The 72,089-nt window shown below is 48.9% G+C and overlaps 1 long non-coding RNA gene across 2 annotated transcripts; it reads right to left on the bottom strand.

The window, feature by feature from the left end:
* Positions 1-34,463: 34,463 nt before the first annotated feature.
* On the bottom strand, positions 34,464-42,979 carry LOC309654015. Of its 2 annotated transcripts, XR_014259722.1 has the most exons (3): positions 42,945-42,979; positions 37,776-38,164; positions 34,464-36,253 (listed from the first exon to the last, which is right to left on the bottom strand). It is a non-coding gene; the product is annotated as an uncharacterized lncRNA (long non-coding RNA). The 2 variants fall into 2 exon arrangements; XR_014259723.1 differs by lacking the exon at positions 42,945-42,979 and having other exon boundaries at positions 37,776-38,179.
* Between the last annotated feature and the right edge of the window lie 29,110 nt (positions 42,980-72,089).

The following is a 72,089-nucleotide window of genomic DNA, read 5'->3' as shown; positions in this document are numbered from 1 at the left end:
CCTGTTGCCTGGGAAGATGAAATCGGTTTGATTCTGAAAACCTGTGGCCTGGGAATATGACTGAGGTTTGATGGTGGTACCCTATGGCCTGGCAACATGACTGAAGTTTGATTCTGGATCCCTGTGTTCTGGGAACATGACTGAGGCGTGATTCTGGAAAAATGTGTCCTGGGAACATGACATCTATTTAGATTGTGGAATACTGTGCCCCGGGAACGTGACTGAGCCTTGGTTCTGGAACCCTGTGGACTGGGAACATGACTGAGGTTCTATTCTGGAACCCTGTAGCCTGGGAACATAACTGAGGATTGATTCTGGAACCCTGTGGCCTGGGAACATGACATCGGTGGATTCTGGAACCCTGAGGCCTGGGAACATGACATCTGTTTAGATTGTGGAATACTGTGCCCCGGGAACCTGACTGAGCCTCGGTTCTGGAACCCTGTGGACTGGGAACATGACTGAGGTTCTATTCTGGAACCCTGTAGCAGGGGAACATAACTGAGGATTGATTCTGGAATCTTGTGGCCTGGGAAAATGACAATGGTGGATTCCGGAACCCTGTGGCCTGGGAACATGAGAGCGGTTTGATTCTGGAACCCTGTGGCCTGGGAACATGCCTGAGGTTTGATGGTGGAAATCTGTGGCCTGGTAACATGACTGAGGTTTGATTCTGGAACCCTGTGCCTTGGGAACATGACTGAGGTTTGTTTCTGGAAACCTGTTCCCTGGGAACATGACTCAGGTTTGATTCTGGAACCATGTGTCCTGGGAATATGACTGAGGTTTGATTCTGGAAGCCTTTGGCCTGGGAAAATGACTGAGGTTTCATTGTGGAAACATGTGGCTTGGGATCATGACTGAGGTTTGATGGTGGAACACTATGGCCTGGCAAAATGACTGAGGCTTGATTCTGGAACCCTGTGGCCTGGCAACTTGACTGAGGTGTGATGGCAGAAACCTGTGGCCTGGCAACATGACTGAGTTTGATTGTGGAAGACTGTGGCTAGGGAACATGATATCGGGTTGATTCTGGAAACCTGTGTCCTGGGAACAAGACTGAGGTTTGATTCTGGAACCCTGTGCCTTGGGAACATGACTGAGGTTTGTTTCTGGAAACCTGTTCCCTGGGAACATGACTGAGGTTTGATTCTGGACACCTGTGTCCTGGGAACATGACTGAGGTTTGATTGCTGAATCCTGTGGCCTGCGAACATGACTCAGGTTTGATTCTGGAACCATGTGTCCTGGGAATATGACTGAGGTTTGATTCTGGAAGCCTTTGGCCTGGGAAAATGACTGAGGTTTCATTGTGGAAACATGTGGCTTGGGATGATGACTGAGGTTTGATGGTGGAACACTATGGCCTGGCAAAATGACTGAGGCTTGATTCTGGAACCCTGTGGCCTGGCAACTTGACTGAGGTGTGATGGCAGAAACCTGTGGCCTGGCAACATGACTGAGTTTGATTGTGGCACCCTGTGCACGGGGAACATGACTGAGGCCTGATACTGGAACCCCGTGGCGTGGGAACTTGACATTGGTTTGATTCTGGAGCCCTGTTTACTGGGAACATGACTGAGGTTTGATGGTTGACACCTGTGGCCTGGCAACATGATTGAGGTTTGATAGTGGAACCCTCAGGCTTGGGAACATGAGTGAGGCTTGATGGTGGAACCCTGTGGCCTGGCAACATGAGTGAGGCTTGATGGTGGAACCCTGTGGCTTGGCAAGATGACTTAGGTTTGATTGTGGAACAGTGTTTCCTGGGAACATGACTGAGGCTTGATGGTGGAACCGTGGCCTAGCAACAGGACAGAGGTTTGATTGTGGAACCCTCTGGCCTGGGAATATGACTGAGGTTTAATTGTGGAACCCTGTGGCCTGGGAACATGACTGGGAGTTTATTTCTGAAACCTGTGTCCAGGGAACAAGACTGAGGTTTTATTCTGGAACCATGTGGCCTGGGAATATGACTGAGGTTTGATTCTGGAAACCATTGGCCTGGGAAGATGACTGATGTTAGAGTGTGGAATCCTGTGGCCTGGAAACATGACATCGGTGGATTCTGGAACCCTGTGGCCTGGGAACATGCCTGAGGTTTGATGGTGGAAACCTGTGGCCTGGCAACAGGACTGAGGTTTGATTCTGGAAGACTGTGGCTAGGCAACATGATATCGGGTTGATTCTGGCAACCTGTGTCCTGGGAACAAGACTGAGGTTTGATTCTGGAACCCTGTGCCTTGGGAACATGACTGAGGTTTGTTTCTGGAAGCCTGTTCCCTGGGAACATGACTGAGGCTTGATGGTGGAACCGTGGTCTGGCAACAGAACTGAGGTTTGATTGTGGAACCCTCTGGCCTGGGAATATGACTGAGGTTTAATTGAGGAACCCTGTGGCCTGGGAACATGACTGGGATTTTATTTCTGAAACCTGTGTCCACGGAACATGACTGAGGTTTTATTCTGGAACCCTGTGTCCTGGGAAGACAACTGAGGTTTGATTCTGGAACCATGTGGCCTGGCAATATGACTGAGGTTTGATTCTGGAAACCATTGGACTGGGAAGATGACTGATGTTAGAGTGTGGAATCCTGTGGCCTGGGAACATGACATCGGTTTGGATTCCGGTACCCTTTTGCCTGGGAACATGAAATCGGTTTGATTCTGGAAACCTGTGGCCTGGGAATATGACTGAGGTTTGATGGTGGTACCCTATGGCCTGGCAACATGACTGAAGTTTGATTCTGGATCCCTGTGTCCTGGGAACATGACTGAGGCGTGATTCTGGAAAACTGTGGCCTGGGAACATGACATCTATTTAGATTGTGGAATACTGTGCCCCGGGAACCTGACTGAGCCTTGGTTCTGGAACCCTGTGGACTGGGAACATGACTGAGGTTTTATTCTGGAACCCTGTAGCCTGGGAACATAACTGAGGATTGATTCTGGAACCCTGTGGCCTGGGAACATGACATCGGTGGATTCTGGAACCCTGAGGCCTGGGAACAAGACATCTGTTTAGATTGTGGAATACTGTGCCCCGGGAACCTGACTGAGCCTCGGTTCTGGAACCCTGTGGACTGGGAACATGACTGAGGTTTTATTCTGGAACCCTGTAGCCTGGGAACATAAATGAGGATTGATTCTGGAATCTTGTGGCCTGGGAAAATGACAACGGTGGATTCTGGAACCCTGTGGCCTGGGAACATGAGAACGGTTTGATTCTGGAACCCTGTGGCCTGGGAACATGCCTGAGGTTTGATGGTGGAAACCTGTGGCCTGCCAACATGACTGAGGTTTGATTCTGGAAGACTGTGGCTAGGGAACATGATATCGGGTTGATTCTGGAAACCTGTGTCCTGGGAACAAGACTGAGGTTTGATTCTGGAACCCTGTGCCTTGGGAACATGACTGAGGGTTGTTTCTGGAAACCTGTTCCCTGGGAACATGACTGAGATTTGATTCTGGACACCTGTGTCCTGGGAACATGACTGAGGTTTGATTGCTGAAACCTGTGGCCTGCGAACATGACTCAGGTTTGATTCTGGAACCATGTGTCCTGGGAATATGACTGAGGTTTGATTCTGGAAGCCTTTGGCCTGGGAAAGTGACTGAGGTTTCATTGTGGAAACATGTGGCTTGGGATCATGACTGAGGTTTGATGGTGGAACACTATGGCCTGGCAAAATGACTGAGGCTTGATTCTGGAACCCTGTGGCCTGGCAACTTGACTGAGGTGTGATGGCAGAAACCTGTGGACTGGCAACATGACTGAGTTTGATTGTGGCACCCTGTGCACGGGGAACATGACTGAGGCCTGATACTGGTACCCCGTGGCGTGGGAACTTGACATTGGTTTGATTCTGGAGCCCTGATTACTGGGAACATGACTGAGGTTTGATGGTTGACACCTGTGGCCTGGCAACATGATTGAGGTTTGATAGTGGAACCCTCAGGTTTGGGAACATGAGTGAGGCTTGATGGTGGAACCCTGGGGCCTGGCAACATGAGTGAGGCTTGATGGTGGAACCCTGTGGCTTGGCAAGATGACTTAGGTTTGATTGTGGAACAGTCTTTCCTGGGAACATGACTGAGGCTTGATGGTGGAACCGTGGCCTAGCAACAGGACAGAGGTTTGATTGTGGAACACTCTGGCCTGGGAATATGACTGAGGTTTAATTGTGGAACCCTGTGGCCTGGGAACATGACTGGGAGTTTATTTCTGAAACCTGTGTCCAGGGAAGAAGACTGAGGTATTATTCTGGAACCATGTGGCCTGGGAATATGACTGAGGTTTGATTCTGGAAACCATTGGCCTGGGAAGATGACTGATGTTAGAGTGTGGAATCCTGTGGCCTGGGAACATGACATCGGTGGATTCTGGAACCCTGTGGCCTGGGAACATGCCTGAGGTTTGATGGTGGAAACCTGTGGCCTGGCAAAAGGACTGAGGTTTGATTCTGGAAGACTGTGGCTAGGGAACATGATATCGGGTTGATTCTGGAAACCTGTGCCTTGGGAACATGACTGAGGTTTGTTTCTGGAAGCCTGTTCCCTGGGAACATGACTGAGGCTTGATGGTGGAACCGTGGTCTGGCAACAGAACTGAGGTTTGATTGTGGAACCCTCTGGCCTGGGAATATGACTGAGGTTTAATTGTGGAACCCTGTGGCCTGGGAACATGACTGGGATTTTATTTCTGAAACCTGTGTCCAGGGAACATGACTGAGGTTTTCTTCTGGAACCCTGTGTCCTGGGAACACAACTGAGGTTTGATTCTGGAACCATGTGGCCTGGGAATATGACTGAGGTTTGATTCTGGAAACCATTGGCCTGGGAAGATGACTGATGTTAGAGTGTGGAATCCTGTGGCCTGGGAACATGACATCGGTTTGGATTCTGGTACCCTGTTGCCTGGGAACATGAAATCGGTTTGATTCTGGAAACCTGTGGCCTGGGAATATGACTGAGGTTTGATGGTGGTACCCTATGGCCTGGCAACATGACTGAAGTTTGATTCTGGATCCCTGTGGCCTGGGAACGTGACTGAGGCGTTATTCTGGAAAACTGTGGCCTGGGAACATGACATCTATTTAGATTGTGGAATACTGTGCCCCGGGAACCTGACTGAGCCTTGGTTCTGGAACCCTGTGGACTGGGAACATGACTGAGGTTTTATTCTGGAACCCTGTAGCCTGGGAACATAACTGAGGATTGATTCTGGAACCCTGTGGCCTGGGAACATAACATCGGTGGATTCTGGAACCCTGAGGCCTGGGAACATGACGTCTGTTTAGATTGTGGAATACTGTGCCCCGGGAACCTGACTGAGCCTCGGTTCTGGAACCCTGTGGACTGGGAACATGACTGAGGTTTTATTCTGGAACCCTGTAGCCTGGGAACATAACTGAGGATTGATTCTGGAATCTTGTGGCCTGGGAAAATGACAACTGTGGCTTCTGGAACCCTGTGGCGTGGGAACATGAGAACGGTTTGATTCTGGAACCCTGTGGCCTGGGAACATGCCTGAGGTTTGATGGTGGAAACCTGTGGCCTGCCAACATGACTGAGGTTTGATTCTGGAAGACTGTGGCTAGGGAACATGATATCGGGTTGATTCTGGAAACCTGTGTCCTGGGAACAAGACTGAGGTTTGATTCTGGAACCCTGTGCCTTGGGAACATGACTGAGGTTTGTTTCTGGAAACCTGTTCCCTGGGAACATGACTGAGGTTTGATTCTGGACACCTGTGTCCTGGGAACATGACTGAGGTTTGATTGCTGAATCCTGTGGCCTGCGAACATGACTCAGGTTTGATTCTGGAACCATGTGTCCTGGGAATATGACTGAGGTTTGATTCTGGAAGCCTTTGGCCTGGGAAAGTGACTGAGGTTTCATTGTGGAAACATGTGGCTTGGGATCATGACTGAGGTTTGATGGTGGAACACTATGGCCTGGCAAAATGACTGAGGCTTGATTCTGGAACCCTGTGGCCTGGCAACTTGACTGAGGTGTGATGGCAGAAACCTGTGGCCTGGCAACATGACTGAGTTTGATTGTGGCACCCTGTGCACGGGGAACATGACTGAGGCCTGATACTGGAACCCCGTGGCGTGGGAACTTGACATTGGTTTGATTCTGGAGCCCTGTTTACTGGGAACATGACTGAGGTTTGATGGTTGACACCTGTGGCCTGGCAACATGATTGAGGTTTGATAGTGGAACCCTCAGGCTTGGGAACATGAGTGAGGCTTGATGGTGGAACCCTGTGGCCTGGCAACATGAGTGAGGCTTGATGGTGGAACCCTGTGGCTTGGCAAGATGACTTAGGTTTGATTGTGGAACAGTCTTTCCTGGGAACATGACTGAGGCTTGATGGTGGAACCGTGGCCTAGCAACAGGACAGAGGTTTGATTGTGGAACCCTCTGGCCTGGGAATATGACTGAGGTTTAATTGTGGAACCCTGTGGCCTGGGAACATGACTGGGAGTTTATTTCTGAAACCTGTGTCCAGGGAACAAGACTGAGGTTTTATTCTGGAACCATGTGGCCTGGGAATATGACTGAGGTTTGTTTCTGGAAACCATTGGCCTGGGAAGATGACTGATGTTAGAGTGTGGAATCCTGTGGCCTGGAAACATGACATCGGTGGATTCTGGAACCCTGTGGCCTGGGAACATGCCTGAGGTTTGATGTTGGAAACCTGTGGCCTGGCAACAGGACTGAGGTTTGATTCTGGAAGACTGTGGCTAGGGAACATGATATCGGGTTGATTCTGGAAACCTGTGCCTTGGGAACATGACTGAGGTTTGTTTCTGGAAGCCTGTTCCCTGGGAACATGACTGAGGCTTGATGGTGGAACCGTGGTCTGGCAACAGAACTGAGGTTTGATTGTGGAACCCTCTGGCCTGGGAATATGACTGAGGTTTAATTGTGGAACCCTGTGGCCTGGGAACATGACTGGGATTTTATTTCTGAAACCTGTGTCCACGGAACATGACTGAGGTTTTCTTCTGGAACCCTGTGTCCTGGGAACACAACTGAGGTTTGATTCTGGAACCATGTGGCCTGGGAATATGACTGAGGTTTGATTCTGGAAACCATTGGCCTGGGAAGATGACTGATGTTAGAGTGTGGAATCCTGTGGCCTGGGAACATGACATCGGTTTGGATTCCGGTACCCTGTTGCCTGGGAACATGAAATCGGTTTGATTCTGGAAACCTGTGGCCTGGGAATATGACTGAGGTTTGATGGTGGTACCCTATGGCCTGGCAACATGACTGAAGTTTGATTCTGGATCCCTGTGGCCTGGGAACGTGACTGAGGCGTTATTCTGGAAAACTGTGGCCTGGGAACATGACATCTATTTAGATTGTGGAATACTGTGCCCCGGGAACCTGACTGAGCCTTGGTTCTGGAACCCTGTGGACTGGGAACATGACTGAGGTTTTATTCTGGAACCCTGTAGCCTGGGAACATAACTGAGGATTGATTCTGGAACCCTGTGGCCTGGGAACATGACATCGGTGGATTCTGGAACCCTGAGGCCTGGGAACATGACGTCTGTTTAGATTGTGGAATACTGTGCCCCGGGAACCTGACTGAGCCTCGGTTCTGGAACCCTGTGGACTGGGAACATGACTGAGGTTTTATTCTGGAACCCTGTAGCCTGGGAACATAACTGAGGATTGATTCTGGAATCTTTTGGCCTGGGAAAATGACAACTGTGGCTTCTGGAACCCTGTGGCGTGGGAACATGAGAACGGTTTGATTCTGGAACCCTGTGGCCTGGGAACATGCCTGAGGTTTGATGGTGGAAACCTGTGGCCTGCCAACATGACTGAGGTTTGATTCTGGAAGACTGTGGCTAGGGAACATGATATCGGGTTGATTCTGGAAACCTGTGTCCTGGGAACAAGACTGAGGTTTGATTCTGGAACCCTGTGCCTTGGGAACATGACTGAGGTTTGTTTCTGGAAACCTGTTCCCTGGGAACATGACTGAGGTTTGATTCTGGACACCTGTGTCCTGGTAACATGACTGAGGTTTGATTGCTGAATCCTGTGGCCTGCGAACATGACTCAGGTTTGATTCTGGAACCATGTGTCCTGGGAATATGACTGAGGTTTGATTCTGGAAGCCTTTGGCCTGGGAAAATGACTGAGGTTTCATTGTGGAAACATGTGGCTTGGGATGATGACTGAGGTTTGATGGTGGAACACTATGGCCTGGCAAAATGACTGAGGCTTGATTCTGGAACCCTGTGGCCTGGCAACTTGACTGAGGTGTGATGGCAGAAACCTGTGGCCTGGCAACATGACTGAGTTTGATTGTGGCACCCTGTGCACGGGGAACATGAGTGAGGCCTGATACTGGAACCCCGTGGCGTGGGAACTTGACATTGGTTTGATTCTGGAGCCCTGTTTACTGGGAACATGACTGAGGTTTGATGGTTGACACCTGTGGCCTGGCAACATGATTGAGGTTTGATAGTGGAAGCCTCAGGCTTGGGAACATGAGTGAGGCTTGATGGTGGAACCCTGTGGCCTGGCAACATGAGTGAGGCTTGATGGTGGAACCCTGTGGCTTGGCAAGATGACTTAGGTTTGATTGTGGAACAGTCTTTCCTGGGAACATGACTGAGGCTTGATGGTGGAACCGTGGCCTAGCAACAGGACAGAGGTTTGATTGTGGAAACCTCTGGCCTGGGAATATGACTGAGGTTTAATTGTGGAACCCTGTGGCCTGGGAACATGACTGGGAGTTTATTTCTGAAACATGTGTCCAGGGAACAAGACTGAGGTTTTATTCTGGAACCATGTGGCCTGGGAATATGACTGAGGTTTGATTCTGGAAACCATTGGCCTGGGAAGATGACTGATGTTAGAGTGTGGAATCCTGTTGCCTGGAAACATGACATCGGTGGATTCTGGAACCCTGTGGCCTGGGAACATGCCTGAGGTTTGATGGTGGAAACCTGTGGCCTGGCAACAGGACTGAGGTTTGATTCTGGAAGACTGTGGCTAGGCAACATGATATCGGGTTGATTCTGGCAACCTGTGTCCTGGGAACAAGACTGAGGTTTGATTCTGGAACCCTGTGCCTTGGGAACATGACTGAGGTTTGTTTCTGGAAGCCTGTTCCCTGGGAACATGACTGAGGCTTGATGGTGGAACCGTGGTCTGGCAACAGAACTGAGGTTTGATTGTGGAACCCTCTGGCCTGGGAATATGACTGAGGTTTAATTGAGGAACCCTGTGGCCTGGGAACATGACTGGGATTTTATTTCTGAAACCTGTGTCCACGGAACATGACTGAGGTTTTATTCTGGAACCCTGTGTCCTGGGAAGACAACTGAGGTTTGATTCTGGAACCATGTGGCCTGGCAATATGACTGAGGTTTGATTCTGGAAACCATTGGACTGGGAAGATGACTGATGTTAGAGTGTGGAATCCTGTGGCCTGGGAACATGACATCGGTTTGGATTCCGGTACCCTTTTGCCTGGGAACATTAAATCGGTTTGATTCTGGAAACCTGTGGCCTGGGAATATGACTGAGGTTTGATGGTGGTACCCTATGGCCTGGCAACATGACTGAAGTTTGATTCTGGATCCCTGTGTCCTGGGAACATGACTGAGGCGTGATTCTGGAAAACTGTGGCCTGGGAACATGACATCTATTTAGATTGTGGAATACTGTGCCCCGGGAACCTGACTGAGCCTTGGTTCTGGAACCCTGTGGACTGGGAACATGACTGAGGTTTTATTCTGGAACCCTGTAGCCTGGGAACATAACTGAGGATTGATTCTGGAACCCTGTGGCCTGGGAACATGACATCGGTGGATTCTGGAACCCTGAGGCCTGGGAACAAGACATCTGTTTAGATTGTGGAATACTGTGCCCCGGGAACCTGACTGAGCCTCGGTTCTGGAACCCTGTGGACTGGGAACATGACTGAGGTTTTATTCTGGAACCCTGTAGCCTGGGAACATAAATGAGGATTGATTCTGGAATCTTGTGGCCTGGGAAAATGACAACGGTGGATTCTGGAACCCTGTGGCCTGGGAACATGAGAACGGTTTGATTCTGGAACCCTGTGGCCTGGGAACATGCCTGAGGTTTGATGGTGGAAACCTGTGGCCTGGCAACATGACTGAGGTTTGATTCTGGAAGACTGTGGCTAGGGAACATGATATCGGGTTGATTCTGGAAACCTGTGTCCTGGGAACAAGACTGAGGTTTGATTCTGGAACCCTGTGCCTTGGGAACATGACTGAGGTTTGTTTCTGGAAACCTGTTCCCTGGGAACATGACTGAGGTTTGATTCTGGACACCTGTGTCCTGGGAACATGACTGAGGTTTGATTGCTGAATCCTGTGGCCTGCGAACATGACTCAGGTTTGATTCTGGAACCATGTGTCCTGGGAATATGACTGAGGTTTGATTCTGGAAGCCTTTGGCCTGGGAAAATGACTGAGGTTTCATTGTGGAAACATGTGGCTTGGGATCATGACTGAGGTTTGATGGTGGAACACCATGGCCTGGCAAAATGACTGAGGCTTGATTCTGGAACCCTGTGGCCTGGCAACTTGACTTAGGTGTGATGGCAGAAACCTGTGGACTGGCAACATGACTGAGTTTGATTGTGGCACCCTGTGCACGGGGAACATGACTGAGGCCTGATACTGGAACCCCGTGGCGTGGGAACTTGACCTTGGTTTGATTCTGGAGCCCTGTTTACTGGGAACATGACTGAGGTTTGATGGTTGACACCTGTGGCCTGGCAACATGATTGAGGTTTGATAGTGGAACCCTCAGGCTTGGGAACATGAGTGAGGCTTGATGGTGGAACCCTGTGGCCTGGCAACATGAGTGAAGCTTGATGGTGGAACCCTGTGGCTTGGCAAGATGACTTAGGTTTGATTGTGGAACAGTCTTTCCTGGGAACATGACTGAGGCTTGATGGTGGAACCGTGGCCTAGCAACAGGACAGAGGTTTGATTGTGGAACCCTCTGGCCTGGGAATATGACTGAGGTTTAATTGTGGAACCCTGTGGCCTGGGAACATGACTGGGAGTTTATTTCTGAAACCTGTGTCCAGGGAACAAGACTGAGGTTTTATTCTGGAACCATGTGGCCTGGGAATATGACTGAGGTTTGATTCTGGAAACCATTGGCCTGGGAAGATGACTGATGTTAGAGTGTGGAATCCTGTGGCCTGGGAACATGACATCGCTGGATTCTGGAACCCTGTGGCCTGGGAACATGCCTGAGGTTTGATGGTGGAAACCTGTGGCCTGGCAACAGGACTGAGGTTTGATTCTGGAAGACTGTGGCTAGGCAATATGATATCGGGTTGATTCTGGCAACCTGTGTCCTGGGAACAAGACTGAGGTTTGATTCTGGAACCCTGTGCCTTGGGAACATGACTGAGGTTTGTTTCTGGAAGCCTGTTCCCTGGGAACATGACTGAGGCTTGATGGTGGAACCGTGGTCTGGCAACAGAACTGAGGTTTGATTGTGGAACCCTCTGGCCTGGGAATATGACTGAGGTTTAATTGAGGAACCCTGTGGCCTGGGAACATGACTGGGATTTTATTTCTGAAACCTGTGTCCACGGAACATGACTGAGGTTTTATTCTGGAACCCTGTGTCCTGGGAAGACAAGTGAGGTTTGATTCTGGAACCATGTGGCCTGGGAATATGACTGAGGTTTGATTCTGGAAACCTTTGGCCTGGGAAAATGACTGAGGTTTCATTGTGGAAACATGTGGCTTGGGTTGATGACTGAGGTTTGATGGTGGAACACTATGGCCTGGCAAAATGACTGAGGCTTGATTCTGGAACCCTGTGGCCTGGCAACTTGACTGAGGTGTGATGGCAGAAACCTGTGGCCTGGCAACATGACTGAGTTTGATTGTGGCACCCTGTGCACGGGGAACATGACTGAGGCCTGATACTGGAACCCCGTGGTGTGGGAACTTGACATTGGTTTGATTCTGGAGCCCTGTTTACTGGGAACATGACTGAGGTTTGATGGTTGACACCTGTGGCCTGGCAACATGAATGAGGTTTGATAGTGGAACCCTCAGGCTTGGGAACATGAGTGAGGCTTGATGGTGGAACCCTGGGGCCTGGCAACATGAGTGAGGCTTGATGGTGGAACCCTGTGGCTTGGCAAGATGACTTAGGTTTGATTGTGGAACAGTCTTTGCTGGGAACATGACTGAGGTTTGATGGTGGAACCGTGGCCTAGCAACAGGACAGAGGTTTAATTGTGGAACCCTCTGGCCTGGGAATATGACTGAGGTTTAATTGTGGAACCCTGTGGCCTGGGAACATGACTGGGAGTTTATTTCTGAAACCTGTGTCCAGGGAACATGACTGAGGTTTTATTCTGGAACCATGTGGCCTGGGAATATGACTGAGGTTTGATTCTGGAAACCATTGGCCTGGGAAGATGACTGATGTTAGAGTGTGGAATCCTGTGGCCTGGGAACATGACATCGGTGGATTCTGGAACCCTGTGGCCTGGGAACATGCCTGAGGTTTGATGGTGGAAACCTGTGGCCTGGCAACAGGACTGAGGTTTGATTCTGGAAGACTGTGGCTAGGGAACATGATTTCGGGTTGATTCTGGCAACCTGTGTCCTGGGAAAAAGACTGAGGTTTGATTCTGGAACCCTGTGCCTTGGGAACATGACTGAGGTTTGTTTCTGGAAGCCTGTTCCCTGGGAACATGACTGAGGCTTGATGGTGGAACCGTGGTCTGGCAACAGAACTGAGGTTTGATTGTGGAACCCTCTGGCCTGGGAATATGACTGAGGTTTAATTGTGGAACCCTGTGGCCTGGGAACATGACTGGGATTTTATTTCTGAAACCTGTGTCCAGGGAACATGACTGAGGTTTTATTCTGGAACCCTGTGTCCTGGGAACACAACTGAGGTTTGATTCTGGAACCATGTGGCCTGGGAATATGACTGAGGTTTGATTCTGGAAACCATTGGCCTGGGAAGATGACTGATGTTAGAGTGTGGAATCCTGTGGCCTGGGAACATGACATCGGTTTGGATTCCCGTACCCTGTTGCCTGGGAACATGAAATCGGTTTGATTCTGGAAACCTGTAGCCTGGGAATATGACTGAGGTTTGATGGTGGTACCCTATGGCCTGGCAACATGACTGAAGTTTGATTCTGGATCCCTGTGGCCTGGGAACGTGACTGAGGCGTTATTCTGGAAAACTGTGGCCTGGGAACTTGACATCTATTTAGATTGTGGAATACTGTGCCCCGGGAACCTGACTGAGCCTTGGTTCTGGAACCCTGTGGACTGGGAACATGACTGAGGTTTTATTCTGGAACCCTGTAGCCTGGGAACATAACTGAGGATTGATTCTGGAACCCTGTGGCCTGGGAACATAACATCGGTGGATTCTGGAACCCTGAGGCCTGGGAACATGACGTCTGTTTAGATTGTGGAATACTGTGCCCCGGGAACCTGACTGAGCCTCGGTTCTGGAACACTGTGGACTGGGAACATGACTGAAGTTTTATTCTGGAACCCTGTAGCCTGGGAACATAACTGAGGATTGATTCTGGAATCTTGTGGCCTGGGAAAATGACAACTGTGGCATCTGGAACCCTGTGGCGTGGGAACATGAGAACGGTTTGATTCTGGAACCCTGTGGCCTGGGAACATGCCTGAGGTTTGATGGTGGAAACCTGTGGCCTGCCAACATGACTGAGGTTTGATTCTGGAAGACTGTGGCTAGGGAACATGATATCGGGTTGATTCTGGAAACCTGTGTCCTGGGAACAAGACTGAGGTTTGATTCTGGAACCCTGTGCCTTGGGAACATGACTGAGGTTTGTTTCTGGAAACCTGTTCCCTGGGAACATGACTGAGGTTTGATTCTGGACACCTGTGTCCTGGGAACATGACTGAGGTTTGATTGCTGAATCCTGTGGCCTGCGAACATGACTCAGGTTTGATTCTGGAACCATGTGTCCTGGGAATATGACTGAGGTTTGATTCTGGAAGCCTTTGGCCTGGGAAAATGACTGAGGTTTCATTGTGGAAACATGTGGCTTGGGATGATGACTGAGGTTTGATGGTGGAACACTATGGCCTGGCAAAATGACTGAGGCTTGATTCTGGAACCCTGTGGCCTGGCAACTTGACTGAGGTGTGATGGCAGAAACCTGTGGCCTGGCAACATGACTGAGTTTGATTGTGGCACCCTGTGCACGGGGAACATGAGTGAGGCCTGATACTGGAACCCCGTGGCGTGGGAACTTGACATTGGTTTGATTCTGGAGCCCTGTTTACTGGGAACATGACTGAGGTTTGATGGTTGACACCTGTGGCCTGGCAACATGATTGAGGTTTGATAGTGGAAGCCTCAGGCTTGGGAACATGAGTGAGGCTTGATGGTGGAACCCTGTGGCCTGGCAACATGAGTGAGGCTTGATGGTGGAACCCTGTGGCTTGGCAAGATGACTTAGGTTTGATTGTGGAACAGTCTTTCCTGGGAACATGACTGAGGCTTGATGGTGGAACCGTGGCCTAGCAACAGGACAGAGGTTTGATTGTGGAACCCTCTGGCCTGGGAATATGACTGAGGTTTAATTGTGGAACCCTGTGGCCTGGGAACATGACTGGGAGTTTATTTCTGAAACCTGTGTCCAGGGAACATGACTGAGGTTTTATTCTGGAACCATGTGGCCTGGGAATATGACTGAGGTTTGATTCTGGAAACCATTGGCCTGGGAAGATGACTGATGTTAGAGTGTGGAATCCTGTGGCCTGGGATCATGACTGAGGTTTGATTGCTGAAACCTGTGGCCTGCGAACATGACTCAGGTTTGATTCTGGAACCATGTGTCCTGGGAATATGACTGAGGTTTGATTCTGGAAACCTTTGGCCTGGGAAAATGACTGAGGTTTCATTGTGGAAACATGTGGCTTGGGTTGATGACTGAGGTTTGATGGTGGAACACTATGGCCTGGCAAAATGACTGAGGCTTGATTCTGGAACCCTGTGGCCTGGCAACTTGACTGAGGTGTGATGGCAGAAACCTGTGGCCTGGCAACATGACTGAGTTTGATTGTGGCACCCTGTGCACGGGGAACATGACTGAGGCCTGATACTGGAACCCCGTGGTGTGGGAACTTGACATTGGTTTGATTCTGGAGCCCTGTTTACTGGGAACATGACTGAGGTTTGATGGTTGACACCTGTGGCCTGGCAACATGAATGAGGTTTGATAGTGGAACCCTCAGGCTTGGGAACATGAGTGAGGCTTGATGGTGGAACCCTGGGGCCTGGCAACATGAGTGAGGCTTGATGGTGGAACCCTGTGGCTTGGCAAGATGACTTAGGTTTGATTGTGGAACAGTCTTTGCTGGGAACATGACTGAGGTTTGATGGTGGAACCGTGGCCTAGCAACAGGACAGAGGTTTAATTGTGGAACCCTCTGGCCTGGGAATATGACTGAGGTTTAATTGTGGAACCCTGTGGCCTGGGAACATGACTGGGAGTTTATTTCTGAAACCTGTGTCCAGGGAACATGACTGAGGTTTTATTCTGGAACCATGTGGCCTGGGAATATGACTGAGGTTTGATTCTGGAAACCATTGGCCTGGGAAGATGACTGATGTTAGAGTGTGGAATCCTGTGGCCTGGGAACATGACATCGGTGGATTCTGGAACCCTGTGGCCTGGGAACATGCCTGAGGTTTGATGGTGGAAACCTGTGGCCTGGCAACAGGACTGAGGTTTGATTCTGGAAGACTGTGGCTAGGGAACATGATATCGGGTTGATTCTGGCAACCTGTGTCCTGGGAAAAAGACTGAGGTTTGATTCTGGAACCCTGTGCCTTGGGAACATGACTGAGGTTTGTTTCTGGAAGCCTGTTCCCTGGGAACATGACTGAGGCTTGATGGTGGAACCGTGGTCTGGCAACAGAACTGAGGTTTGATTGTGGAACCCTCTGGCCTGGGAATATGACTGAGGTTTAATTGTGGAACCCTGTGGCCTGGGAACATGACTGGGATTTTATTTCTGAAACCTGTGTCCAGGGAACATGACTGAGGTTTTATTCTGGAACCCTGTGTCCTGGGAACACAACTGAGGTTTGATTCTGGAACCATGTGGCCTGGGAATATGACTGAGGTTTGATTCTGGAAACCATTGGCCTGGGAAGATGACTGATGTTAGAGTGTGGAATCCTGTGGCCTGGGAACATGACATCGGTTTGGATTCCCGTACCCTGTTGCCTGGGAACATGAAATCGGTTTGATTCTGGAAACCTGTAGCCTGGGAATATGACTGAGGTTTGATGGTGGTACCCTATGGCCTGGCAACATGACTGAAGTTTGATTCTGGATCCCTGTGGCCTGGGAACGTGACTGAGGCGTTATTCTGGAAAACTGTGGCCTGGGAACTTGACATCTATTTAGATTGTGGAATACTGTGCCCCAGGAACCTGACTGAGCCTTGGTTCTGGAACCCTGTGGACTGGGAACATGACTGAGGTTTTATTCTGGAACCCTGTAGCCTGGGAACATAACTGAGGATTGATTCTGGAACCCTGTGGCCTGGGATCATAACATCGGTGGATTCTGGAACCCTGAGGCCTGGGAACATGACGGCTGTTTAGATTGTGGAATACTGTGCCCCGGGAACCTGACTGAGCCTCGGTTCTGGAACACTGTGGACTGGGAACATGACTGAAGTTTTATTCTGGAACCCTGTAGCCTGGGAACATAACTGAGGATTGATTCTGGAATCTTGTGGCCTGGGAAAATGACAACTGTGGCATCTGGAACCCTGTGGCGTGGGAACATGAGAACGGTTTGATTCTGGAACCCTGTGGCCTGGGAACATGCCTGAGGTTTGATGGTGGAAACCTGTGGCCTGCCAACATGACTGAGGTTTGATTCTGGAAGACTGTGGCTAGGGAACATGATATCGGGTTGATTCTGGAAACCTGTGTCCTGGGAACAAGACTGAGGTTTGATTCTGGAACCCTGTGCCTTGGGAACATGACTGAGGTTTGTTTCTGGAAACCTGTTCCCTGGGAACATGACTGAGGTTTGATTCTGGACACCTGTGTCCTGGGAACATGACTGAGGTTTGATTGCTGAATCCTGTGGCCTGCGAACATGACTCAGGTTTGATTCTGGAACCATGTGTCCTGGGAATATGACTGAGGTTTGATTCTGGAAGCCTTTGGCCTGGGAAAATGACTGAGGTTTCATTGTGGAAACATGTGGCTTGGGATGATGACTGAGGTTTGATGGTGGAACACTATGGCCTGGCAAAATGACTGAGGCTTGATTCTGGAACCCTGTGGCCTGGCAACTTGACTGAGGTGTGATGGCAGAAACCTGTGGCCTGGCAACATGACTGAGTTTGATTGTGGCACCCTGTGCACGGGGAACATGACTGAGGCCTGATACTGGAACCCCGTGGCGTGGGAACTTGACATTGGTTTGATTCTGGAGCCCTGTTTACTGGGAACATGACTGAGGTTTGATGGTTGACACCTGTGTCCTGGCAACATGATTGAGGTTTGATAGTGGAACCCTCAGGCTTGGGAACATGAGTGAGGCTTGATGGTGGAACCCTGTGGCCTGGCAACATGAGTGAGGCTTGATGGTGGAACCCTGTGGCTTGGCAACAGGACTGAGGTTTGATTCTGGAAGACTGTGTCTAGGCAACATGATATCGGGTTGATTCTGGCAACCTGTGTCCTGGGAACAAGACTGAGGTTTGATTCTGGAACCCTGCGCCTTGGGAACATGACTGAGGTTTGTTTCTGGAAGCCTGTTCCCTGGGAACATGACTGAGGCTTGATGGTGGAACCGTGGTCTGGCAACAGAACTGAGGTTTGATTGTGGAACCCTCTGGCCTGGGAATATGACTGAGGTTTAATTGTGGAACCCTGTGGCCTGGGAACATGACTGGGATTTTATTTCTGAAACCTGTGTCCAGGGAACATGACTGAGGGTTTATTCTGGAACCCTGTGTCCTGGGAACACAACTGAGGTTTGATTCTGGAACCATGTGGCCTGGGAATATGACTGAGGTTTGATTCTGCAAACCATTGGCCTGGGAAGATGACTGATGTTAGAGTGTGGAATCCTCTGGCCTGGGAACATGACATCGGTTTGGATTCCGATACCCTGTTGCCTGGGAACATGAAATCGGTTTGATTCTGGAACCCTGAGGCCTGGGAATATGACTGAGGTTTGATGGTGGTACCCTATGTCCTGGCAACATGACTGAAGTTTGATTCTGGATCCCTGTGGCCTGGGAACGTGACTGAGGCGTGATTCTGGAAAACTGTGGCCTGGGAACATGACATCTATTTAGATTGTGGAATACTGTGCCCCGGGAACCTGACTAAGCCTTGGTTCTGGAACCCTGTGGGCTGGGAACATGACTGAGGTTTTATTCTGGAACCCTGTAGCCTGGGAACATAACTGAGGATTGATTCTGGAACCCTGTGGCCTGGGAACATGACATCGGTGGATTCTGGAACCCTGAGGCCTGGGAACATGACATCTGTTTAGATTGTGGAATACTGTGCCCCGGGAACCTGACTGAGCCTCGGTTCTGGAACCCTGTGGACTGGGAACATGACTGAGGTTTTATTCTGGAACCCTGTAGCCTGGGAACATAACTGAGGATTGATTCTGGAATCTTGTGGCCTGGGAAAATGACAACGGTGGATTCTGGAACCCTGTGGCCTGGGAACATGAGAACGGTTTGATTCTGGAACCCTGTGGCCTGGGAACATGCCTGAGGTTTGATGGTGGAAACCTGTGGCCTGGCAACATGACTGAGGTTTGATTCTGGAAGACTGTGGCTAGGGAACATGATATCGGGTTGATTCTGGAAACCTGTGTCCTGGGAACAAGACTGAGGTTTGATTCTGGAACCCTGTGCCTTGGGAACATGACTGAGGTTTGTTTCTGGAAACCTGTTCCCTGGGAACATGACTGAGGTTTGATTCTGGACACCTGTGTCCTGGGAACATGACTGAGGTTTGATTGCTGAAACCTGTGGCCTGCGAACATGACTCAGGTTTGATTCTGGAACCATGTGTCCTGGGAATATGACTGAGGTTTGATTCTGGAAGCCTTTGGCCTGGGAAAATGACTGAGGTTTCATTGTGGAAACATGTGGCTTGGGATGATGACTGAGGTTTGATGGTGGAACACTATGGCCTGGCAAAATGACTGAGGCTTGATTCTGGAACCCTGTGGCCTGGCAACTTGACTGAGGTGTGATGGCAGAAACCTGTGGCCTGGCAACATGACTGAGTTTGATTGTGGCACCCTGTGCACGGGGAACATGAGTGAGGCCTGATACTGGAACCCCGTGGCGTGGGAACTTGACATTGGTTTGATTCTGGAGCCCTGTTTACTGGGAACATGACTGAGGTTTGATGGTTGACACCTGTGGCCTGGCAACATGATTGAGGTTTGATAGTGGAAGCCTCAGGCTTGGGAACATGAGTGAGGCTTAATGGTGGAACCCTGTGGCCTGGCAACATGAGTGAGGCTTGATGGTGGAACCCTGTGGCTTGGCAAGATGACTTAGGTTTGATTGTGGAACAGTCTTTCCTGGGAACATGACTGAGGCTTGATGGTGGAACCGTGGCCTAGCAACAGGACAGAGGTTTGATTGTGGAACCCTCTGGCCTGGGAATATGACTGAGGTTTAATTGTGGAACCCTGTGGCCTGGGAACATGACTGGGAGTTTATTTCTGAAACCTGTGTCCAGGGAACATGACTGAGGTTTTATTCTGGAACCATGTGGCCTGGGAATATGACTGAGGTTTGATTCTGGAAACCATTGGCCTGGGAAGATGACTGATGTTAGAGTGTGGAATCCTGTGGCCTGGGATCATGACTGAGGTTTGATTGCTGAAACCTGTGGCCTGCGAACATGACTCAGATTTGATTCTGGAACCATGTGTCCTCGGAATATGACTGAGGTTTGATTCTGGAAAACTTTGGCCTGGGAAAATGACTGAGGTTTTTTTGTGGAAACATGTGGCCTGGGATCATGACTGAGGTTTGATGGTGGAACACTATGGCCTGGCAAAATGACTGAGGCTTGATTCTGGAACCCTGTGGCCTGGCAACTTGACTGAGGTTTGATGGCAGAATGCTGTGGACTGGCAACATGACTGAGGTTTGTTTGTGGAACCCTGTGCACGGGGAACATGACTGAGGCCAGATACTGGAACACCGTGGCGTGGGAACAGGACATTGGTTTGATTTTGCAGCCCTGTTTACTGGGTACATGACTGAGGATTAATGGTTGAACCCTGTGGCCTGGCAACATGATTGAGGTTTCAGAGTGGAACCCTCAGGCTTGGGAACATGACTGACGCTTGATGATGGAACCCTCTGGCCTGGTAACATGACTGAGGTTTGATGGTGGAGCCCTATGGCTTGGCAAGATGACTTAGGTTTGATTGTGTAACACTCTGGCCTGGGAACATGACTGAGGCTTGATGGTGGAACCGTGGTCTGGCAACAGGACTGAGGTTTGATTGTGGAACTCTCTGGCCTTGGAATATGACTGAGGTTTCATTGTGGAACGCTGTGGCCTGGAAACATTACTGGTATTTTATTTCTGAAACCTGTGTCCAGGGAACATGACTGAGGTTTCATTCTGGAACCATGTGGCCTGGGAATATGTCTGAGGTTTGATTCTGAAAACCATTTGCCTGGGAAGATGACTCATATTAGAGTGTGGAATCCTGTGGCCTGGGAACAGGACATCGGTTTGAGTTCTGGTACCCTGTTGCCTGGGAACATGAAGTCGGTTTGATTCTGGAAACCTGTGGCCTGGAAATATGACTGAGGTTTGATGGTGGTACCCTATGGCCTGGAAACATGACTGAAGTTTGATTCTGGATCCCTGAGGCCTGGGAACATGACTGAGGCGTGATTCTGGAAAACTGTGGCTTGGGAACATGACATCTGTTTAGATTGTGGAATACTCTGCCCCGGGAACCTGACTGAGCCTTGGTTCTAGAACCCTGTGGACTGGGAACATGACTGAGGTTTGATGGTGTAAACCTGTGGCCTGGCAACATGACTGAGGTTTGATTCTGGAAGACTGTGGCTAGGGAACATGATATCGGGTTGATTCTGGAAACCTGTGCCCTGGGAACAACACTGAGGTTTGATTCTGGAACCCTGTGCCTGGGGAACATGACTGAGGTTTGTTTCTGGAAGCCTGTTCCCTCGGAACATGACTGAGGTTTGATTCTGGAACCATGTGTCCTGGGAATATGACTGAGGCTTGATTCTAGAAACCTTTGGCATGGGAAAATGACTGAGGTTTCATTTTGGAAACATGTGGCCTGGGATCATAACTGAGGTGTGATGTTGGAACACTCTGGCCGGGCAAAATGACTGAGGCATGATTCTGAGACCCTGTGGCATGGGAACTTGACTGAGGTTTGATGGCAGAAACCTGTGGACTGGCAACATGACTGAGGTTTGATTGTGGAACCCTTTGCACGGGGAACATGACTGAGGCCTGATACAGGAACCCCGTGGCTTGGGAACATGACATTGGTTTGATTCTGGAGCCCTGTTTACTGGGAACAAGACTGAGGTGTGATGGTTGAACCCTGTGGCCTGGCAACATGATTAAGGTTTGATTGTGGAAACCTATGTCTTGGAAAGATGTCTTAGGTTTGATTGAGGAACACTCTGGCCTGGGAACATAAGTGAGGCTTGATGGTGGAACCGTTGTCTGGCAACAGGACTGAGGTTTGATTATGGAACACTCTGGCCTGGGAATATGACTGAGGTTTAATTGGGGAACCCTGTGGCCTGGGAACATGACTGGGATTTTATTTCTGAATCCTGTTTCCAGGAAACTTGACTGAGGTTTTATTCTGGAACCCTGTGTCCTGGGAACACGACTTAGGTTTGATTCTGGAACCATGTGGCCTGGGAATGTGACTGAGGTTTAATTGGGGAACCCTGTGGCCTGGGAACATGACTGGGAATTTATTTCTGAATCCTGTTTCCAGGGAACTTGACTGAGGTTTTATTCTGGAACCGTGTGTCCTGGGAACACGACTTAGGTTTGATTCTGGAACCATGTGGCCTGGGAATATGACTGAGGTTTGATTCTGGATACCATTGGCCTGGGAACAAGACTGATGTTAGAGTGTGGAATATGTGGCCTGGGAACATGACATTGGTTTGGATTCTGGAACCCCGTGGCTTGGGAACATGTCACTGGTTTGATTCTGGAACCCTGTTTACTGGGAAGATGACTGAGGTTTGATGGTTGAACCCTGTGGCCTGGCAACATGATTGAGTTTTGATTCTGGAAGACTGTGGCCTGGGAACATGACTGAGGCGTGATTCTTGAAAACTGTGGCCTGGGAACATGACATCTGTTTAGATTGTGGAATACTGTGCCCCGGGAACCTGACTGAGCCTTGGTTCTGGAACCCAGTGGACTGGGAACATGACTGAGGTTTTACTCTGAAACCCTGTAGACTGGGAACATAACTGAGGATTGATTCTGGAACCCTGTGGCCTGGGAACATGACATCGGTGGATTCTGGAACCCTGAGGCCTGGAAACATAACATCTGTTTAGATTGTGGAATACTGTGCCCCGGGTACCTGACTGAGCCTTGGTTCTGGAACCCTGTGGACTGAAAACATGACTGAGGTTTTATTTTGGAACCCTGTAGCCTGGGAACATAACTGAGGATTGATTCTGGGACCCTGTGGCCTGGGAACATGATAACGGTGGATTCTGGAACCCTGAGGACTGGGAACATGACATCTGTTTAGATTGTGGAGTACTGTGCCCCGGGAACCTGACTGAGCCTTGGTTCTGGAATCCTGTGGACTGGGAACATGACTGAGGTTTTATTTTGGAATCCTGTAGCCTGGGAACATAACTGAGGATTGATTCTGGAACCCTGTGGCCTGGGAACATGACATTGGTGGATTGTGGAACCCTGATGCGTGGGAACATGACATCTGTTTAGATTGTGGAATACTGTGCCCCGGGAACCTGACTGAGCCTTGGTTCTGGAACCCTGTGGAATGGGAACATGCCTGAGGTTTTATTCTGGAATCCTGTAGCCTGGGAACATAACTGAGGATTGATTCTGGAACCCTGTGGCCTAGGAACATGACATCGGTGGATTCTGGAACGCTGTGGCTTGGGAACATGACATTGGTTTGATTCTGGAACCCTGTGACATCAAACATATCTGAGGTTTGATGGTGGAAACCTGTGGTCTGGCAACATGACTGAGGTTTGATTCTGGAAGACTGTGGCCAATGAACATGATATCGGGTTGATTCTGAAATCCTGTGTCTTGGGAACAAGACTGAGGTTTGATTCTGAAACCCTGTTGCCTGGGAACATAACTGAGGTTGGTTTCTGGAAGCCTGTTCACTGGGAACATGACTGAGGTTTTATTCTGGACACCTGTGTCCTGGGAACATGACTGAGGTTTGATTGTTGAAACCTGTGGCCTGTGAACATAACTCAGGTTTGATTCTGGAACCATGTGTCCTGGGAATATGACTGAGGTTTGATTCTGGAAACCTTTGGCCTGGGAAATTACTGAGGTTTCATTGTGGAAACATGTGGCCTGGGTTCATGACTGAGGTTTAATGGTGGAACACTCTGGCCTGGCAAAATGACTGAGGCTTGATTCTGGAACCCTGTGGCCTGACAACTTGACTGAGGTTTGATGGCAGAAACCTGTGGACTGGCAACATGACTGAGGTTTGATTGTGGGACCCTGTGCACGGGGAACATGACTGAGGCCTGATACTGGAACCCCGTGGCGTGGGAACATGACATTGGTTTGATTCTGGAGCCCTGTTTACTGGGAACATGTCTGAGGTTTGATGGTTGAACCCTGTGGCCTGGCAACATGACTGAGGTTTGATGGTGGAACCCTGTGGCTTGGCAAGATGACTTAGGTTTGATTGTGGAACACTACTGGCCTGGGAACATGACTGAGGCTTGATGGTGGAACCGTGGTCTGGCAACAGGACTGAGGTTTGATTGTGGAACCCTCTGGCCTGGGAATATGACAGAGGTTTATTTGTGGAACCCTGTGGCCTGGGAACATGACTGGGATTTTATTTCTGAAACCTGTGTCCAGGGAACATGACTGAGGATTTCTTCTGGAACCCTGTGTCCTGGGAACACGACTGAGGTTTGATTCTGGAAACCATTGGCCTGGGAAGATGACTGATGTTAGAGTGTGGAATCCTGTGGCCTGGGAACATGACATCGGTTTGGATTCTGGTACCCTGTTGCGTGGGAACATGTAATCGGTTTGAATCTGGAAACCTCTGACCTGGCAACATGACTGAGGTTTGATTCGGATCCCTGTGACCCGGGAACCTGACTGAGCCTCGGTTCTGGAACCCTGTGGACTGGGAACATGACTGAGGTTTTATTCTGAAGCCCTGTAGCCTGGGAGTATAACTGAGGATTGACTCTGGAACCCTTTGGCCTGGGAACATGACATCGGTAGATTCTGGAACACTGTGGCCTGGGAACATGAGAATGGTTTGATTCTGGAACGCTGTGGTCTGGGAATATGTCTGAGGTTTGACGGTGGAATCCTGTGGCCTGGCAACATGAATGAAGTTTGATTCTGGAAGATTGTGGTCAGGGAAAATGATATTGGGTTGATTCTGTAAACCTGTGTCCTGGGAACAAGATTGAGGTTTGATTCTGGAACCCTGTGGCCTGGGAACATGACTGAGGTTTGTTTCTGGAACCCTGTTCCCAGGGAACATGACTGAAGTTTGATTGTTGAAACCTTTGGCCTGCAAACATGACTAAGGTTTGATTCTGGACACCATGTGCCCTGGGAATATGACTGAGGTTTGATGGTGGAACACTATGGCCTGGCAAAATGACTGAGGCTTGATTGTGGAACCCTGTGGCCTGGCAACTTGACTGAGGTTTGATGGCAGAAACCTGTGGACTGGCAACATGACTGAGGTTTTATTCTGGAATCCTGTAGCCTGGGAACATAACTGAGGATTGATTCTGGAACCCTGTGGCCTGGGAACATGGCATCGGTGGATTCTATAACCCTGTGGCCTGGGAACATGAGAATGGTTTGATTCTGGAACCCTGTGGCCTGGGAACATGCCTGAGGTTTGATGGTGGAAACCTTTGGCCTGGCAACATGACTGAGGTTAGATTCTGGAAGACTGTGGCCTGGGAACATGATATCGGGTTGATTCTGGAAACCTGTGGCCTGGGAACATGACTGAGGTTTGTTTCTGGAAGCCTGTTCCCTGGGAACATGACTGAGGTTTCATTTTGGACACCTGTTTCCTGGGAACATGACTGAGGTTTGATTGTTGAAACCTGTGGCCTGCGAACATGACTCAGGTTTGATTCTGGAACCATGTGTCCTGGGAATATGACTGAGGTTTGATTCTGGAAACCTTTGGCCTGGGAAAATGACTGTGGTTTCAGTGTCGAAACTTGTGGCCTGGGATCATGACTGAGGTTTGATGGTGGAACACTCTGGCCTGGCAAAATGACTGAGGCTTGATTCTGGAACCCTGTGGCCTGACAACTTGACTGAGGTTTGATGGCAGAAACCTGTGGACTGGCAACATGACTGAGGTTTGATTGTGGAAACCTGTGCACGGGGAACATAACTGAGGCCTGATACTGGAACCCCGTGGCGTGGGAACATGACATTGGTTTGATTCTGGAGCCCTGTTTACTGGCAAGATGACTGAGGTTTGGTGGTTGAACCCTGTGGCCTGGCAACATGATTGAGGTTTGATTGTGGAAACCTATGTCTTGGAAAGATGACTTACGTTTGATTGAGGAACACTCTGGCCTGGGAACATAAGTGAGGCTTGATGGTGGAACCGTGGTCTGGCAACAGGACTGAGGTTTGACTATGGAACGCTCTGGCCTGAGAATATGACTGAGGTTTAATTGGGGAACCCTGTGGCCTGGGAACATGACTGGGATTTTATTTCTGAATCCTGTTTCCAGGGAACTTGACTGAGGTTTTATTCTGGAACCCTGTGTCCTGGGAACACGACTTAGGTTTGATTCTGGAACCATGTGGCCTGGGAATATGACTGAGGTTTGATTCTGGAAACCATTGGCCTGGGAACAAGACTGATGTTAGAGTGTGGAATCTGTGGCCTGGGAACATGACATCGGTTTGGATTCTGGAACTCCGTGGCTTGGGAACATGTCATTGGTTTGATTCTGGAGCCCTGTTTACTGGGAAGATGACTGAGGTTTGATGGTTGAACCCTGTGGCCTGGCAACATGATTGAGGTTTGATTCTGGAAGACTGTGGCCTGGGAACATGACTGAGGCGTGATTCTTGAAAACTGTGGCCTGGGAACATGACATCTGTTTAGATTGTGGAATACTCTGCCCCGGGAAACTGACTGAGCCTCGGTTCTGGAACCCTGTGGACTGGGAACATGACTGAGGTTTTATTCTGGAGCCCTGTATCCTGGGAACATAACTGGGGATTGATTCTGGAACCCTGTGGCCTGGGAACATGACATCTGTGGATTCTGGAACCCTGCGGCCTGGGAACATGACATCTGTTTAGATTGTGGAATACTGTGCCCCGGGAACCTGACTGAGCCTTGGTTCTGGAACCTTGTGGACTGGGAACATGACTGAGGTTTTATTCTTGAACCCTGTAGCCTGGGAACATAACTGAGGATTTATTCTGGAACCCTTTGGCCTGGAAACATGAGAAAGGTTTGATTCTGGAACCCTGTGGCCTGGGAATATGTCTGAAGTTTGATTCTGGAAGACTGTGGCCAGGGAAAATGATATTGGGTTGATTCTGGAAACCTGTGTCCTTTGAACAAGATTTAGGTTTGATTCTGGAACCCTGTGGCCTGGGAACATGACTGAGTTTTGTTTCTGGAAGCCTGTTCCCTGGGAACATGACTGAGGTTTGACTGTTGAAACCTTTGGCCTGCGAACATGACACAGGTTTGATTCTGGAAACATGTGTCCTTGGAATATGACTGAGGTTTGATGGTGGAACACTATGGCCTGGCAAAATGACTGAGGCTTGATTCTGGAAACCTGTGGCCTGGCAACTTGACTGAGGTTTGATGGCAGAAACCTGTGGACTGGCAACATGACTGAGGTTTGATTGTGGTACCCTGTGCACGGGGAACATGACTGAGGCCTGATACTGGACCCCCGTGGCGTGGGAACATGACATTGGTTTGATTCTCGAGCCTTGTTTACTGGGAACATGACTGAGGTTTGATGGTGGAACCCTGTGGCCTGGCAACATGACTGAGATTTGATAGTGGAACCCTCAGTGTTGGGAACATTAGTGAGGTTTGATGGTGGAAACCTGTGGCCTGGCAACATGACTGAGGTTTGATGGTGTAACCCTGAGGCTTGGAAAGATGACTTAGGTTTGACTGTGGAACACTCTGTCCTGGGAACATGACTGAGGCTTGATGGTGGAACCGTGGCCTGGCAACAAGACTGAGGTTTGATTGTGGAACACTCTGGCCTGGGAATATGACTGAGGTTTAATTGTGGAACCCTGTGGCCTGGGAACATGACTGGGATTTTATTTCTGAATCCTGTGTCCAGGGAACTTGACTGAGGTTTTATTCTGGAACCCTGTGTCCTGGGAACACGACTGAGGTTTCATTCTTGAACCATGTGGCCTGGGAATATGACTGAGGTCTGATTCTGGAAAGCATTGGCCTGAGAAGATGACTAATGTTAGAGTGTGGAATCCTGTGGCCTGGGAACATGATATCGGTGTGGATTCTGGTACCCTGTTGCCTGGGAACATGAAATCGGTTTGAATCTGGAAACCTGTGGCCTGGGAATATGACTGAGGTTTGATGGTGGTACCTTATGGCCTGGCAACATGACTGAAGTTTGATTCTGGATCCCTGTGGCATGGGAGCATGACTGAGGCGTGATTCTGGAAAACTGTGGCCTGGGAACATGACATCTGTTTAGATTGTGGAATACTGTGCCCCGGAAACCTGACGGAGCCTTGGTTCTGGAACCCTGTGGACTGGGAACATGACTGAGGTTTTATTCTGGAACCCTGTAGCCTGGGAACATAGCTGAGGATTGATTCTGGAACCCTGTGGCCTGGGAACATGACATCGGTGGATTCTGGAACCCTGAGACCTGGGAACATGACATCTGTTTAGATTGTGTAATACTGTGCACCGGGAAACTGACTGAGCCTTGGTTCTGGAACCCTGTGGACTGGGAACATGACTGAGGTTTTATTCTGGAGCCCTGTAGCCTGGGAACATAACTGAGTATTGATTCTGGAACCCTGTGTCCTAAGAACATGACATCGGTGGATTCTGGAAACCTGTGGCCTGCGAAAATGAGAACTTTTTGATTCTGGAACCCTGTGTCCTGGGAACATGCCTGAGGTTTGATGGTGGAAACCTGTGGCCTGGCAACATGACTGAGGTTTGATTCTGGAAGACTGAGGCCAGGGAACATGATATCGGGTTGATTCTGGAAACCTGTGTCCTGGGAACAAGACTGAGGTTTGATTCTGGAACCCTATGGCCTGGCAACATGAGTGAGGTTTCAGTGTGGAAACATGTGGCCTGGGATCATGACTGAGGTTTGATAGTGGAACACTCTGGCCTCGCAAAATGACTGAGGCTTGATTCTGGAAACCTGTGGTCTGGCAACTTGACTGAGGTTTGATGGCAGATACCTGAGGACTGGCAACATGACTGAGGTTTGATTGTGGAACCGTGTGCACCGGGAACATGACTGAGGCCTGATACTGGAACCCCGTGGCGTGGCAACATGACATTGGTTTGATTCTGGAGCCCTGTTTACTGGGAACATGACTGAGGGTTGATGGTTGAACCCTGTGGCCTGGCAACATGATTGAGGTTTGATAGTGGAACCCTCATGCTTGGGAACATGAGTGAGGCTTGATGGTGGAACCCTGTGCCCTAGTAACATGACTGAGGTTTGATGGTGGAAACCTATGTCTTGGCAAGATGACTTAGGTTTGATTGTGGAACACTCTGGCCTGGGAACATGACTTAGGCTTGATGGTGGAACTGTGGTCTGGCAACAGGACTGAGGTTTGATTGTGGAACCCTGTGGCCTGGGGACATGACTGGTATTTTATTTCTGAATCCTGTGTCCAGGGAACTGGACTGAGGTTTTATTCTAGAACCCTGTGTCCTGGGAACACGACTTAGGTTTCATTCTGGAACCATGTGGCCTGGGAATATATCTGAGGTTTGATTCTGGAAACCATTGGCCTGGGAACAAGACTGATGTTAGAGTGTGGAATCCTGTGGCCTGGGAACATGACATCGGTTTGGATTCTGGTACCCTGTTGCCTGGGAATATGAAATCGGTTTGATTGTGGAAACCTGTGGCCTGGGAATATGACTGAAGGTTGATGGTGGTACCCTATGGCCTGGCAACATGACTGAGGTTTGATTCTGAATCCCTGTGGCCTGGGAACATGACTGAGGTGTGATTCTTGAAAACTATGGCCTGGGAACATGACATCTGTTTAAATTGTGGAATACTGTGCACCGGGAACCTGACTGAGCCTTGGTTCTGGAACCCTTGGCCTGGGAACATGACTGAGGTTTTATTCTGGAATCCTGTAGGCTGGGAACATAACTGAGGATTGTTTCTGAAACCCTGTGGCCTGGGAACCTGACATCTGTTTAGATTGTGGAATACTGTGCCCTAGGAACCTGACTGAGCCTTGGTTCTGGAACCCTGTGGATTGGGAACATGACTGAGGTTTTATTCTGGAATCCTGTAGCCTGGGAACACAACTGAAGATTGATTCTGGAAACCTGTGTCCTGGGAACATAACCCCCGTGGATTCTGAAACCCTGTGGCCTGGGAGAATGAGAACGGTTTGATTCTGGAACGCTGTGGCCTTGGAACATGTCTGAGGTTTGAGGGTGGAAACCTGTGGCCTGGCAACATGACTGAGGTTTGATTCTGGAAGAGTGTGGCCAGGGAACATGATATCGGGTTGATTCTGGAAACCTGTGCCCTGGGAACAAGACTGAGGTTTGATTCTGGAACCCTGTGGCCTGGGAACATGACTGAGGTTTGTTTCTGGAAGCCTGTTCCCTGGGAACATGACTGAGGTTTGATTTTGGACACCTGTGTCCTTGGAACATGACTGAGGTTTGATTGTGGAAACATGTGGCCTGGAAACATGACTGAGGTTTGATGGTGGAACACTCTGGCCTGGCAAAAAGACTGAGGCTTGATTCTGGAACCCTGTGGCCTGGGAACTTGACTGAGGTTTGATGGCAGAAACTTGTGGACAGGCAACATGACTAAGGTTTGATTGTTGGACCCTGTGCCCTGGAAACATGAATGTGGCCTGGTCCTGGAAACTCATGGCCTGGGAACTTGACATTGGTTTGATTCTAGAACCCTGTGTCCTGGGAAAATGATTGAGGTTTAATTCTGGAAACCATTGGTCTGGGAACATGACTGATGTTAGATTGTGGAATCCTGTGCCCTGGGAACATGACTGAGTTCTGATAGAGGAACCCTGTGGCCTGGGAACATGACTGAGGTTTGATGGTTGTACCCTGTGGCCTGGCAACATGACTGAGGCTTGATTCTGGAACCCTGTGTCCTGGGAACTCAACTCTGGTTTGATCGCAGAAACCTGTGGACTGGCAACATGACTGAGGTTTGATGGGGGTACCCTGGGGCCTGGCAACGTGACAGACGTTTGATTGTGGAACCCTCAGCCTTGGGAACATGACTGAGGCTTGATTGTGGAAGCCTATGGCCTGGCAACAGGACTGAGGTTTGATGGTGGAATACTGTGGCCTGGCAAGATGACTTAGGATTGATTGTGGAACCCTCTGGTCTCGGAATATGACTGAGGTTTAATTGTGGAACCCTGTGTCCTGGGAACATGACTGAGGTTTGATTGTGGAACCATGTGGCCTGGAAATATGACTAAGGTTTGTTTCTGGAAACCATTGGCCTGGGAACATGACTGATGCTAGATTGTGGCATCCTGTGGCCTGGGAACATGACATCGGTTTGGATTCTGGTACCCTGTTGCCTGGGAAAATGAAATCGGTTTGATTCTGGAAACCTGTGGTCTGGCAACGTGACTGAGGTTTGATTCTGGATCCCTGTGACCTGGGAACATGACTGAGGCGTGATTCTGGAAACCTGTGGCCTGGGAACATGACATCTGTTTAGATTGTGGAATACTGTGCCCTGGGAACCTGACTGAGGCTTGGTTTTGGAACCCTGTGGCCTGGGAATATGACTGAGGTTAATTCTGGAACCCTGTAGCCTGGGAATATAACTGAGGATTTATTCTGGAACACTGTGGCCTGGGAATATGACACCGGTTGGATTCTGGAACCCTGTGGCATGGGAATATGACTGAGGTTTGATTGTGGAACCCTCTGGCCTGGGAACATGACTGATTTGATTCTGAAACCCTGTGGTCTGGGAACATTACTGGGGTTTTATTTTTGAAACCTGTGTCCACGCAACATGACTGAGCTTTTATTCTGGATCCCTGTAGCCTGGGAAAATAACTGAGTATTGATTCTGGAACCCTGTGTCCTGGGAACATGATTGAGGTTTGATTCTGGAAACCATTGGTCTGGGAACATGACTGATGTTAGATTGTGGAATCCTGTTGCCTGCGAACATGACTGAGGTTTGATAGAGGAAGCCTGTGGCCTGGGAACATGACTGAGGTGTGATGGTGGTTCCCTGTGGCCTGGCAACATGACTGAGGCTTGATTCTGAAAATCTGTGGCCTGGGAACTTGACTCTGATTTGATAGCAGAAACCTGTGGACTGGTAACATGACTGAGGTTTCATGGGGGAACCCTGTGGCCTGGCAAAATGACAGAGGTTTGACTGTGGAACCCTCCGGCTTGGGAACATGACTGAGGCTTGATGGTGGAACCGTGGCCTGGCAACAGGACTGAGGTTTGATTGTGGAACCCTCTGGCCTGGGAATATGACTGAGGTTTAATTGTGGAACCCTGGATCCTGGGAATAAGAGTGAGGCTTGATTCTGGAACCCTGGGACCTGGGAACATGACTGGGGTTTATTTTTGAAACCTGTGTCCAGGGAATATGACTGAGGTTTTATTCTGGAACCCTGTGTCCTGAGAACATGACTGAGGTTTGATTGTGGAACCATGTGGCCTCGGAATATGACTGAGGTTTGATTCGGGAAACCATTGACCTGGGAACATGACTGATGTTAGATTGTGGCATCCTGTGGCCTGGGAACATGACATCGGTTTGGATTCTGGTTCCCTGTACCCTGGGCACATGAAATCGGTTTCATTCTGGAAACCTGTGGTCTGGGAATATGACTGAGGTTTGATGGTGGTACCCTATGGCCTGGCAACATGACTGAGGTTTCATTCCGGATCCCTGGGGCCTGGAAACATGACTGAGGCATGATTCTGGAAACCTGTTGCCTGAGAACATGACATCTGTTTAGACTGTGGAATACTCTGCCCTGGGCTAAGCGGTGGGGGAATGCTGAGTGGGAGAGGCTGCCTCTCTGCTGGACTCAGAAGGCTTCTTCCCTTTAGGTCAATTCCTTTTGTGTCTTACTTCCTGGAGGAGGAAAGAGGGCGCCTAGAGATATTTTAACATGAAATACCTAAAGACAGAGGATCTTTAAGAGCTGGTTTCTCGGTGGAAGGAGCCAAAACGCCTGCATTCCTAAGGTCTCTTTCAGAACTGCCAGACACTCTGTCATCATAGGCCTAAGAATTGGAAATTGTGAGGGCATGGCAACACTTGGAATCCTAGGATGCAGTGGAAGTGCGACTCTCAAACTGGATGGAAGAAGCCTCCAAGCATAGTGTTCTTCCATTTACTAAAGAGAACCCAAGTGTGTGAGGCTGGTAGCGTTGTTGCTGGAGAGAACTGGCATTCCCGTGGGCCTGTCGGTCAATTTCCTGTTTCTGACCCTCTAAGGAAACCCTTCCAAAAAGCCTTTGCGACCCGGTTAGAGAGAACAGCTGCGAAGTTGATGCACAGAACATTAACCTAGATTCCAGCCCTGGGTCCCAATCATCCATCTTTCTCTGGAGGTTACGTAGCCCACAGAGGGATTCAAGCAGGGAGTTTACCTTATACAACTGACCCATGAAACTGGGATGAGATGCAGGGCCACTCTCCTTGCCCTCACACTTCGTGGGCCGGAGAAGTTATCACGCAGCAGAATTCAACACCCTTCCTCTACACGTGTGTACCCAAAAGAAGCGCTGGGCAATGGGTGTTCTCAGGCCAAGAGCAGTTTTGTTCTCGGCTGCACCTGCTCTGTGGTTCAAAGGTTCTCTGACTCTGCTCCTTTGGAAGCCTTTCAGAGCTCACGCTATCCCTGGGCTGCCAAAGCAAGGAGGCAGAGCGGCCTTTCACACTGAAGGCATGAGCTTGTTTCCCATTCAGAAGGTGAATGTTGCCCCTCCCAGGCTGGAGGCGTGTAAGTTGACACCATTTGCTCTGCCCCTGGAAAATGCAAGTGGGTGTACTAGATTTGGGCTGCCTGGTGAAACAACTTTTAGTCACCAGCACCCTGAGTACCTTTCCTGAAGTGTGATTCCTAGCTAGAAAAACTCGGCCATCGGAGGCTAGATGGGAGCAAACATGTTAAACTTGTGGGGAAAGTCTTTGACCAATGACCAATATGCTTGTGCTTGTGCGAGCGTTAGGCAGGAGCTTTCCAACACAGGGTTTTTACCCTACCATAAGCCGTCCCTTTGGGCTGAAGCAGGCGGGTGGTCTGTATCACAGTCTGGGAAGCAGGACCTCAGGTGAGTCTGTCAGCTGACTGCCTTCCCTATATCATAGCCAGCTGAGGAAATATGGCAAGGCTGATGGAACCCGCTTATAACCAAATGTTTCTCTTCAGAATAGGAGATTTTGCTACCAAATATCAGCAGCTCTTCTCCCTCAGAATGCTGTTCTGGTGTAGACTAGGGAAAGCTTCCACGGTCCCCAGCTTATGAAAAGCTCTTTGCCCAGTTGGTTTCATCCGAGAAAGAGCCAGAGGGGCTGATCTCAACAAATAGGGCTGCACACCGAGAGTCCTTTGGGTAGGGCGCCCCCATTCCTCCTCCACGAAGTAAGACACAAACGGAATTGCCCAAACGGGAAGAAGCCTTCTGAGCCCGGCAGAGAGGCAGACTCTCCCAATCAGCATTCCCACACGGCTGAGCCCAGGGAACGGGACAGAGAGAGGGAGAAAGAGAGCCGTAACCGCGAACTTTTCCACAGTGTAGTCTAGGCCCCACCTTTCAAGCCCACTTGAATTTCCTAGAGAAAGCACCAGGCCTCTCTGTGCTTTCCTGTGGCAGGAAACTTTGCTTTCGTTCTGTAGGAGACACATTGACTCAGAACTGCCCTACCCCAAGGACTCACGGTGTGCAGGCCGATTGGTTGAGATCAGCCCTTCTAGCTCTTTCACGGGTGATACCAACTGGGAAAAGAGCCGTTCAAAACCTGGAAACCGTGGTGGTTTTCCCTAGTCTACACAGGAACAGCACTCTGAGGGAGAGGAGCTGCTGACGTGTGGTAGCAAAATCTCCTCTTCTCAATAGAAACATTTCGTTGTAAGCGGGTTCCGTAAGCCTTGCCCCATTTTCTCAGCTGCCTATAATGGAGGCCAATCAGGTGGCAGACTCCCCTCAGGCCCTACTTCCCAGGATGTGATACAGACACGTCGCCTGCTTCAGCCCAAAGGGATGGCTTAGGGTAAGGTAAAAACCCTGTGTTGGAAAGCTCCTGCCTAAGCCTCTCACAAGCACAAGCATATTGGTCATTGGTCAAAGGCTTTCTCCACAAGCTTAACACGTTTGCTCCCATCTAGCCTCCGAAGTCCGGGTTTACCTAGCTAGGAATCAAACTTGAGGAATAGTACTCAGAGGGCTGGCGACTGCAAACTCTTTCACCAGGCAGCCCAAACCGAGTACACCTACTTGTAATTTCCAGGGGCAGAACAAATGGTGTCAACTTACAGGCCTCCAGCCTGGGAGGGGTGATGGACCCATTCTCCATGTGAAACAAGCCCATGCCTTCAGGGTGAAAGGCCGCTATGCCTCTTTGCTTTGGCAACCCAGGGATAGGGTCAGGTCTGAAAGGCTTCCAAAGGAGCAGAGTCAGAGAACCTTTGAACCACAGAGCAGGTGCAGCCGAGAACAATGACTGCTCTTGGCCTGAGAACACCCACTGCCCAGCGCTTCTTTTGGGTACACACGTGTAGAAGAAGGGTGTTGAATTCTGCTGCGTGATAACTTCTCAGGCCCACGTAGTGTGAGGGCAAGGAGAGTGGCCCTGCATCTCATCCCAGTTTCATGGGTCAGTTGTATAAGGCAAACTCCCTGCTTGAATCCCTCTGTGGGCTACGTAACCTCCAGAGAAAGATGGATGATTGGGACCCAGGGCTGGAATCTAGGTTAATGTTCTGTGCATCAACTTCGCAGCTGTTCTCTCTAAGCGGGTCCCAAAAGCTTTTTGGAAGGGTTTCCTTAGAGGGTCAGAAACAGGAAATTGACCGACAGGCCCACGGGGATGCCAGTTCTCTCCAGCAACAACGCTATCAGCCTCACACGCTTGGGTTCTCTTTGGTAAATGGAAGAACACTATGCTTCTAAGCTTCTTCGATCCAGTGTGAGAGTCGCATTACCACTGCATCCTAGGATTCCAAGTGTTGCCATGCCGTCACAATTTCCAGCTCTTAGGCCTATGATGGCAGAGTGTCTGGCAGTTCTGAAAGAGACCTTAGGAATGCAGGCGTTTTGGCTCCTTCCACCGAGAAACCAGCTCCTGCAGATACTCAGTCGTTAGGTATTTCATGGTAGAATATCGCTAGGCGCCCTCTTTCTTCCTCTACGAGGTAAGACACAAACGGAATTGACCTACAGGGAAGAAGCCTTCTGAGTCCGGTAGAGAGGCAGCCTCTCCCACTCACCATTCCTCCACGGCTGAGCCCAGGGTATGGTACCGTGAGAGGGAGAAAGAGAGCCGTAACCCCGAGCTTTTCCACAATGTAGTATAGGCCTCACCCTCAAGCTCACGTCCACTTCATAGAGAAAACACCAGGCCTCGGTGTGCTTTCCTGTGGCAAGGAAACTTTGCTTTCATTCCTTAAGAGGCACATTGGCTCAGGACTGCCCTACCCCAAGAATTCACGGATGTGCAGACTGATTAGTTGAGATCAGCCTTTCTGGCTCTTTTATGGATGAAACCAACTGGGAAAAGAGCCGTTCTAATCTGGGGACCATGGTGGCTTTCCAAACTTTACAGAGAAAGAGCACTCTGAGGGAGAGGAGCTGCTGGCTTTGGTATCAATATGTCCTTTTCTGAATAGAAACATTTCGTTGTAAGCGGGTTGCATCAGCCTTGCCAAATTCTCTCAACTGGCTATAAAGGAGGGCAGTCAGTAGGCCCCACCCTTCAAGCCCACTCCAATTTCACATAGAAAACACCCGGTCTCGGTGTACTTTCATGTGGCAAAGAAACGTTGCTTTCATTCCTTAGGTGTGACTTTGGCTCAGAACTGCCCTACCCCAAGGATTCAGGGATGTGCAGCAAGTTTAGTTGAGATCAGCCCTTCTGGCTCTTTCATGGAAGAAACCAACTGGGAAAAGAGCCGTACTAAGCCGGGGACCATGGTGTCTTTCCCTAGTCTACACAGAAACAGCACTCTGAGGGAGAGGAGCTGCTGGCGTTTGGTAGCAAAATCTCCTATTCTGAAGAGAAACATTTCGTTGTATGCGGGTTGCATCAGCCTTGCCACATTTTTCAACTGGCTTTAAAAGAGGGCAGTCAGTTGGCAGACTTACTTGAGGCCCTGCTTCCCAAGCTGGAAACATCGCTTTCATTCCTTAGGTGGCACATTGGCTCAGGACTGCCTTACCCCAAGGATTTGTGGATGTGCAGCCCGATTAGTAGAGATCAGCCCTTCTGGCTCTTTCATTGCTGAAAACAACTGGGAAAAGTGCCATTCTAAGCTGGGGACCATGGTGTCTTTCCCTACTCTACACAGAAACAGCGTTCTGAGGGAGAGGAGCTGCTGGCGTTTGGTAGCAATATCTCCTATTCTGAAGAGAATCATTTCGTTTTAAGCAGGTTGCCTCAGCCTTGTCACATTTTCTCAACTGGCTATAAATGAGGGCAGACAGTAAGCCTCAACCTTCAATCCCACTCCAATTTCAAAGAGAAAACAACAGGCCTCGGTGTGCTTTCCTGTGGCAAGGAAACTCTGCTTTCATTCCTTAGGTGGCACTTTGGCTCAGACCTGCCCTACCCCAAGGATTCAGGGATATTGCAGCCCGATTAGTTGAGATCAGCCCTTCTGGCTCTTTCATGGGTGAAACCAACTGGGAAAAGAGCCGTTCTAAGCAGGGGACCATGGTGTCTTTCCCTATTCTACACAGAAACAGCTCTCTGAGGGAGAGGAGCTGCTGGCGTTTTGTAGCAAAATCTCCTATTCTGAAGAGAAACATTTCGTTGTAAGCGGGTTGCCTCAGCCTTGCCACATTTTCTCAACTGGCTATAAATTAGGGCAGTCAGTAGGCCTCACCCTTCAAGCGGAGTCCAATTTCATGGAGAAAACACCATACTTCTCTGTGCTTTCCTGTCTCAAGGAAACTATGCTTTCATTCCTTAAGTGACACATTGGCTCAGAACTGCCCTACCCCAAGGATTCAGGGATGTGCAGCCTGATTAGTTGAGATCAGCCTTTCTGGCTCTTTCATGGAAGAAACCAACTGGGAAAAGAGACGTTCTAAGCTGGGGACCATTGTGTATTTCCCAAGTCTACACAGAAACAGCACTCTAAGGGAGAGGAGCTGCTGGCGTTTGGTAGCAAAATCTCCTATTCTGAAGAGAAACATTTCGTTGTAAGCGGGTTGCATCAGCCTTGCCACATTTTCTCAACTGGCTATAAATTAGGGCAGTCCATAGGCCTCACCCTTCAAGCCCACTCCAATTTCATAGAGAAAACACGCGGCCTCGGTGTGCTTTCCTGTGGCAAAGAAACTTTGCTTTCATTCCTTATGTGAGACTTTGGCTCAGAACTGCCCTACCGAAAGGATTCAGGGATCTACAGCCCCATTAGTTGAGATCAGCCCTTCTGGCTCTTTCATGGATGAAACCAACTGGGAAATGAGCCGTTCTAAGCTGGGGAACATGGGGGCTTTCCCTAGTCTACAAAGAAACAGCACTCTGAGGGAGACGAGCTGCTGGCGTTTGGTAGCAAAATCTCCTATTCTGAAGAGAAACATTTCGTTATAACGGGTGGCATGAGCCTTGCCACATTCTCTCAACTGGGTATAAAGGAGGGCAGTCACTAGGCCTCACCTTCAAACACACTCAAATTTAATATAGAAAACACCATGCCTCGCTGTGCTTTCCTCTCACAAGGAAACTTTGCTTTTATTCCTTAGATGGCACATAGGCTTAGAACTGTCCTTCCCCAAGTATTCAGTGATGTGCAGCCAGATTAGTTGAGATAAGCCCTTCTGGCTCTTTCATGGATGAAACCAACTGGGAAAAGAGCCTTTCTAAGCAGGGGACCATGGCGTCTTTCCCTAGTCTACACAGAAACAGCACTCTGAGGGAGAAGAGCTGCTGGCGTTTGGTAACAAAATCTCCAATTCTGAAGAGAAACATTTCGTTGTAAGCAGGTTGCCTCAGCCTTGCCACATTTTCTCAACTGGCTATAACGGAGGGCAGTCATTTATCAGACTTAATTGGGACAGTGCTTCCCAGGCTGGAAACTTTGCTTTCATTCCTTAGGTGGCACATTGGTTCAGGAGTGCCTACCCCAAGGATTCAGGGATTTGCAGCCCGATTAGGTGGGATCAGCCCTTCTGGCTCTTTCATGGATGAAACAAACTGGGCAAAGAGCCGTTCTAAGCTGGGGACCATCGTGCCTTTCCCTAGTCTGCACAGAGACAGCACTCTGAGGGAGACGAGCTGCTGGCGTTTGATAGCAAAATCTCCTATTCTGAAGAGAAACATTTCGATGTAAGCGGGTTGCATCATCCTGGCCACATTTTCTCAACTAGCTATAAAGGATGGCAGTCAGTTGGCAGACTTACTTGAGTCCCTGATTCCCAGAGTGGAAACTTTGCTTTCTTTCCTTAGGTTGCACTTCGGCTCAGAACTGCCCTACCCCAAGGATTCAGGGATGTGAAGCCCGATTAGTTGAGATCAGCCCTTCTGGTCTTTCATGGATGAAACCAACAGGGCAAAGAGCCGTTCTAAGCTGGGGAGCATGGTGTCTTTCCTTAGTCTACACAGGAACAGCACTCTGAGAGAGACGAGCTGCTGGCGTTTGATTGCAAAATCTCCTATTCTGAAGAGAAACATTTCGTTGTAAGCGGGTTGCATCAGCCTTGCCACATTTTCTCAACTGGATATAAAGGAGGGCTGTCAGTAGGCGTCAACTTTCAAGCCCACTCCAATTTCATAGAGAAAACTCCAGGCCTCAGTGTGCTTTCCTGTGGCAAGGAAACAGCTTTCATTCCTTAGGTGGCACTTTGGCTCAGAACTGCCCTACCCCAAGGATTCAGGGATGTACAGCCCGAGTAGTTGAGATCAGCCCTTCTGGTTCTCTCATGGATGAAACCATCTGGGCAAAGAGCAGTTCTAAGCTGGGGACCATGGTGTCTCTCCCTAGTCTACACAGAAACAGCATTCTGAGGGAGAGGAGCTGCTGGCGTTTGGTAGTACAATCTCCTATTCTGAAGAGAAACATTTCGTTGTAAGCGGGTTGCATCAGCCTTGCCACATTTCCTCAACTGGCTATAAAGGAGGGCAGGCATTTAGCAGACTTACTTGAGACCCTGTTTCCCAGGCTGTAAATTTGCTTTCATTCCTTAGGTGGCACAGTGGCTCAGGAGTGCCTACACCAAGAATTCAGGGATGTACAGCCCGATTAGTTGAAATCAGCCCTTCTGGTTCTCTCGTGGATGAAATCATATGGGCAAAGAGCGGTTCTAAGCTGGGGACCATGGTGTCTTTCCCTAGTCTACACTGAAGCAGAACTCTGAGGGAGACGAGCTGCTGGCATTTGGTAGCACAATCTCCTATTCTGAAGAGAAACATTTCGTTGTAAGCGGGTTGCATCAGCCTTACCACATTTTCTCAACTGGCTATAAAGGAGGGCAGTCATTTAGCAGACTTACTGGAGACCCTGCTTCCCAGGGTGGAATGTTTGCTTTCATTCTTTAGGTGGCACATTGCCTCAGGACTGCCCTACCCCAAGTATTCAGGAATTTGCAGCCCGATTAGTTGAGATTAGACCATCTGGCTTTTTTATGGATGAAACCAACTGGGCAAAGAGCCGTTCTAAGCTGTGGACCATGGTGTATTTCCCTAGTCTACACAGAAACAGCATTCTGAGGGAGACGAGCTGTTGCCGTTTGGTAGCAAAATCTCCTATTCTGAAGAGAAACATTTCGTTGTAAGCGCGATGCATCAGCCTTGACACATTTCCTCAATTGGCTATAAAGGAGGGAAGTCATTAGGCCTCACCCTTCCAGCCCACTCCAATTTCATAGAGAAAACAACAGGGTTCCGTGTGCTTCCTGTGGTAGGAAATTTGCTTTCATTCCTTAGGTAGCCCTTTGGCTCAGAACAGCCCTCCCAGAAGGATTCAGTGATTTGCAGCCCGATTAGTTGTGATCAGCCCTTCTGGCTCTTTCATGGATGAAACCAACTGGGCAAAGAACCATTCTAAGCTGGGGACCATGCTGTCTTTCCCTAGTCTACACAGAAACAGCAGTCTGAGTGAGACGAGCTGCTGGCGTTTGGTAGCGAAATCTCCTATACTGAAGAGAAACATTTCGTTGTAAGAGGGTTGCATCAGCCTCGTCCCATTTTCTCAACTGGATATAAAGAGGGCAGTCAGTAGGCATCAACCTTCAAGCCCACTCCAGTTTTATAGAGAAAACTCCAGGCCTTGGTGTGCTTTCCTGTGGTAAGCAAACTGCTTTCCTTCCTTGGGTGGCACTTTGACTCAGAACTGCCCTACCCCAAGGATTCTTGGATATGCAGCCCGATTAGTTGAGATCAGCCCTTCTGGTTCTCTCATGGATGAAAAAATCTGGGCAAGGAGCCGTTCTAATCTGGGGACCATGCTGTCTTTCCCTAGTCTACACAGAAACAGCATTCTGAGGGAGACGAGCTGCTGGCGTTTGGTAGTACAATCTCCTATTCTGAAGAGAAACATTTCGTTGTAAGCGGGTTGCACCAGCCTTGCCACATTTTCTCAACTGGCTATAAAGGAGGGCAGGCATTTAGCAGACTTACTTGTGACCCTGCTTCCCAGGCTGTAAATTTGCTTTCATTCTTAGGTGGCACACTGGCTCAGGAGTGCCTACCCCAAGGATTCAGGGATGTGCAGCCCGATTATTTGAGAACAGACATTCTGGTTCTCTAATGGATGAAACCATCTTGGCAAAGAGCCGTTCTAAGATGGGGACCATGGTGTCTTTCCCTAGTCTACACAGAAACAGCACTCTGAGGGAAACGAGCTGCTGGCGTTTGGTAGCAAAATCTCCTATTCTGAAGAGAATCATTTCGTTGTAAGCGGGTTGCATCAGCCTTGTCCCATTTTCTTAACTGGATATAAAGGAGGGCAGTCAGTAGGCCTCACCCTTCGAGCCCACTCCAGTTTCATAGAGAAAACTCCAGGCCTTGGTGTGCTTTCCTGTGGTAAGGAAACTGCTTTCATTCCTTAGGTGGCACTTTGGCTCAGAACTGCCCTACCCCAAGGATTCAGGAATGTGCAGCCTGATTAGTTGAGATCAGCCCTGGCTCTTTCAGGGAAGAAAACAACTGGGAAAAGAGCTGTTCTACGTTGGAACCATGGTGTCTTTCCCTAGTCTACACAGAAACAGCACTCTGAGGGAGACGAGCTGCAGGAGTTTGGTAGCAAAATCTCCTAATCTGAAGAGAAACATTTCGTTGTATGCGGGTTGCCTCAGCCTTGCCACATTTTCTCAACTGGCTATAAAGGAGGGCAGTCAGTTGGCAGACTTACTTGAGTCCCTCCTTCCCAGGCTGGAAACTTTGCTTTCTTTCCTTAGGTTGCACTTCGGCTCAGAGCTGCACTACCCCAAGGATTCAGGGATGTGCAGCCCGATTAGTTGAGATCAGCCCTTCTGGATTTTTCATGGATGAAACCAACTGGGAAAAGAGTCTTTCTAAGTTAGGAACCATGGTGTCTTTCCCTAGTCTACACAGAAACAGCAGTCTGAGTGAGACGAGCTGCTGGCGTTTGGTAGCAAAATTTCCTATTCTGAAGAGAAACATTTCGTTGTAAGCGTGTTGCATCAGCTTTGCCACATTTTTTCCACTGGCTATAAAGGAGGGCAGTCATTTAGCAGACTTACTCTAGACCCAGCTTCCCAGGCTGGAAACTTTGCTTTCATTCCTTAGGTGGCACAGTAGCTGACGAATGGCCTACCCCAAGGATTCAGTGATGTGCAGCCCCATTAGTTGAGATCAGCCCTTCTGACTCTTTCATGGATGAAAACAACTGGGCAAAGAGCCGTTTTAAGCTGGGGACCATCGTGTCTTTCACTAGTCTACACCGAAACAGCACTCTGAGGGAGACGAGCTGCTGGAGTTTGACAGCAAAATCTCCTAATCTGAAGAGAAACATTTCGTTGTATGCAGGTTGCCTCAGCCTTGCCACATTTTCTCAACTGGATATAAAGGAGGGCAGTCAGTAGGCCTCACCCTTCGAGGCCACTCCAGTTTCATAGAGAAAACTCCAGGCCTTGGTGTGCTTTCCTGTGGTAAGGAAACTGCTTTCATTCCTTAGGTGGCACTTTGGCTCAGAACTGCCCTACCCCAAGGATTCAGGGATGTGCAGCCTGCTTAGTTGAGATCAGCCCTGGCTCTTTCATGGATGAAATCAACTGGGAAAAGAGCTGTTCTAAGCTGGGAACCATGGTGTCTTTCCCTAGTCTACACAGAAACAGCACGCTGAGGGAGACTAGCTGCAAGCGTTTGGTAGCAAAATCTCCTATTCTGAAGAGAAACATTTCGTTCTAAGCGGGTTTCATCAACCTTGCCACATTTTCTCAACTGGCTATAAAGGCGGGCAGGCATTTAGCAAACTTACTTGAGACCCTGCTTCCCAGGCTGTAAATTTGCTTTCATTCCTTAGGTGGCACATTGGCTCAGGAGTGCCTACCCCAAGGATTCAGGGATGTGCAGCCCGATTAGTTGAGATCAGCCCTTCTGGTCTTTCATGGATGAAACCAACAGGGCAAAGAGCCGTTCTAAGCTGGGGAGCATGGTGTCTTTCCTTAGTCTACACAGGAACAGCACTCTGAGGGAGACGAGCTGCTGGCGTTTGATTGCAAAATCTCCTATTCTGAAGAGAAACATTTCGTTGTAAGCGGGTTGCATCAGCCTTGCCACATTTTCTCAACTGGATATAAAGGAGGGCTGTCAGTAGGCGTCAACTTTCAAGCCCACTCCAATTTCATAGAGAAAACTCCAGGCCTCAGTGTGCTTTCCTGTGGCAAGGAAACAGCTTTCATTCCTTAGGTGGCACTTTGGCTCAGAACTGCCCTACCCCAAGGATTCAGGGATGTACAGCCCGAGTAGTTGAGATCAGCCCTTCTGGTTCTCTCATGGATGAAACCATCTGGGCAAAGAGCAGTTCTAAGCTGGGGACCATGGTGTCTCTCCCTAGTCTACACAGAAACAGCATTCTGAGGGAGAGGAGCTGCTGGCGTTTGGTAGTACAATCTCCTATTCTGAAGAGAAACATTTCGTTGTAAGCGGGTTGCATCAGCCTTGCCACATTTCCTCAACTGGCTATAAAGGAGGGCAGGCATTTAGCAGACTTACTTGAGACCCTGTTTCCCAGGCTGTAAATTTGCTTTCATTCCTTAGGTGGCACAGTGGCTCAGGAGTGCCTACACCAAGAATTCAGGGATGTACAGCCCGATTAGTTGAAATCAGCCCTTCTGGTTCTCTCGTGGATGAAATCATATGGGCAAAGAGCGGTTCTAAGCTGGGGACCATGGTGTCTTTCCCTAGTCTACACTGAAGCAGAACTCTGAGGGAGACGAGCTGCTGGCATTTGGTAGCACAATCTCCTATTCTGAAGAGAAACATTTCGTTGTAAGCGGGTTGCATCAGCCTTACCACATTTTCTCAACTGGCTATAAAGGAGGGCAGTCATTTAGCAGACTTACTGGAGACCCTGCTTCCCAGGGTGGAATGTTTGCTTTCATTCTTTAGGTGGCACATTGCCTCAGGACTGCCCTACCCCAAGTATTCAGGAATTTGCAGCCCGATTAGTTGAGATTAGACCATCTGGCTTTTTTATGGATGAAACCAACTGGGCAAAGAGCCGTTCTAAGCTGTGGACCATGGTGTATTTCCCTAGTCTACACAGAAACAGCATTCTGAGGGAGACGAGCTGTTGCCGTTTGGTAGCAAAATCTCCTATTCTGAAGAGAAACATTTCGTTGTAAGCGCGATGCATCAGCCTTGACACATTTCCTCAATTGGCTATAAAGGAGGGAAGTCATTAGGCCTCACCCTTCCAGCCCACTCCAATTTCATAGAGAAAACAACAGGGTTCCGTGTGCTTCCTGTGGTAGGAAATTTGCTTTCATTCCTTAGGTAGCCCTTTGGCTCAGAACAGCCCTCCCAGAAGGATTCAGTGATTTGCAGCCCGATTAGTTGTGATCAGCCCTTCTGGCTCTTTCATGGATGAAACCAACTGGGCAAAGAACCATTCTAAGCTGGGGACCATGCTGTCTTTCCCTAGTCTACACAGAAACAGCAGTCTGAGTGAGACGAGCTGCTGGCGTTTGGTAGCGAAATCTCCTATACTGAAGAGAAACATTTCGTTGTAAGAGGGTTGCATCAGCCTCGTCCCATTTTCTCAACTGGATATAAAGAGGGCAGTCAGTAGGCATCAACCTTCAAGCCCACTCCAGTTTTATAGAGAAAACTCCAGGCCTTGGTGTGCTTTCCTGTGGTAAGCAAACTGCTTTCCTTCCTTGGGTGGCACTTTGACTCAGAACTGCCCTACCCCAAGGATTCTTGGATATGCAGCCCGATTAGTTGAGATCAGCCCTTCTGGTTCTCTCATGGATGAAAAAATCTGGGCAAGGAGCCGTTCTAATCTGGGGACCATGCTGTCTTTCCCTAGTCTACACAGAAACAGCATTCTGAGGGAGACGAGCTGCTGGCGTTTGGTAGTACAATCTCCTATTCTGAAGAGAAACATTTCGTTGTAAGCGGGTTGCACCAGCCTTGCCACATTTTCTCAACTGGCTATAAAGGAGGGCAGGCATTTAGCAGACTTACTTGTGACCCTGCTTCCCAGGCTGTAAATTTGCTTTCATTCTTAGGTGGCACACTGGCTCAGGAGTGCCTACCCCAAGGATTCAGGGATGTGCAGCCCGATTATTTGAGAACAGACATTCTGGTTCTCTAATGGATGAAACCATCTTGGCAAAGAGCCGTTCTAAGATGGGGACCATGGTGTCTTTCCCTAGTCTACACAGAAACAGCACTCTGAGGGAAACGAGCTGCTGGCGTTTGGTAGCAAAATCTCCTATTCTGAAGAGAATCATTTCGTTGTAAGCGGGTTGCATCAGCCTTGTCCCATTTTCTTAACTGGATATAAAGGAGGGCAGTCAGTAGGCCTCACCCTTCGAGCCCACTCCAGTTTCATAGAGAAAACTCCAGGCCTTGGTGTGCTTTCCTGTGGTAAGGAAACTGCTTTCATTCCTTAGGTGGCACTTTGGCTCAGAACTGCCCTACCCCAAGGATTCAGGAATGTGCAGCCTGATTAGTTGAGATCAGCCCTGGCTCTTTCAGGGAAGAAAACAACTGGGAAAAGAGCTGTTCTACGTTGGAACCATGGTGTCTTTCCCTAGTCTACACAGAAACAGCACTCTGAGGGAGACGAGCTGCAGGAGTTTGGTAGCAAAATCTCCTAATCTGAAGAGAAACATTTCGTTGTATGCGGGTTGCCTCAGCCTTGCCACATTTTCTCAACTGGCTATAAAGGAGGGCAGTCAGTTGGCAGACTTACTTGAGTCCCTCCTTCCCAGGCTGGAAACTTTGCTTTCTTTCCTTAGGTTGCACTTCGGCTCAGAGCTGCACTACCCCAAGGATTCAGGGATGTGCAGCCCGATTAGTTGAGATCAGCCCTTCTGGATTTTTCATGGATGAAACCAACTGGGAAAAGAGTCTTTCTAAGTTAGGAACCATGGTGTCTTTCCCTAGTCTACACAGAAACAGCAGTCTGAGTGAGACGAGCTGCTGGCGTTTGGTAGCAAAATTTCCTATTCTGAAGAGAAACATTTCGTTGTAAGCGTGTTGCATCAGCTTTGCCACATTTTTTCCACTGGCTATAAAGGAGGGCAGTCATTTAGCAGACTTACTCTAGACCCAGCTTCCCAGGCTGGAAACTTTGCTTTCATTCCTTAGGTGGCACAGTAGCTGACGAATGGCCTACCCCAAGGATTCAGTGATGTGCAGCCCCATTAGTTGAGATCAGCCCTTCTGACTCTTTCATGGATGAAAACAACTGGGCAAAGAGCCGTTTTAAGCTGGGGACCATCGTGTCTTTCACTAGTCTACACCGAAACAGCACTCTGAGGGAGACGAGCTGCTGGAGTTTGACAGCAAAATCTCCTAATCTGAAGAGAAACATTTCGTTGTATGCAGGTTGCCTCAGCCTTGCCACATTTTCTCAACTGGATATAAAGGAGGGCAGTCAGTAGGCCTCACCCTTCGAGGCCACTCCAGTTTCATAGAGAAAACTCCAGGCCTTGGTGTGCTTTCCTGTGGTAAGGAAACTGCTTTCATTCCTTAGGTGGCACTTTGGCTCAGAACTGCCCTACCCCAAGGATTCAGGGATGTGCAGCCTGCTTAGTTGAGATCAGCCCTGGCTCTTTCATGGATGAAATCAACTGGGAAAAGAGCTGTTCTAAGCTGGGAACCATGGTGTCTTTCCCTAGTCTACACAGAAACAGCACGCTGAGGGAGACTAGCTGCAAGCGTTTGGTAGCAAAATCTCCTATTCTGAAGAGAAACATTTCGTTCTAAGCGGGTTTCATCAACCTTGCCACATTTTCTCAACTGGCTATAAAGGCGGGCAGGCATTTAGCAAACTTACTTGAGACCCTGCTTCCCAGGCTGTAAATTTGCTTTCATTCCTTAGGTGGCACATTGGCTCAGGAGTGCCTACCCCAAGGATTCAGGGATGTGCAGCCCGATTAGTTGAGATCAGCCCTTCTGGTCTTTCATGGATGAAACCAACAGGGCAAAGAGCCGTTCTAAGCTGGGGAGCATGGTGTCTTTCCTTAGTCTACACAGGAACAGCACTCTGAGGGAGACGAGCTGCTGGCGTTTGATTGCAAAATCTCCTATTCTGAAGAGAAACATTTCGTTGTAAGCGGGTTGCATCAGCCTTGCCACATTTTCTCAACTGGATATAAAGGAGGGCTGTCAGTAGGCGTCAACTTTCAAGCCCACTCCAATTTCATAGAGAAAACTCCAGGCCTCAGTGTGCTTTCCTGTGGCAAGGAAACAGCTTTCATTCCTTAGGTGGCACTTTGGCTCAGAACTGCCCTACCCCAAGGATTCAGGGATGTACAGCCCGAGTAGTTGAGATCAGCCCTTCTGGTTCTCTCATGGATGAAACCATCTGGGCAAAGAGCAGTTCTAAGCTGGGGACCATGGTGTCTCTCCCTAGTCTACACAGAAACAGCATTCTGAGGGAGAGGAGCTGCTGGCGTTTGGTAGTACAATCTCCTATTCTGAAGAGAAACATTTCGTTGTAAGCGGGTTGCATCAGCCTTGCCACATTTCCTCAACTGGCTATAAAGGAGGGCAGGCATTTAGCAGACTTACTTGAGACCCTGTTTCCCAGGCTGTAAATTTGCTTTCATTCCTTAGGTGGCACAGTGGCTCAGGAGTGCCTACACCAAGAATTCAGGGATGTACAGCCCGATTAGTTGAAATCAGCCCTTCTGGTTCTCTCGTGGATGAAATCATATGGGCAAAGAGCGGTTCTAAGCTGGGGACCATGGTGTCTTTCCCTAGTCTACACTGAAGCAGAACTCTGAGGGAGACGAGCTGCTGGCATTTGGTAGCACAATCTCCTATTCTGAAGAGAAACATTTCGTTGTAAGCGGGTTGCATCAGCCTTACCACATTTTCTCAACTGGCTATAAAGGAGGGCAGTCATTTAGCAGACTTACTGGAGACCCTGCTTCCCAGGGTGGAATGTTTGCTTTCATTCTTTAGGTGGCACATTGCCTCAGGACTGCCCTACCCCAAGTATTCAGGAATTTGCAGCCCGATTAGTTGAGATTAGATCATCTGGCTTTTTTATGGATGAAACCAACTGGGCAAAGAGCCGTTCTAAGCTGTGGACCATGGTGTATTTCCCTAGTCTACACAGAAACAGCATTCTGAGGGAGACGAGCTGTTGCCGTTTGGTAGCAAAATCTCCTATTCTGAAGAGAAACATTTCGTTGTAAGCGCGATGCATCAGCCTTGACACATTTCCTCAATTGGCTATAAAGGAGGGAAGTCATTAGGCCTCACCCTTCCAGCCCACTCCAATTTCATAGAGAAAACAACAGGGTTCCGTGTGCTTCCTGTGGTAGGAAATTTGCTTTCATTCCTTAGGTAGCCCTTTGGCTCAGAACAGCCCTCCCAGAAGGATTCAGTGATTTGCAGCCCGATTAGTTGTGATCAGCCCTTCTGGCTCTTTCATGGATGAAACCAACTGGGCAAAGAACCATTCTAAGCTGGGGACCATGCTGTCTTTCCCTAGTCTACACAGAAACAGCAGTCTGAGTGAGACGAGCTGCTGGCGTTTGGTAGCGAAATCTCCTATACTGAAGAGAAACATTTCGTTGTAAGAGGGTTGCATCAGCCTCGTCCCATTTTCTCAACTGGATATAAAGAGGGCAGTCAGTAGGCATCAACCTTCAAGCCCACTCCAGTTTTATAGAGAAAACTCCAGGCCTTGGTGTGCTTTCCTGTGGTAAGCAAACTGCTTTCCTTCCTTGGGTGGCACTTTGACTCAGAACTGCCCTACCCCAAGGATTCTTGGATATGCAGCCCGATTAGTTGAGATCAGCCCTTCTGGTTCTCTCATGGATGAAAAAATCTGGGCAAGGAGCCGTTCTAATCTGGGGACCATGCTGTCTTTCCCTAGTCTACACAGAAACAGCATTCTGAGGGAGACGAGCTGCTGGCGTTTGGTAGTACAATCTCCTATTCTGAAGAGAAACATTTCGTTGTAAGTGGGTTGCACCAGCCTTGCCACATTTTCTCAACTGGCTATAAAGGAGGGCAGGCATTTAGCAGACTTACTTGTGACCCTGCTTCCCAGGCTGTAAATTTGCTTTCATTCTTAGGTGGCACACTGGCTCAGGAGTGCCTACCCCAAGGATTCAGGGATGTGCAGCCCGATTATTTGAGAACAGACATTCTGGTTCTCTAATGGATGAAACCATCTTGGCAAAGAGCCGTTCTAAGATGGGGACCATGGTGTCTTTCCCTAGTCTACAAAGAAACAGCACTCTGAGGGAAACGAGCTGCTGGCGTTTGGTAGCAAAATCTCCTATTCTGAAGAGAATCATTTCGTTGTAAGCGGGTTGCATCAGCCTTGTCCCATTTTCTTAACTGGATATAAAGGAGGGCAGTCAGTAGGCCTCACCCTTCGAGCCCACTCCAGTTTCATAGAGAAAACTCCAGGCCTTGGTGTGCTTTCCTGTGGTAAGGAAACTGCTTTCATTCCTTAGGTGGCACTTTGGCTCAGAACTGCCCTACCCCAAGGATTCAGGAATGTGCAGCCTGATTAGTTGAGATCAGCCCTGGCTCTTTCAGGGAAGAAAACAACTGGGAAAAGAGCTGTTCTACGTTGGAACCATGGTGTCTTTCCCTAGTCTACACAGAAACAGCACTCTGAGGGAGACGAGCTGCAGGAGTTTGGTAGCAAAATCTCCTAATCTGAAGAGAAACATTTCGTTGTATGCGGGTTGCCTCAGCCTTGCCACATTTTCTCAACTGGCTCTAAAGGAGGGCAGTCAGTTGGCAGACTTACTTGAGTCCCTCCTTCCCAGGCTGGAAACTTTGCTTTCTTTCCTTAGGTTGCACTTCGGCTCAGAGCTGCACTACCCCAAGGATTCAGGGATGTGCAGCCCGATTAGTTGAGATCAGCCCTTCTGGATTTTTCATGGATGAAACCAACTGGGAAAAGAGTCTTTCTAAGTTAGGAACCATGGTGTCTTTCCCTAGTCTACACAGAAACAGCAGTCTGAGTGAGACGAGCTGCTGGCGTTTGGTAGCAAAATTTCCTATTCTGAAGAGAAACATTTCGTTGTAAGCGTGTTGCATCAGCTTTGCCACATTTTTTCCACTGGCTATAAAGGAGGGCAGTCATTTAGCAGACTTACTCTAGACCCAGCTTCCCAGGCTGGAAACTTTGCTTTCATTCCTTAGGTGGCACAGTAGCTGACGAATGGCCTACCCCAAGGATTCAGTGATGTGCAGCCCCATTAGTTGAGATCAGCCCTTCTGACTCTTTCATGGATGAAAACAACTGGGCAAAGAGCCGTTTTAAGCTGGGGACCATCGTGTCTTTCACTAGTCTACACCGAAACAGCACTCTGAGGGAGACGAGCTGCTGGAGTTTGACAGCAAAATCTCCTAATCTGAAGAGAAACATTTCGTTGTATGCAGGTTGCCTCAGCCTTGCCACATTTTCTCAACTGGATATAAAGGAGGGCTGTCAGTAGGCGTCAACTTTCAAGCCCACTCCAATTTCATAGAGAAAACTCCAGGCCTCAGTGTGCTTTCCTGTGGCAAGGAAACTGCTTTCATTCCTTAGGTGGCACTTTGGCTCAGAACTGCCCTACCCCAAGGATTCAGGGATGTACAGCCCGAGTAGTTGAGATCAGCCCTTCTGGTTCTCTCATGGATGAAACCATCTGGGCAAAGAGCAGTTCTAAGCTGGGGACCCTGGTGTCTCTCCCTAGTCTACACAGAAACAGCATTCTGAGGGAGAGGAGCTGCTGGCGTTTGGTAGTACAATCTCCTATTCTGAAGAGAAACATTTCGTTGTAAGCGGGTTGCATCAGCCTTGCCACATTTCCTCAACTGGCTATAAAGGAGGGCAGGCATTTAGCAGACTTACTTGAGACCCTGTTTCCCAGGCTGTAAATTTGCTTTCATTCCTTAGGTGGCACAGTGGCTCAGGAGTGCCTACACCAAGAATTCAGGGATGTACAGCCCGATTAGTTGAAATCAGCCCTTCTGGTTCTCTCGTGGATGAAATCATATGGGCAAAGAGCGGTTCTAAGCTGGGGACCATGGTGTCTTTCCCTAGTCTACACTGAAGCAGAACTCTGAGGGAGACGAGCTGCTGGCATTTGGTAGCACAATCTCCTATTCTGAAGAGAAACATTTCGTTGTAAGCGGGTTGCATCAGCCTTACCACATTTTCTCAACTGGCTATAAAGGAGGGCAGTCATTTAGCAGACTTACTGGAGACCCTGCTTCCCAGGGTGGAATGTTTGCTTTCATTCTTTAGGTGGCACATTGCCTCAGGACTGCCCTACCCCAAGTATTCAGGAATTTGCAGCCCGATTAGTTGAGATTAGACCATCTGGCTTTTTTATGGATGAAACCAACTGGGCAAAGAGCCGTTCTAAGCTGTGGACCATGGTGTATTTCCCTAGTCTACACAGAAACAGCATTCTGAGGGAGACGAGCTGTTGCCGTTTGGTAGCAAAATCTCCTATTCTGAAGAGAAACATTTCGTTGTAAGCGCGATGCATCAGCCTTGACACATTTCCTCAATTGGCTATAAAGGAGGGAAGTCATTAGGCCTCACCCTTCCAGCCCACTCCAATTTCATAGAGAAAACAACAGGGTTCCGTGTGCTTCCTGTGGTAGGAAATTTGCTTTCATTCCTTAGGTAGCCCTTTGGCTCAGAACAGCCCTCCCAGAAGGATTCAGTGATTTGCAGCCCGATTAGTTGTGATCAGCCCTTCTGGCTCTTTCATGGATGAAACCAACTGGGCAAAGAACCATTCTAAGCTGGGGACCATGCTGTCTTTCCCTAGTCTACACAGAAACAGCAGTCTGAGTGAGACGAGCTGCTGGCGTTTGGTAGCGAAATCTCCTATACTGAAGAGAAACATTTCGTTGTAAGAGGGTTGCATCAGCCTCGTCCCATTTTCTCAACTGGATATAAAGAGGGCAGTCAGTAGGCATCAACCTTCAAGCCCACTCCAGTTTTATAGAGAAAACTCCAGGCCTTGGTGTGCTTTCCTGTGGTAAGCAAACTGCTTTCCTTCCTTGGGTGGCACTTTGACTCAGAACTGCCCTACCCCAAGGATTCTTGGATATGCAGCCCGATTAGTTGAGATCAGCCCTTCTGGTTCTCTCATGGATGAAAAAATCTGGGCAAGGAGCCGTTCTAATCTGGGGACCATGCTGTCTTTCCCTAGTCTACACAGAAACAGCATTCTGAGGGAGACGAGCTGCTGGCGTTTGGTAGTACAATCTCCTATTCTGAAGAGAAACATTTCGTTGTAAGCGGGTTGCACCAGCCTTGCCACATTTTCTCAACTGGCTATAAAGGAGGGCAAGCATTTAGCAGACTTACTTGTGACCCTGCTTCCCAGGCTGTAAATTTGCTTTCATTCTTAGGTGGCACACTGGCTCAGGAGTGCCTACCCCAAGGATTCAGGGATGTGCAGCCCGATTATTTGAGAACAGACATTCTGGTTCTCTAATGGATGAAACCATCTTGGCAAAGAGCCGTTCTAAGATGGGGACCATGGTGTCTTTCCCTAGTCTACAAAGAAACAGCACTCTGAGGGAAACGAGCTGCTGGCGTTTGGTAGCAAAATCTCCTATTCTGAAGAGAATCATTTCGTTGTAAGCGGGTTGCATCAGCCTTGTCCCATTTTCTTAACTGGATATAAAGGAGGGCAGTCAGTAGGCCTCACCCTTCGAGCCCACTCCAGTTTCATAGAGAAAACTCCAGGCCTTGGTGTGCTTTCCTGTGGTAAGGAAACTGCTTTCATTCCTTAGGTGGCACTTTGGCTCAGAACTGCCCTACCCCAAGGATTCAGGAATGTGCAGCCTGATTAGTTGAGATCAGCCCTGGCTCTTTCAGGGAAGAAAACAACTGGGAAAAGAGCTGTTCTACGTTGGAACCATGGTGTCTTTCCCTAGTCTACACAGAAACAGCACTCTGAGGGAGACGAGCTGCAGGAGTTTGGTAGCAAAATCTCCTAATCTGAAGAGAAACATTTCGTTGTATGCGGGTTGCCTCAGCCTTGCCACATTTTCTCAACTGGCTATAAAGGAGGGCAGTCAGTTGGCAGACTTACTTGAGTCCCTCCTTCCCAGGCTGGAAACTTTGCTTTCTTTCCTTAGGTTGCACTTCGGCTCAGAGCTGCACTACCCCAAGGATTCAGGGATGTGCAGCCCGATTAGTTGAGATCAGCCCTTCTGGATTTTTCATGGATGAAACCAACTGGGAAAAGAGTCTTTCTAAGTTAGGAACCATGGTGTCTTTCCCTAGTCTACACAGAAACAGCAGTCTGAGTGAGACGAGCTGCTGGCGTTTGGTAGCAAAATTTCCTATTCTGAAGAGAAACATTTCGTTGTAAGCGTGTTGCATCAGCTTTGCCACATTTTTTCCACTGGCTATAAAGGAGGGCAGTCATTTAGCAGACTTACTCTAGACCCAGCTTCCCAGGCTGGAAACTTTGCTTTCATTCCTTAGGTGGCACAGTAGCTGACGAATGGCCTACCCCAAGGATTCAGTGATGTGCAGCCCCATTAGTTGAGATCAGCCCTTCTGACTCTTTCATGGATGAAAACAACTGGGCAAAGAGCCGTTTTAAGCTGGGGACCATCGTGTCTTTCACTAGTCTACACCGAAACAGCACTCTGAGGGAGACGAGCTGCTGGAGTTTGACAGCAAAATCTCCTAATCTGAAGAGAAACATTTCGTTGTATGCAGGTTGCCTCAGCCTTGCCACATTTTCTCAACTGGATATAAAGGAGGGCTGTCAGTAGGCGTCAACTTTCAAGCCCACTCCAATTTCATAGAGAAAACTCCAGGCCTCAGTGTGCTTTCCTGTGGCAAGGAAACAGCTTTCATTCCTTAGGTGGCACTTTGGCTCAGAACTGCCCTACCCCAAGGATTCAGGGATGTACAGCCCGAGTAGTTGAGATCAGCCCTTCTGGTTCTCTCATGGATGAAACCATCTGGGCAAAGAGCAGTTCTAAGCTGGGGACCCTGGTGTCTCTCCCTAGTCTACACAGAAACAGCATTCTGAGGGAGAGGAGCTGCTGGCGTTTGGTAGTACAATCTCCTATTCTGAAGAGAAACATTTCGTTGTAAGCGGGTTGCATCAGCCTTGCCACATTTCCTCAACTGGCTATAAAGGAGGGCAGGCATTTAGCAGACTTACTTGAGACCCTGTTTCCCAGGCTGTAAATTTGCTTTCATTCCTTAGGTGGCACAGTGGCTCAGGAGTGCCTACACCAAGAATTCAGGGATGTACAGCCCGATTAGTTGAAATCAGCCCTTCTGGTTCTCTCGTGGATGAAATCATATGGGCAAAGAGCGGTTCTAAGCTGGGGACCATGGTGTCTTTCCCTAGTCTACACTGAAGCAGAACTCTGAGGGAGACGAGCTGCTGGCATTTGGTAGCACAATCTCCTATTCTGAAGAGAAACATTTCGTTGTAAGCGGATTGCATCAGCCTTACCACATTTTCTCAACTGGCTATAAAGGAGGGCAGTCATTTAGCAGACTTACTGGAGACCCTGCTTCCCAGGGTGGAATGTTTGCTTTCATTCTTTAGGTGGCACATTGCCTCAGGACTGCCCTACCCCAAGTATTCAGGAATTTGCAGCCCGATTAGTTGAGATTAGACCATCTGGCTTTTTTATGGATGAAACCAACTGGGCAAAGAGCCGTTCTAAGCTGTGGACCATGGTGTATTTCCCTAGTCTACACAGAAACAGCATTCTGAGGGAGACGAGCTGTTGCCGTTTGGTAGCAAAATCTCCTATTCTGAAGAGAAACATTTCGTTGTAAGCGCGATGCATCAGCCTTGACACATTTCCTCAATTGGCTATAAAGGAGGGAAGTCATTAGGCCTCACCCTTCCAGCCCACTCCAATTTCATAGAGAAAACAACAGGGTTCCGTGTGCTTCCTGTGGTAGGAAATTTGCTTTCATTCCTTAGGTAGCCCTTTGGCTCAGAACAGCCCTCCCAGAAGGATTCAGTGATTTGCAGCCCGATTAGTTGTGATCAGCCCTTCTGGCTCGTTCATGGATGAAACCAACTGGGCAAAGAACCATTCTAAGCTGGGGACCATGCTGTCTTTCCCTAGTCTACACAGAAACAGCAGTCTGAGTGAGACGAGCTGCTGGCGTTTGGTAGCGAAATCTCCTATACTGAAGAGAAACATTTCGTTGTAAGAGGGTTGCATCAGCCTCGTCCCATTTTCTCAACTGGATATAAAGAGGGCAGTCAGTAGGCATCAACCTTCAAGCCCACTCCAGTTTTATAGAGAAAACTCCAGGCCTTGGTGTGCTTTCCTGTGGTAAGCAAACTGCTTTCCTTCCTTGGGTGGCACTTTGACTCAGAACTGCCCTACCCCAAGGATTCTTGGATATGCAGCCCGATTAGTTGAGATCAGCCCTTCTGGTTCTCTCATGGATGAAAAAATCTGGGCAAGGAGCCGTTCTAATCTGGGGACCATGCTGTCTTTCCCTAGTCTACACAGAAACAGCATTCTGAGGGAGACGAGCTGCTGGCGTTTGGTAGTACAATCTCCTATTCTGAAGAGAAACATTTCGTTGTAAGCGGGTTGCACCAGCCTTGCCACATTTTCTCAACTGGCTATAAAGGAGGGCAGGCATTTAGCAGACTTACTTGTGACCCTGCTTCCCAGGCTGTAAATTTGCTTTCATTCTTAGGTGGCACACTGGCTCAGGAGTGCCTACCCCAAGGATTCAGGGATGTGCAGCCCGATTATTTGAGAACAGACATTCTGGTTCTCTAATGGATGAAACCATCTTGGCAAAGAGCCGTTCTAAGATGGGGACCATGGTGTCTTTCCCTAGTCTACAAAGAAACAGCACTCTGAGGGAAACGAGCTGCTGGCGTTTGGTAGCAAAATCTCCTATTCTGAAGAGAATCATTTCGTTGTAAGCGGGTTGCATCAGCCTTGTCCCATTTTCTTAACTGGATATAAAGGAGGGCAGTCAGTAGGCCTCACCCTTCGAGCCCACTCCAGTTTCATAGAGAAAACTCCAGGCCTTGGTGTGCTTTCCTGTGGTAAGGAAACTGCTTTCATTCCTTAGGTGGCACTTTGGCTCAGAACTGCCCTACCCCAAGGATTCAGGAATGTGCAGCCTGATTAGTTGAGATCAGCCCTGGCTCTTTCAGGGAAGAAAACAACTGGGAAAAGAGCTGTTCTACGTTGGAACCATGGTGTCTTTCCCTAGTCTACACAGAAACAGCACTCTGAGGGAGACGAGCTGCAGGAGTTTGGTAGCAAAATCTCCTAATCTGAAGAGAAACATTTCGTTGTATGCGGGTTGCCTCAGCCTTGCCACATTTTCTCAACTGGCTATAAAGGAGGGCAGTCAGTTGGCAGACTTACTTGAGTCCCTCCTTCCCAGGCTGGAAACTTTGCTTTCTTTCCTTAGGTTGCACTTCGGCTCAGAGCTGCACTACCCCAAGGATTCAGGGATGTGCAGCCCGATTAGTTGAGATCAGCCTTTCTGGATTTTTCATGGATGAAACCAACTGGGAAAAGAGTCTTTCTAAGTTAGGAACCATGGTGTCTTTCCCTAGTCTACACAGAAACAGCAGTCTGAGTGAGACGAGCTGCTGGCGTTTGGTAGCAAAATTTCCTATTCTGAAGAGAAACATTTCGTTGTAAGCGTGTTGCATCAGCTTTGCCACATTTTTTCCACTGGCTATAAAGGAGGGCAGTCATTTAGCAGACTTACTCTAGACCCAGCTTCCCAGGCTGGAAACTTTGCTTTCATTCCTTAGGTGGCACAGTAGCTGACGAATGGCCTACCCCAAGGATTCAGTGATGTGCAGCCCCATTAGTTGAGATCAGCCCTTCTGACTCTTTCATGGATGAAAACAACTGGGCAAAGAGCCGTTTTAAGCTGGGGACCATCGTGTCTTTCACTAGTCTACACCGAAACAGCACTCTGAGGGAGACGAGCTGCTGGAGTTTGACAGCAAAATCTCCTAATCTGAAGAGAAACATTTCGTTGTATGCAGGTTGCCTCAGCCTTGCCACATTTTCTCAACTGGATATAAAGGAGGGCAGTCAGTAGGCCTCACCCTTCGAGGCCACTCCAGTTTCACAGAGAAAACTCCAGGCCTTGGTGTGCTTTCCTGTGGTAAGGAAACTGCTTTCATTCCTTAGGTGGCACTTTGGCTCAGAACTGCCCTACCCCAAGGATTCAGGGATGTGCAGCCTGCTTAGTTGAGATCAGCCCTGGCTCTTTCATGGATGAAATCAACTGGGAAAAGAGCTGTTCTAAGCTGGGAACCATGGTGTCTTTCCCTAGTCTACACAGAAACAGCACGCTGAGGGAGACTAGCTGCAAGCGTTTGGTAGCAAAATCTCCTATTCTGAAGAGAAACATTTCGTTCTAAGCGGGTTTCATCAACCTTGCCACATTTTCTCAACTGGCTATAAAGGCGGGCAGGCATTTAGCAAACTTACTTGAGACCCTGCTTCCCAGGCTGTAAATTTGCTTTCATTCCTTAGGTGGCACATTGGCTCAGGAGTGCCTACCCCAAGGATTCAGGGATGTGCAGCCCGATTAGTTGAGATCAGCCCTTCTGGTTCTCTCATGGATGAAATCATTTGGGCAAAGAGCCGTTCTAAGCTGGGGACCATGGTGTCTTTCCTTAGTCTACACAGGAACAGCACTCTGAGGGAGACGAGCTGCTGGCGTTTGATTGCAAAATCTACTATTCTGAAGAGAAACATTTCGTTGTAAGCGGGTTGTATCAGCCTTGCCACATTTTCTCAACTGGATATAAAGGAGGGCTGTCAGTAGGCGTCAACTTTCAAGCCCACTCCAATTTCATAGAGAAAACTCCAGGCCTCAGTGTGCTTTCCTGTGGCAAGGAAACAGCTTTCATTCCTTAGGTGGCACTTTGGCTCAGAACTGCCCTACCCCAAGGATTCAGGGATGTACAGCCCGAGTAGTTGAGATCAGCCCTTCTGGTTCTCTCATGGATGAAACCATTTGGGGAAAGAGCAGTTCTAAGCTGGGGACCATGGTGTCTCTCCCTAGTCTACACAGAAACAGCATTCTGAGGGAGAGGAGCTGCTGGCGTTTGGTAGTACAATCTCCTATTCTGAAGAGAAACATTTCGTTGTAAGCGGGTTGCATCAGCCTTGCCACATTTCCTCAACTGGCTATAAAGGAGGGCAGGCATTTAGCAGACTTACTTGAGACCCTGTTTCCCAGGCTGTAAATTTGCTTTCATTCCTTAGGTGGCACAGTGGCTCAGGAGTGCCTACACCAAGAATTCAGGGATGTACAGCCCGATTAGTTGAAATCAGCCCTTCTGGTTCTCTCGTAGATGAAATCATATGGGCAAAGAGCGGTTCTAAGCTGGGGACCATGGTGTCTTTCCCTAGTCTACACTGAAGCAGAACTCTGAGGGAGACGAGCTGCTGGCATTTGGTAGCACAATCTCCTATTCTGAAGAGAAACATTTCGTTGTAAGCGGGTTGCATCAGCCTTACCACATTTTCTCAACTGGCTATAAAGGAGGGCAGTCATTTAGCAGACTTACTTGAGACCCTGCTTCCTAGGGTGGAATGTTTGCTTTCACTCTTTAGGTGGCACATTGCCTCAGGACTGCCCTACCCCAAGTATTCAGGAATTTGCAGCCCGATTAGTTGAGATTAGACCATCTGGCTTTTTTATGGATGAAACCAACTGGGCAAAGAGCTGTTCTAAGCTGTGGACCATGGTATATTTCCCTAGTCTACACAGAAACAGCATTCTGAGGGAGTCGAGCTGTTGCCGTTTGGTAGCAAAATCTCCTATTCTGAAGAGAAACATTTCGTTGTAAGCGGGTTGCATCAGCCTTGTCCCATTTTCTCAACTGGATATAAAGGAGGGCAGTCAGTAGGCCTCACCCTTCGAGCCCACTCCAGTTTCATAGAGAAAACTCCAGGCCTTGGTGTGCTTTCCTGTGTTAAGGAAACTGTTTTCATTCCTTAGGTGGCACTTTGGCTCAGAACTTCCCTACCCCAAGGATTCAGGAATGTGCAGCCTGATTAGTTGAGATCAGCCCTGGCTCTTTCATGGATGAAAACAACTGGGAAAAGAGCTGTTCTACGTTGGAACCATGGTGTCTTTCCCTAGTCTACACAGAAACAGCACTCTGAGGGAGACGAGCTGCAGGAGTTTGGTAGCAAAATCTCCTAATCTGAAGAGAAACATTTCGTTGTATGCGGGTTGCCTCAGCCTTGCCACATTTTCTCAACTGGCTATAAAGGAGGGCAGTCAGTTGGCAGACTTACTTGAGTCCCTCCTTCCCAGGCTGGAAACTTTGCTTTCTTTCCTTAGGTTGCACTTCGGCTCACAGCTGCACTACCCCAAGGATTCGGGGATGTGCAGCCCGATTAGTTGAGATCAGCCCTTCTGGCTCTTTCATGGATGAAACCAACTGGGAAAAGAGTCTTTCTAAGTTAGGAACCATGGTGTCTTTCCCTAGTCTACACAGAAACAGCAGTCTGAGTGAGACGAGATGCTGGCGTTTGGTAGCAAAATTTCCTATTCTGAAGAGAAACATTTCATTGTAAGCGTGTTGCATCAGCTTTGCCACATTTTTTCAACTGGCTATAAAGGAGGGCAGTCATTTAGCAGACTTACTCTAGACCCAGCTTCCCAGGCTGGAAACTTTGCTTTCATTCCTTAGGTGGCACAGTAGCTGACGAATGGCCTACCCCAAGGATTCAGTGATGTGCAGCCCCATTAGTTGAGATCAGCCCTTCTGACTCTTTCATGGATGAAACCAACTGGGCAAAGAGCCGTTCTAAGCTGGGGACCATCGTGTCTTTCACTAGTCTACACCGAAACAGCACTCTGAGGGAGACGAGCTGCTGGAGTTTGACAGCAAAATCTCCTAATCTGAAGAGAAACATTTCGTTGTATGCAGGTTGCCTCAGCCTTGCCACATTTTCTCAACTGGCTATAAAGGAGGGCAGTCAGTAGGCCTCACCCTTCCAGGCCACTTCAGTTTCATAGAGAAAACTCCAGGCCTTGGTGTGCTTTCCTGTGGTAAGGAAACTGCTTTCATTCCTTAGGTGGCACTTAGGCTCAGAACTGCCCTACCCCAAGGATTCAGGGACGTGCAGCCTGCTTAGTTGAGATCAGCCCTGGCTCTTTCATGGATGAAATCAACTGGGAAAAGAGCTGTTCTAAGCTGGGAACCATGGTGTCTTTCCCTAGTCTACACAGAAACAGCACTCTGAGGGAGACTAGCTGCAAGCGTTTGGTAGCAAAATCTCCTATTCTGAAGAGAAACATTTCGTTGTAAGCGGGTTGCATCAACCTTGCCAAATTTTCTCAACTGGCTATAAAGGCGGGCAGGCATTTAGCAAACTTACTTGAGACCCTGCTTCCCAGGCTGTAAATTTGCTTTCATTCCTTAGGTGGCACATTGTCTCAGGAGTGCCTACCCCAAGGATTCAGGGATGTGCAGCCCGATTAGTTGAGATCAGCCCTTCTGGTTCTCTCATGGATGAAATCATATGGGCAAAGAGCCGTTCTAAGCTGGGGACCATGGTGTCTTTCCTTAGTCTACACAGGAACAGCACTCTGAGGGAGACGAGCTGCTGGCGTTTGGTAGCAAAATCTCCTATTCTGAAGAGAAACATTTCGATGTAAGCGGGTAGCATCAGCCTGGCCACATTTTTTCAACTAGTTATAAAGGAGGGCAGTCAGTTGGCAGACTTACTTGAGTCCCTGATTCCCAGAGTGGAAACTTTGCTTTCTTTCCTTAGGTTGCACTTCGGCTCAGAACTGCCCTACCCCAAGGATTCAGGGATGTGCAGCCCGATTAGTTGAGATCAGCCATTATGGCTCTTTCATGGATGAAACCAACTGGACAAAGAGCCGTTCTAAGCTGGGGACCATCGTGTCTTTCCCTAGTCTACCCAGAAACAGCACTCTGAGGGAGACGAGGTGCTGGCGTTTGGTAGCACAACCTCCTATTCTGAAGAGAAATATTTCGTTGTAAGCGGGTTGCTTCAGCCTTCCCACATTTCCTCACCTTGATATAAAGGAGGGCAGTCAGTAGGCCTCACCTTTGAAGCCCACTCCAATTTCATAGAGAAAACTCCAGGCCTCGGTGTGTTTTCCTGTGGCAGGAAATTTGCTTTCATTCCTTAGTTGGCCCTGTGGCTCAGAACAGTCCTCCCAGAAGGATTCAGGGATGTGCAACCCAATTAGTTGTGATCAGCCCTTCTGGCTCTTTCATGGATGAAACCAACTGGGCAAAGAGCCATTCTAAGCTGGGGATCATGCTGTCTTTCCCTAGTCTACAGAGAAACAGCAGTCTGAGTGAGACGAGCTGCTGGCGTTTAGTAGCAAAATCTCCTATTCTGAAGAGAAACATTTCATTGTAAGCGGGTTGCATCAGCCTTGTCCCATTTTCTCAACTGGATATAAAGGAGGGCAGTCAGTAGGCCTCACCCTTCGAGCCCACTCCAGTTTCATAGAGAAAACTCCAGGCCTTGGTGTGCTTTCCTGTGGTAAGGAAACTGCTTTCATTCCTTAGGTGGCACTTTGGGTCAGAACTGCCCTTCCCCAAGGATTCTGGGATGTGCAGCCCGATTAGCTGAGATCAGCCCTGGCTCTTTCATGGATGAAACCAACTGGGCAAAGAGTCGTTCTAGGCTGGGGACCATCACGCCTTTCCCTAGTCTACACAGAAACAGCACTCTGAGGGAGGAAAGCTGCTGGCGTGTGATTGCAAAATCTCCTATTCTGAAGAGAAACATTTCGTTGTAAGCGGGTTGCATCAGCCTTGCCACATTTTCTCAACTGGATATAAAGGAGGGCTGTCAGTAGGCGTCACCCTTCAAGCCCACTCCAATTTCATAGAGAAAACTCCAGGCCTCAGTGTGCTTTCCTGTGGCAAGGAAACTGTTTTCATTCCTTAGGTGGCACTTTGGCTCAGAACTGCCCTACCCCAAGGATTCAGGGATGTACAGCCCGAGTAGTTGAGATCAGCCCTTCTGGTTCTCTCATGGATGAAACCATCTGGGCAAAGAGCCGTTCTAAGCTGGGGACCATGGTGTCTTTCCCTAGTCTACACAGAAACAGCATTCTGAGGGAGAGGAGCTGCTGGCGTTTGGTAGCACAATCTCCTATTCTGAAGAGAAATATTTCGTTGTAAGCGGGTTGCATCAGCCTTGCCACCTTTTCTCAAATGGCTATAAAGGAGGTCAGTCATTTAGCAGACTTACTTGAGACCCTGCTTCCCAGGCTGGAAACTTTGCTTTCATTCTTTAGGTGGCACATTGGATCAAGAATGCACTACCCCAAGTATTCGGGGATTTGCAGCCCGATTAGTTGAGATCAGTCCTTCTGGCTCTTTCATGGATGAAACCAACTGGGCAAAGAGCCGTTCTAAGCTAGGGCCCATCGTGTCTTTCCCTAGTCAACACAGAAACCGCATTCTGACAGAGACGAGCTGCTGTCGTTTGATAGCGAAATCTCCTATTCTGAAGAGAAACATTTCGTTGTAAGCGGGTTGCATCACCCTTGTCCCATTTTCTCAACTGGATATAAAGAGGGCAGTCAGTAGGCATCAACCTTCAAGCCCACTCCAGTTTCATAGAGAAAACTCCAGGCCTTGGTGTGCTTTCCTGTTGCCAGGAAACTGCTTTCCTTCCTTAGGTGGCACTTTGACTCAGAACTGCCCTACCCCAAGGATTCTTGGATATGCAGCCCGATTAGTTGAGATCAGCCCTTCTGGTTCTCTCATGGATGAAAAAATCTGGGCAAGGAGCCGTTCTGAGCTGGAGACCAAGGTGTCTCTCCCTAGTCTACACAGAAACAGCACTCTGAGGGAGACGAGCTGCTGGCGTTTGGTAGCACAATCTCCTATTCTGAAGAGAAACATTTCGTTGTAAGCGGGTTGCATCAGCCTTGCCACATTTTCTCAACTGGCTATAAAGGAGGGGAGGCAGTTAGCAGACTTACTTGAGACCCTGCTTGCCAGGCTGTAAATTTGCTTTCATTCCTTAGGTGGCACATTGGCTCAGGAGTGCCTACCCCAAGGATTCAGGGATTTGCAGCCCGATTAGATGGGATCAGCCCTTCTGGCTCTTTCATGGATGAAACAAACTGGGCAAAGAGCCGTTCTAAGCTGGGGACCATCGTGCCTTTCCCTAGTCTGCACAGAGACAGCACTCTGAGGGAGACGAGCTGCTGGCGTTTGATAGCAAAATCTCCTATTCTGAAGAGAAACATTTCGATGTAAGCGGGTTGCATCATCCTGGCCACATTTTCTCAACTAGCTATAAAGGATGGCAGTCAGTTGGCAGACTTACTTGAGTCCCTGATTCCCAGAGTGGAAACTTTGCTTTCTTTCCTTAGGTTGCACTTCGGATCAGAACTGCCCTACCCCAAGGATTCAGGGAGGTGCAGCCCGATTAGTTGAGATCAGCCCTTCTGGTCTTTCATGGATGAAACCAACAGGGCAAAGAGCCGTTCTAAGCTGGGGAGCATGGTGTCTTTCCTTAGTCTACCCAGAAACAGCACTCTGAGGGAGACGAGGTGCTGGCGTTTGGTAGCACAACCTCCTATTCTGAAGAGAAAAATTTCGTTGTAAGCGGGTTGCTTCAGCCTTCCCACATTTCCACACCTGGATATAAAGGAGGGCAGTCAGTAGGCCTCACCCTTGAAGCCCACTCCAATTTCATAGAGAAAACTCCAGGCCTCGGTGTGCTTTCCTGTGGCGGGAAATTTGCTTTCATTCCTTAGTTGGCCCTGTGGCTCAGAACAGTCCTCCCAGAAGGATTCAGGGATGTGCAACCCAATTAGTTGTGATCAGCCCTTCTGGCTCTTTCATGGATGAAACCAACTGGGCAAAGAGCCATTCTAAGCTGGGGATCATGCTGTCTTTCCCTAGTCTACAGAGAAACAGCAGTCTGAGTGAGACGAGCTGCTGGCGTTTAGTAGCAAAATCTCCTAATCTGAAGAGAAACATTTCATTGTAAGCGGGTTGCATCAGCCTTGTCCCATTTTCTCAACTGGATATAAAGGAGGGCAGTCAGTAGGCCTCACCCTTCGAGCCCACTCCAGTTTCATAGAGAAAACTCCAGGCCTTGGTGTGCTTTCCTGTGGTAAGGAAACTGCTTTCATTCCTTAGGTGGCACTTTGGGTCAGAACTGCCCTTCCCCAAGGATTCTGGGATGTGCAGCCCGATTAGCTGAGATCAGCCCTGGCTCTTTCATGGATGAAACCAACTGGGCAAAGAGTCGTTCTAGGCTGGGGACCATCACGCCTTTCCCTAGTCTACACAGAAACAGCACTCTGAGGGAGGAAAGCTGCTGTCGTGTGATTGCAAAATCTCCTATTCTGAAGAGAAACATTTCGTTGTAAGCGGGTTGCATCAGCCTTGCCACATTTTCCCAACTGGATATAAAGGAGGGCTGTCAGTAGGCGTCACCCTTCAAGCCCACTCCAATTTCATAGAGAAAACTCCAGGCCTCAGTGTGCTTTCCTGTGGCAAGGAAACTGTTTTCATTCCTTAGGTGGCACTTTGGCTCAGAACTGCCCTACCCCAAGGATTCAGGGATGTACAGCCCGAGTAGTTGAGATCAGCCCTTCTGGTTCTCTCATGGATGAAACCATCTGGGCAAAGAGCCGTTCTAAGCTGGGGACCATGGTGTCTTTCCCTAGTCTACACAGAAACAGCATTCTGAGGGAGACGAGCTGTTGCCGTTTGGTAGCAAAATCTCCTATTCTGAAGAGAAACATTTCGTTGTAAGCGCGATGCATCAGCCTTGACACATTTCCTCAATTGGCTATAAAGGAGGGAAGTCATTAGGCCTCACCCTTCCAGCCCACTCCAATTTCATAGAGAAAACAACAGGGTTCCGTGTGCTTCCTGTGGTAGGAAATTTGCTTTCATTCCTTAGGTAGCCCTTTGGCTCAGAACAGCCCTCCCAGAAGGATTCAGTGATTTGCAGCCCGATTAGTTGTGATCAGCCCTTCTGGCTCGTTCATGGATGAAACCAACTGGGCAAAGAACCATTCTAAGCTGGGGACCATGCTGTCTTTCCCTAGTCTACACAGAAACAGCAGTCTGAGTGAGACGAGCTGCTGGCGTTTGGTAGCGAAATCTCCTATACTGAAGAGAAACATTTCGTTGTAAGAGGGTTGCATCAGCCTCGTCCCATTTTCTCAACTGGATATAAAGAGGGCAGTCAGTAGGCATCAACCTTCAAGCCCACTCCAGTTTTATAGAGAAAACTCCAGGCCTTGGTGTGCTTTCCTGTGGTAAGCAAACTGCTTTCCTTCCTTGGGTGGCACTTTGACTCAGAACTGCCCTACCCCAAGGATTCTTGGATATGCAGCCCGATTAGTTGAGATCAGCCCTTCTGGTTCTCTCATGGATGAAAAAATCTGGGCAAGGAGCCGTTCTAATCTGGGGACCATGCTGTCTTTCCCTAGTCTACACAGAAACAGCATTCTGAGGGAGACGAGCTGCTGGCGTTTGGTAGTACAATCTCCTATTCTGAAGAGAAACATTTCGTTGTAAGCGGGTTGCACCAGCCTTGCCACATTTTCTCAACTGGCTATAAAGGAGGGCAGGCATTTAGCAGACTTACTTGTGACCCTGCTTCCCAGGCTGTAAATTTGCTTTCATTCTTAGGTGGCACACTGGCTCAGGAGTGCCTACCCCAAGGATTCAGGGATGTGCAGCCCGATTATTTGAGAACAGACATTCTGGTTCTCTAATGGATGAAACCATCTTGGCAAAGAGCCGTTCTAAGATGGGGACCATGGTGTCTTTCCCTAGTCTACAAAGAAACAGCACTCTGAGGGAAACGAGCTGCTGGCGTTTGGTAGCAAAATCTCCTATTCTGAAGAGAATCATTTCGTTGTAAGCGGGTTGCATCAGCCTTGTCCCATTTTCTTAACTGGATATAAAGGAGGGCAGTCAGTAGGCCTCACCCTTCGAGCCCACTCCAGTTTCATAGAGAAAACTCCAGGCCTTGGTGTGCTTTCCTGTGGTAAGGAAACTGCTTTCATTCCTTAGGTGGCACTTTGGCTCAGAACTGCCCTACCCCAAGGATTCAGGAATGTGCAGCCTGATTAGTTGAGATCAGCCCTGGCTCTTTCAGGGAAGAAAACAACTGGGAAAAGAGCTGTTCTACGTTGGAACCATGGTGTCTTTCCCTAGTCTACACAGAAACAGCACTCTGAGGGAGACGAGCTGCAGGAGTTTGGTAGCAAAATCTCCTAATCTGAAGAGAAACATTTCGTTGTATGCGGGTTGCCTCAGCCTTGCCACATTTTCTCAACTGGCTATAAAGGAGGGCAGTCAGTTGGCAGACTTACTTGAGTCCCTCCTTCCCAGGCTGGAAACTTTGCTTTCTTTCCTTAGGTTGCACTTCGGCTCAGAGCTGCACTACCCCAAGGATTCAGGGATGTGCAGCCCGATTAGTTGAGATCAGCCTTTCTGGATTTTTCATGGATGAAACCAACTGGGAAAAGAGTCTTTCTAAGTTAGGAACCATGGTGTCTTTCCCTAGTCTACACAGAAACAGCAGTCTGAGTGAGACGAGCTGCTGGCGTTTGGTAGCAAAATTTCCTATTCTGAAGAGAAACATTTCGTTGTAAGCGTGTTGCATCAGCTTTGCCACATTTTTTCCACTGGCTATAAAGGAGGGCAGTCATTTAGCAGACTTACTCTAGACCCAGCTTCCCAGGCTGGAAACTTTGCTTTCATTCCTTAGGTGGCACAGTAGCTGACGAATGGCCTACCCCAAGGATTCAGTGATGTGCAGCCCCATTAGTTGAGATCAGCCCTTCTGACTCTTTCATGGATGAAAACAACTGGGCAAAGAGCCGTTTTAAGCTGGGGACCATCGTGTCTTTCACTAGTCTACACCGAAACAGCACTCTGAGGGAGACGAGCTGCTGGAGTTTGACAGCAAAATCTCCTAATCTGAAGAGAAACATTTCGTTGTATGCAGGTTGCCTCAGCCTTGCCACATTTTCTCAACTGGATATAAAGGAGGGCAGTCAGTAGGCCTCACCCTTCGAGGCCACTCCAGTTTCACAGAGAAAACTCCAGGCCTTGGTGTGCTTTCCTGTGGTAAGGAAACTGCTTTCATTCCTTAGGTGGCACTTTGGCTCAGAACTGCCCTACCCCAAGGATTCAGGGATGTGCAGCCTGCTTAGTTGAGATCAGCCCTGGCTCTTTCATGGATGAAATCAACTGGGAAAAGAGCTGTTCTAAGCTGGGAACCATGGTGTCTTTCCCTAGTCTACACAGAAACAGCACGCTGAGGGAGACTAGCTGCAAGCGTTTGGTAGCAAAATCTCCTATTCTGAAGAGAAACATTTCGTTCTAAGCGGGTTTCATCAACCTTGCCACATTTTCTCAACTGGCTATAAAGGCGGGCAGGCATTTAGCAAACTTACTTGAGACCCTGCTTCCCAGGCTGTAAATTTGCTTTCATTCCTTAGGTGGCACATTGGCTCAGGAGTGCCTACCCCAAGGATTCAGGGATGTGCAGCCCGATTAGTTGAGATCAGCCCTTCTGGTTCTCTCATGGATGAAATCATTTGGGCAAAGAGCCGTTCTAAGCTGGGGACCATGGTGTCTTTCCTTAGTCTACACAGGAACAGCACTCTGAGGGAGACGAGCTGCTGGCGTTTGATTGCAAAATCTACTATTCTGAAGAGAAACATTTCGTTGTAAGCGGGTTGTATCAGCCTTGCCACATTTTCTCAACTGGATATAAAGGAGGGCTGTCAGTAGGCGTCAACTTTCAAGCCCACTCCAATTTCATAGAGAAAACTCCAGGCCTCAGTGTGCTTTCCTGTGGCAAGGAAACAGCTTTCATTCCTTAGGTGGCACTTTGGCTCAGAACTGCCCTACCCCAAGGATTCAGGGATGTACAGCCCGAGTAGTTGAGATCAGCCCTTCTGGTTCTCTCATGGATGAAACCATTTGGGGAAAGAGCAGTTCTAAGCTGGGGACCATGGTGTCTCTCCCTAGTCTACACAGAAACAGCATTCTGAGGGAGAGGAGCTGCTGGCGTTTGGTAGTACAATCTCCTATTCTGAAGAGAAACATTTCGTTGTAAGCGGGTTGCATCAGCCTTGCCACATTTCCTCAACTGGCTATAAAGGAGGGCAGGCATTTAGCAGACTTACTTGAGACCCTGTTTCCCAGGCTGTAAATTTGCTTTCATTCCTTAGGTGGCACAGTGGCTCAGGAGTGCCTACACCAAGAATTCAGGGATGTACAGCCCGATTAGTTGAAATCAGCCCTTCTGGTTCTCTCGTAGATGAAATCATATGGGCAAAGAGCGGTTCTAAGCTGGGGACCATGGTGTCTTTCCCTAGTCTACACTGAAGCAGAACTCTGAGGGAGACGAGCTGCTGGCATTTGGTAGCACAATCTCCTATTCTGAAGAGAAACATTTCGTTGTAAGCGGGTTGCATCAGCCTTACCACATTTTCTCAACTGGCTATAAAGGAGGGCAGTCATTTAGCAGACTTACTTGAGACCCTGCTTCCTAGGGTGGAATGTTTGCTTTCACTCTTTAGGTGGCACATTGCCTCAGGACTGCCCTACCCCAAGTATTCAGGAATTTGCAGCCCGATTAGTTGAGATTAGACCATCTGGCTTTTTTATGGATGAAACCAACTGGGCAAAGAGCTGTTCTAAGCTGTGGACCATGGTATATTTCCCTAGTCTACACAGAAACAGCATTCTGAGGGAGTCGAGCTGTTGCCGTTTGGTAGCAAAATCTCCTATTCTGAAGAGAAACATTTCGTTGTAAGCGGGTTGCATCAGCCTTGTCCCATTTTCTCAACTGGATATAAAGGAGGGCAGTCAGTAGGCCTCACCCTTCGAGCCCACTCCAGTTTCATAGAGAAAACTCCAGGCCTTGGTGTGCTTTCCTGTGTTAAGGAAACTGTTTTCATTCCTTAGGTGGCACTTTGGCTCAGAACTTCCCTACCCCAAGGATTCAGGAATGTGCAGCCTGATTAGTTGAGATCAGCCCTGGCTCTTTCATGGATGAAAACAACTGGGAAAAGAGCTGTTCTACGTTGGAACCATGGTGTCTTTCCCTAGTCTACACAGAAACAGCACTCTGAGGGAGACGAGCTGCAGGAGTTTGGTAGCAAAATCTCCTAATCTGAAGAGAAACATTTCGTTGTATGCGGGTTGCCTCAGCCTTGCCACATTTTCTCAACTGGCTATAAAGGAGGGCAGTCAGTTGGCAGACTTACTTGAGTCCCTCCTTCCCAGGCTGGAAACTTTGCTTTCTTTCCTTAGGTTGCACTTCGGCTCACAGCTGCACTACCCCAAGGATTCGGGGATGTGCAGCCCGATTAGTTGAGATCAGCCCTTCTGGCTCTTTCATGGATGAAACCAACTGGGAAAAGAGTCTTTCTAAGTTAGGAACCATGGTGTCTTTCCCTAGTCTACACAGAAACAGCAGTCTGAGTGAGACGAGATGCTGGCGTTTGGTAGCAAAATTTCCTATTCTGAAGAGAAACATTTCATTGTAAGCGTGTTGCATCAGCTTTGCCACATTTTTTCAACTGGCTATAAAGGAGGGCAGTCATTTAGCAGACTTACTCTAGACCCAGCTTCCCAGGCTGGAAACTTTGCTTTCATTCCTTAGGTGGCACAGTAGCTGACGAATGGCCTACCCCAAGGATTCAGTGATGTGCAGCCCCATTAGTTGAGATCAGCCCTTCTGACTCTTTCATGGATGAAACCAACTGGGCAAAGAGCCGTTCTAAGCTGGGGACCATCGTGTCTTTCACTAGTCTACACCGAAACAGCACTCTGAGGGAGACGAGCTGCTGGAGTTTGACAGCAAAATCTCCTAATCTGAAGAGAAACATTTCGTTGTATGCAGGTTGCCTCAGCCTTGCCACATTTTCTCAACTGGCTATAAAGGAGGGCAGTCAGTAGGCCTCACCCTTCCAGGCCACTTCAGTTTCATAGAGAAAACTCCAGGCCTTGGTGTGCTTTCCTGTGGTAAGGAAACTGCTTTCATTCCTTAGGTGGCACTTAGGCTCAGAACTGCCCTACCCCAAGGATTCAGGGACGTGCAGCCTGCTTAGTTGAGATCAGCCCTGGCTCTTTCATGGATGAAATCAACTGGGAAAAGAGCTGTTCTAAGCTGGGAACCATGGTGTCTTTCCCTAGTCTACACAGAAACAGCACTCTGAGGGAGACTAGCTGCAAGCGTTTGGTAGCAAAATCTCCTATTCTGAAGAGAAACATTTCGTTGTAAGCGGGTTGCATCAACCTTGCCAAATTTTCTCAACTGGCTATAAAGGCGGGCAGGCATTTAGCAAACTTACTTGAGACCCTGCTTCCCAGGCTGTAAATTTGCTTTCATTCCTTAGGTGGCACATTGTCTCAGGAGTGCCTACCCCAAGGATTCAGGGATGTGCAGCCCGATTAGTTGAGATCAGCCCTTCTGGTTCTCTCATGGATGAAATCATATGGGCAAAGAGCCGTTCTAAGCTGGGGACCATGGTGTCTTTCCTTAGTCTACACAGGAACAGCACTCTGAGGGAGACGAGCTGCTGGCGTTTGGTAGCAAAATCTCCTATTCTGAAGAGAAACATTTCGATGTAAGCGGGTAGCATCAGCCTGGCCACATTTTTTCAACTAGTTATAAAGGAGGGCAGTCAGTTGGCAGACTTACTTGAGTCCCTGATTCCCAGAGTGGAAACTTTGCTTTCTTTCCTTAGGTTGCACTTCGGCTCAGAACTGCCCTACCCCAAGGATTCAGGGATGTGCAGCCCGATTAGTTGAGATCAGCCATTATGGCTCTTTCATGGATGAAACCAACTGGACAAAGAGCCGTTCTAAGCTGGGGACCATCGTGTCTTTCCCTAGTCTACCCAGAAACAGCACTCTGAGGGAGACGAGGTGCTGGCGTTTGGTAGCACAACCTCCTATTCTGAAGAGAAATATTTCGTTGTAAGCGGGTTGCTTCAGCCTTCCCACATTTCCTCACCTTGATATAAAGGAGGGCAGTCAGTAGGCCTCACCTTTGAAGCCCACTCCAATTTCATAGAGAAAACTCCAGGCCTCGGTGTGTTTTCCTGTGGCAGGAAATTTGCTTTCATTCCTTAGTTGGCCCTGTGGCTCAGAACAGTCCTCCCAGAAGGATTCAGGGATGTGCAACCCAATTAGTTGTGATCAGCCCTTCTGGCTCTTTCATGGATGAAACCAACTGGGCAAAGAGCCATTCTAAGCTGGGGATCATGCTGTCTTTCCCTAGTCTACAGAGAAACAGCAGTCTGAGTGAGACGAGCTGCTGGCGTTTAGTAGCAAAATCTCCTATTCTGAAGAGAAACATTTCATTGTAAGCGGGTTGCATCAGCCTTGTCCCATTTTCTCAACTGGATATAAAGGAGGGCAGTCAGTAGGCCTCACCCTTCGAGCCCACTCCAGTTTCATAGAGAAAACTCCAGGCCTTGGTGTGCTTTCCTGTGGTAAGGAAACTGCTTTCATTCCTTAGGTGGCACTTTGGGTCAGAACTGCCCTTCCCCAAGGATTCTGGGATGTGCAGCCCGATTAGCTGAGATCAGCCCTGGCTCTTTCATGGATGAAACCAACTGGGCAAAGAGTCGTTCTAGGCTGGGGACCATCA

Source organism: Balaenoptera physalus, assembly GCF_965194825.1.
Source record: "Balaenoptera physalus genome assembly, contig: HAP1_SCAFFOLD_1679, whole genome shotgun sequence".
NCBI classification, from domain to species: Eukaryota; Metazoa; Chordata; class Mammalia; order Artiodactyla; family Balaenopteridae; genus Balaenoptera; species Balaenoptera physalus.
Note: the sequence above shows the minus strand (reverse complement) of the source record. Positions and strands in the feature narration are given on the sequence as shown.